Below are 72,089 nucleotides of genomic sequence, written 5' to 3' on the forward strand. Positions count from 1 at the left end.
AATAAAACTCGATTTTTTGAAATACTTTTTTTCATCTATAGCTATAATTACGTATAAAACATTAGCCCAGTTTGACTATTTGCCGACTCATAACCGACCGAATCCAATTGAACACTCATTTCTGGCGCTAGAATATAATTTATGGCAAAATATAATTAGAAGTGAATAAATATACAATTAAATGAGGGTCAGAATTTATTTCTTTATTTGATATCATTTTCCCATTACACGAAACAAACATAGAAATTAGGAAAGATAAATTTAATATAATTTGGTATTTGTGTGCGATTTGAATATAAAATATCAATAAATAAATAATATTGGGTTCTACAAATTAAAATGAGAAAAAGGGAGATACATAAAAGTTGATGATATGATGGATTATTTAGTGGTTAGGGCTAAGAAATGTATCAGATACAAAAAATCTATTAATACTAAAAATTATAAATTGCATTGTTGTATATATATATGAAAAAGAATACCCGTCGAGGTCCTTATTATTTTTCAATTTTAATTTTTTTTTATACTGATAGTCCTTTCTGTTCTTTTATCTTGAAAAGATTTTTTAGAATTTTTTATGTTTCAAAAAAATCAGTTCTCCGCAAGATGACATAACCTTTTCACTATCCCCTATTTGACTGCCTTATATTAACTTTTCAAACTTATTTCTTAAAATTATTCTTTTACAAAATTATAATCTAATCGAAACGACATACCCCTCAGCCTAATAAAATTCAACTTTTCCAATCAGAGCTCTTTCGGGATGCTTTCTTTTCCTGTTTTTTTATTAAAAACAAAATTTTTATTAGTCCATAAATCAGTTATATTATCTTTCAATAGAAAGATATATAAATAATTGTACAACGCATTTTCTATTCTATTTGTTATATTATTTGTCTAACATCGAAGAGTCATTAAACCATGCAAAAATCTGAAAGATGACAAAATCTTTGCATATAAAAAGCATCAAAACGACGTAAAAAGCATGAAACATGATTTAACAATTAATTTAAGCTTATAAATTTAAAAATAAGCATCATTTTTAGTTTTATTAAAAATCTCATAAAATTTAAATTCCAATGACTTTCTTAAGTAATTTATTTAAATTAGGAACTACAGTTCAGAGGCCACATCCGAACACGGATAAAGGTAATTGTGGTAAATAATCATAAATTAAATTAAAATATATACTTAAGATATTAGTGAGGAGTATTTAAGCATCTTTTAAAGATTGTGGAATTAGGTATCAAATAAAATTCGTATTTAATATTAGATAAGTAAGATATCAATAAATTGGAAAAGGTTTAAATTCCTCATTTCATAGCTGAACAAAAAAAATGAAATAATATAAGTCGTTAAAACGATTTAAGCTTAGGAACTCTTTGTTCAAGCAAGAAATAAATATACTAAAAAGACATTCTTTATATATTTAGAGTATTTATACCAATTCAATTTTAATAAATTCTAAAAGAGCCCGCCAAAAAGGTCAATAATCAACACAACTCAGCTTCTAATACCAAATTGAAGGTAATATATTTGTTTTTTTCATATATATGTTGTATTGGGATATGGATTCATGTGAGATTCGGAATCCCCATGTTTTTTTCGGATCTTGAATCCCCACGTTGGATAATATTAATCAAGTAGATAAATTAAATTAAAACTATGATTGAAATAAGTATTTTCTTGATTGAGTCGAATCCCACAAGATTCCATATTATCCCAATACGACATATATATTAATATTATACCTAAGTAAATAGAAATATTTAAAAATTGCTTAATTTGTTTTGAATAATGGATGGCATGGAAGTGTGATCATATTTTTATTTTGATTGACTTACTTTGGCTTTCCCTAAATAATTTGTATTTTAAATTTATATTAATTATTATTAGCATCCTTACCCTTTGGTACAATACCAAATTGTTGGGAACCGTGTGTTCTCAATATATCCAAATATTTTCTACATCCAGATGGATAAACAGACTATTGAGGGTATTTCTTATTTTAAATCTAATATATATTAAAATATAACCTAGTAAATATATATGTTGATGATAATATAATGATGAAGTAATTTATATAGGGTACGATCAGACATAGTTTAACAGCTTATAAAGTTTATAAAATCTTGTAATTGAAAATGGTTTTTGTCCTATCTGGGGATGTTGACGCGATGCATATATTGTTTATTTATAAGTAGTATAGTTATCTCTGTAATATATTAGTGTCTCGCCGTCGTTTATTTATATAGGAATATTATTTTTTATAATATTATTTTGCAATATTTTTTTTTAGAAAAAATAATGTTTATTTTTTTTTAATATAATATAAATAGTGTAGAAAAAAATAATAGATGATTATCTTTGATTCATTTTTTTTTTGAAAAAAAAGAAATAAATATTATTGAATATTATTGAGGTTTATTTTTTTTTTGTTTAATTGATTTTTCTTTAGTAAAAAAAACAAATTTGTTTTAAAAAAAAAATTAATTAATTACTTAATAAAGTTTGTTTTTCTCCTTGTGATAAAAGTATATTTAAAAAAGAAAAAAAGATTCGATTAATCTTGTTAGGTACAAAAGAAAAAGAAATTGAAAATTTAAATTGATAAGATAAAGCTTATCGTTTTCGTTCCGAACCCCTGTCCCCTATAAACTTTCCGTTTGTCAGTCTTTTTGATAGTTTTTATTATTAATTTCAATTTTATTTTTAATTTCGATAATAATAATATTCTAAGGATTTTCGCTGATTTGTTAAATAGCATCGCGTGCACTAAGAATTTAGTCAAATAAATTGAATTTATATTAATTTAATTAAAATAAATAGCTTATTTATTGAGTGGTTCATATTTTATATTTAAAAGTAGGAAATTATTAATATTTGTATTATAATAGTTTAGTTAACATGTTATTTATATAAAATTATAATAAATATTTATAATTGTAATCAAAATAAATAAATTGCTAGAATAAAAATACATAATAAATGAGTGATTAGGCTAAATAATGTTAAAAGTTAATAATAAAAAATTTACTGGATAAATCAATTTGATTTATACAGAAATTAGTATTTGAGAAATGAAATATTTTTCTTAGACATACATATATTTCTTAATTTGAGGAAGAAAAAAAAAGATTATAAACAAGAAAGGAAAGAAAAAAAGATCTAGATCATTCAGGCTCCTCGGGATGAAGCATATGAAATTAGATTTTATAATCGAAATTTCTATGCCTTGGTATGTAGAAGCCTTTTTTAGATCTCATGATTTAATCTTATGGCTCTACCAATCTTTTTAATTAAGTTAATGCGATGATTTTCCTCGTAAATTTATTATTTATTATATCATTATATAATCTAATCATGATATATATTATAGCAACGTATTTTGATTACCTGTTTAAATAAATTATTATAGTAAATTTTATTATAAATAACATGTAAACTATTTATGATAATAAATATGAATTGCCTTTAAAAAAATCTGTTTTGAAATGTATTTTTAATTGTTTTATATTTATTTTAATATATTAATAATTTTCCACAATTTATAGTGAAATATTTGAACTATTTTAATTTTTTTCGATTTTTCCACGCAATATTGCAATGGTATTCAAATTAATATAATTATTCAAGTCAAAAGTGTCTGAATCTTTGTCATAGGGTTAACCTAATAAAAACAATGATGAAATACATTTCAAGTAAAATATGATTTTTCAAATTACAGATTAGAAAAAGCTGTCATATTTGTATAACTATGTACATATATAAACAGTATAAATTGTCTATATTGGGCTTTTAATAATTCGAGCAACTCGTAATTTGACCAAATCTTTTAGTGCCAATTAAATTACTAGTCTTGATAAATGGGGCAACTGTCTGTTGAGCTATAATTCTAATGGAGCATATTTAGACAATTTTTACCTTTACATAATGATGGGGGAATCAAATTGGCAAATGATATGTAAGATTTTATGTTATAATTATTGTAGAAAAAAATCTTCAAGGAATAAGGAATTCTAGAGAACTTCAGAAGGCTCCGGCCAAGGTGAAATATTTTTATCAAAAACGGTCCGTGGTTATAGCCATGCCCTATCTCTAAAGCAGAATCCTTTGCTTTAGAGAACTGTTCTGGAGGTAGAATGGCCTGAAGGATGCCCCTATCTGTGGACAATGATATATCTGTAGGTGGCGTAGTCTTTGGTATAAAAGAATGACGAAGAAGGCTGATTTTATATTGGTTTTGCAGGCGATCTCAGCATTCTCCACATTAGCGGACATCAGGGGGATTTGTTAACCGCGATTAATATTAAAGGAAATTTTTGGAAGCTGGTGAGAAATCACTAATGGCTCTGGTGGGTCAATCTGCTTTGGAAAAGATGTGTAGCGGATCAGATTTGACCTAGCTGGTTTTGCTCGATGACGTTGGCATGTAACAGTTGCGACTAGCGAATTTGTTGGCCAGTCTTTGTTGACTGCTTTTACCTGCAACGGTCCTTGTATACGTGGCTTGGAGAGATCGTATTTTTTTTGTAGCTCGGGGGCTCCTATACTTATAAGGCATCATCCAGATGTAACATAAAAAATCAATGCCGTTTCTAGCTGGACTTGGAGGCAGAGCCCTGTATGGCACACCATTTCTTTGATTAGATAAGATATTGAGAGGAGGATAGAGGAAATATTTATAGCGTATGAATGACTCGAAGATCCCATATTGGTTCTTCTATGACTGTTCCTCACTCTTTTTCTGGCGAAGAGCAATGTTGATTCTGAACACAGCGACACAAGCAAAGAATAACTGGACTAACCGGCGATAAAGTATCATAATTAACCCTTTTCCAAAAAAATTACTTCATGTTTGAAGTTAATGTAATTAATATATATTTTGATTTTTCCAAAAAGTTATTTAAAATATGGAAAAACTAATAAACCATGGAATAAAATTAAACTAAAATAATATTTTTTTGAAATTATATATGGTTAAATCGTTTCGTTAAAAAAATTGTACATAAAATATTTTCTTTATTAAAATATATCAGATTAAAAAAAATATTCTAAATTTTATCATAGATAAATCGATGCAAATCAATTATCCCAAAATTAACCTTAATTTAATATCAATCTTAAGTAAGTTTTGTCGAGGTGGTTATTAGCCATTTTGAAGTTGGTATTCTTTCTTATTTAAAAAGATTCAGCTATATTTCAAAGAAAACGAGAAATTATTAAGCAAGAGTCAGAAATAATAGTTAGATGTTTGACATTTTTTTAAAAATAATGTCGACAGTTTTAAGTGACAAGTATACCAGATGGCATATATAGTATAGATGTCTGATAGATTTCACATATCTCATCAAGTATTTTAATTTATTTTCACAAAATTAACACTATTTATTTTTAAAATATTCGATCTTACCAACCTTCAATTTATCTATAATTATAATGGTTACCTATGGATGAATGCTATTCCAATTCAAAACTTGTGCCATAATCTATCCTTAAAACAAATACGGATCTCAATTATAGTCCTAACAAAAATGTAGTCACTCTAAACACTTGCAGTTTGTGTAGGAAACAATTCCATAGTAAATAACACCATTCTTAACATTGTATATATTCAAAAGATAATAGCTTATTTCTTAAAATCAGTCTAGTTGTGTCGGACCTATATTTTTTATAACTTAAATTAAAATTTGCGAAATATATAATATATTTTAAAAAATTTTGTAATTTTGGGATTGGCTTTTTCGGTATAATATAAAGAAAATTTCATAAATCCATTTTTAATTTTTTTTAATAAGGATTTTCAAAATCGATTTTACAACTATGTCAACTAATAGACAAGTTACTCGCCCGCTGTGTTCAAAGACAACATTACTCTTCGCCAGAAAAAGAGTGAGGAACAGTCATAGAAGAACCAATATGGGATCTTCGAGGCATTCATACGCTATAAATATTTCCTCTATCCTCCTCGCAATGTCTTATCTAATCAAAGAAATGGTGTGCCATACCGGGCTCTGCCTCCAAGCCCAGCTAGAAACGGCATTGATTTTTTATGTTACATCTGGATGATGCCTTCAAAGTATAGGAGCCTCCGAGCTACAAAAAAAAATACGATCTCTCCCAGCCACGTATACAAGGACCGTTGCAGGTAAAAGCAGTCAACAAAGACTGGCCAACAAATTCGCTAGTCGCAACTGTTACATGCCAACGTCATCGAGCAAAACCAGCCAGGTCAAATCTGATCCGCTACACATCTTTCCAAAGCAGATTGACCCACCAGAGTCATTAGTGATTTCTCACCAGCTTCCACCAATTACCTTTAATATTAATTGCGGTTAACATCAATCCCCCTGATGTCCGCTAATCTGGAGAAGGCTGAGATCGCCTGCAAAACCAATATCAAATCAGCTTTCTTCGTCATTCCTTTATGCTAGAGGGTGATTTTTATCCACTACTACACCTTTTATATACCATTGTCCTGCCAATAGGGGCATTCTTCACGCCATAATACCTCCAGAACATTCACTTCATTTTTACAATTAAATTATATAATGTTTTGGATTTAATGTTTTCCAACATTTAATGGTTTTTAACATTTAATGATTTTTAAAATTTAATATAATGTTTTTTATATTTCATGTTTTTTATATTTAATGATTTTTTTAATATTTAATATGCATATTATGGATTTAATCCAAATAATAAATTATTATATACAAAATAAGAGCGAATATAATATTGTTATAATATACTTTAGGTATATAAACCGCTATGAAAATCAAGATTAAATAGATTAATTAAACATTAGTTGATAATTTAAAATAATCAAAATATATATTATAAAGAAAATAATTTTTTGTGATAAATATTTAATGATTTATTCACAATTGGAGCTTAAAGTTAGATGTAGGATGAGTAGAGGTAAATTATTATCTGACATCCATACCTCTGAGATATTAGTTATCATAATTAAGAAAAGGTCGTCTCATTTGTGTACATATTAATAGTTAAGGTTGCCAAAATATACATTAATTTTAATATATTGTAAAAACTTCAAAGTATAATATAAAGTATGTGATGCTTTCGGGATTCCAACAGATTATATTTGTAAATAAATCTTTCATACTAAGATTTATATTCTTAAATTTATTAGTCAACCGATACATTTATATCCTATGATTAAAATTGAGTTGAGCAGTTATATTTTAAAAAATCAGTGATATATCCATAATGAGATTTCTAGGAAACGGTATATATATATATAAATCCATTTGGAAAAATCTATGGTTCCTTAATTTGAGTCAAAAATATATCCAAAAATGGAAAAACCGCACATTTTATAGTAACTCTCAATTAAGTCCACGATAATAGTTGTAATGTCTAGATGAAAGAGCTTAGGAATTTCAATCACAAACATTCGCACAAATCTTGTACTTGGTCGATATTTCATTTAGTTTTCTAAGTATTAATATAATAATGTTCGCGATTCTCATAACCTAAGCCAAATCCATATCATTTATAAAAATTATTGCAAAAAATATTGTGTAATCAAATAATATCTCAATTCATTCTAAAGCAAAAAAAAATCTGTCATATTGAATCCAATTATGTACAGCTTCAGATTAAATATCGCTGGCCATTCTGATTTATCTGTAAGAACGCTTGATATCGAATATTGATATCTTGTTTCACAATTTCCAAAAAAAACTTATTGTTTGAAGTTATATTTCAAACATATATAGTCAGAGGTAATAAATAGTAATTTTAATTATTTCAAAAAATATATTACCTTGGGATTGAAAATCAAACTCAATTTTTTTTTTTTGAAATGTATATATGATTAAATTGTTTTGTAAATTTCTCAAGATAATTTTTAATAATTTCTTTAAAATAAATTCTTAGGCAGTTACCAGGCCAAAATTTTCAGATTGCGGAAAAAATTTGGTATTTAGCGGATGAAATATAAAAATTGCCCAAAAAATTTTTTTGGAGACCAAGTTCCACGAAGTGCCGCCTTAGGGCGGGATTGTGAATTAGCTTAGTTATTCACCTATTAATTCTTATAATTACTCTATATAAATATTAAAAAAGTCGGTAATGTTTAATTATTTAAAAATAGGTGATATTTTCCAAAATACCTTTTTTGTGGTGAAGTTACTTTATTTATATTATATATAAAGAAAACTAATTTGAATCTCGTCAAACAAGACATCAATGTTTATCGGTATTTTTAATATATTTATTAAATTACAAAAAAGTTGATGGTTTCTGTTCCTAGATAATAATATCTATACATATTGAGTTATTTAAATCAAATTTTGATTGCAAATATTCTAAAATGTCTTTATAAAAATATTTGGTTCATTTATAAATATATTAATTAGAATAATATTTGAACATTTCAATATATTTACAGCAATAGCGCCAAATTTATTGTCAATTTTAAACTGTAAAGATGAATACAGCTGCGACATAATTTTGTAAATCTTTATTAATAAAAATTCTTCTGATTGCAACATTCATTGTCTTCTTGCAAGAATTATATTTATCATTATATGGTTAGCTATGTCTTTGGATTTTTCACTCACTGAGGAACAAAAATTTAATATAATTTTACGAAAAGAAACTGGCAATTTTAAAGATTAATTATGTTAAATTAACTAATTATATTCTATTTATATGTTAAATATACAAGTATAAAGGAAGTTAAAAATGTAACAAATTTAAAAATCGTCTATAAAAAATTTTATATAAGATACTTTAATATAATAAGTATTCAAATTATAGTACAGTTATAAATAATTCTTGAAAATTTTTTAAGCAAAAATTCTTAACGCTGAGCATTGCATAATTAAATTCCAATTCGGATATTTATATTAAAAAACCTTGATTTGATATTATTTGATGAACATTAGTTAAATATATTCAAAATTTTAATGCAAATTTGGATTATTTTATGTATTTTGGTTAAAATGATGTCATTAGTAAAAAAAGCTTTATAATTTAATTAGTTTTATAAAATCTTAGATAGAGGGCTCAGGTTAAAAATACTCTATTTTTTATACATGTCTCTAAGGCCCAACCTTGGGTGGTAGAATTTTAAAAAAGTATTTAGATCAATACAATTTCAATATAGATCTATATTGGAAATGTTCCGTATTTTATAAACGGTTAATAAAAATCCAAGCATATTTTTTGCTTTTAATAACTTACATTAGTAAATAAAATATAGTATGTATATTATATAATCGAGTCATTCTAATTATTCTTTTACATATAAAACACAAAATTATCGTAAAAAAATGGTGATTATTTTCGCCGCACTTTCCTCAAATTATAATTTCGGGAGACTCGGTTTCCCGCGACACGCTTCTGACCCCCTAAGTATGGCGCTTTTCTTATATTATTAAGTATGATATTGGATTTCGGGATGCTTTTATGTTGCGAGGAAGAGCTGGTAGGGGAAGGGGTGCATTTTGCGTGGTAACCTTGAGTTGGGTCTGTTCTTTTTGGCGAGCAAGCCCATCTCAGTAAGCTGGCTTTGCTTTGTTTTACTATACCATGAGGAATCATGATATCTTTAGATGGAGTAGGATGTGCGTCCTTGAGATTCATATCCTCGTTCAGTAAAGTTCCATGCGGGGCGTTTGATACCGTCTTTAATTTATTTTTGATATCGTAAAATTTTTTCGGTTTATGTAAATAAATAATATCATTTCCTTGAGCAGCCCCAAAATTATTATCCCTTTGGGAAGCCCCGGTGGGTAAAGGATCGCGTACTTCTAAATCAACAACTCCGTCAACAATATCATCATTTTCGCGCAACCTCAATTTTTTAATAACGGAGCCTCTCCCATCTCCCAACATTTCGGGTTTGTAATGATTTAGAGCGAACGATTTTTTCTTAAGCGCCGTCCTGGTCAACCTAACATTGGGACTTACTCCACCATTTTCTTGAATATTCTCGATATCCTTTAAAGGCCCTTGATAAGTAAATATCGTGTTCTTCTTCTTGATAGTTGACAACGGCTGTTTAAAGATTATTGTTGAGTTAACAGTTGTCAATGGAGGTTTAACGATTATGGTCGAGTTACTCTGAGTTGTGGTATCGTCGAGCTTATAATATATAATTTAATTTTGTTTTTAAAAAATAATATTATAGATAAGTAGCAATTGTCCGGTTTTCTCGTTATAAACAGGTCCCGTTATTTGGTCATTGGTTCGATTCAGACTGGCCAGATAAAAAATATGATATTTTTAATTTTTTTTTATCAAATTAAAAATGAAAATCAATAAATTCAAGTTCCATAAGTGAAAAAAAAATTTTTTTCAACACAGATAGATGACTCTTACTAATAACGAAGAGAAATAGATTATTAAGCAAGATGATACAATCGATCAAATAATATCTTATTAATTATATTATAAATGAATTATTGCTAAGGTCATGGTTCGGTCTTTGGTTTAAACCGATATACACAAATCGGACCAGGTCAGGATCAAAATGGTTCAGGCCTTGGTTCTATTTTATTTTAAAAATATTTTTTAATACCTAATTTATAATTCTTGTGCTATCATTTTATTAAAATATAAATTTCAAAATAAATTATGAATTATGTATATAAATAATAACAAATATTCAATTTAAAAGTAAAATTCTCTTCTTGACAAACTTTTCGTTTTCATAAGTATATTTGCAAAAAAAAAATAACAAAACCAAAGCATCAAAATATCTAGAAAAACATTATAAAATAAAATTGTTAAAAATTTATATGAATTGTAAGGCATACTAAAATTTAATAAATATCGATAGGAACCTCCGGACCGAAAAAATTAAAAGACCGATCTAGACTGCCATCCTCAGGGAAAAGACCGGTAATTCAATCAGTCTAGTCCGATCCCGATATAAAATTTCAACGAAAAAAAAAATGAAATTTAAATATCTTGAAGTATTATTTTAAAAATCTTTAAATAATAACCTTAATAGGTTTTATACACAGAATCGGGGAAAACATGGTAGAACTAAGCATTGTTAAGTGCTGATTATGGTTAAAATTATCAAATGATGGCGAAAGCATGATATCGTCTCCTTTAACATTTTTATTGTTTTGGACCACTTTGAAAGCAGATTTGGGAACAGCTCCATATAATGATATTTCATCTTCTTTATGCATTTGCTGATGATCATCCGAATCCAGATCCAGCATTTTAATCTCTTGGGCAGTCAATTCTTCTTTATCCAAATATCTTATGAGGGTATTAAACTTTGGAAGGCCTATCATTTTCTTGAGATGATCAACGACAATGGTACTTTTCTAGATATTTTTATTTTAGAAAACGTTTATTTATAAATTTAAAAAAATATAAGATATAGAAAATTAAAACATGTAAAATATACATAAAATAGGGCAAGAAGTTGGTAGGTATTGAAATATTATTTTTAAAATATGTATTAACCCCTAGAATCAGATAACTATTTGTCCTACTTATTAGAGTAAGCAAAAATTATTATTTTTAATAAATTTATGATAATTTATTTTATTAAAATAGCAGTAAAGATGTAAATGAAATATAGATTTTTTTAAAATATTTATTTATTTATAAAAGCAAAAATTTTAATATTTTAATTTATTTAAGTATATAAATTTCGGTAGCTTGAAAATTTTGTGTTAATATAAAATTGGTAGTCAGTTCAATTGTGCATTTAATGTTAAGTAATAAACATGTATTAATTCCATAATACAGATAAATAAATACTGTTTAGTTTCCTAAGTAAAATACTATATAGCCGATTAATACAAACAAATCCTTATCTACATAAGGTTTCGGCTAACATGGCCATGAAGCATTTAATGGTTATGTTCAATGTCCCAATTTTAATTTTAAAAAATGGCGAAGGACACGTGATATAATTATTTTTGTGTTACTTATAAGCATTTCTCAAACAAACTCAGATTCAGAAATGAACGTGGTGAGACCGATTTAAAAAAACGCTATTCAACCCCTTCTTTAGAATTTGGGCCGTTAATTTTTTTTAAAATATTTTATGGGATTTCTAAGCAATCTTTTAAATATTTAATAAATGTCTTTGGAATTATATTTATAAAAAAAATTAATTTAATAGGATATATACTTCATAATAATATTAAATATTTTTGCAATTATTATTTTATTTATTAAATCAAATTTAAATAGGGCATAAATATTTTATGGGATTTCTAAGTATTCTTTTAAATATTTAATAAATGTCTTTGGAATTATATTTATAAAAAAAAATTAATTTAATAGGATATTTACTTCATAATAATATTAAATATTTTTGCAATTACTATTTTATTTATTAAATCAAATTTAAATAGGGTATAATAATAAAGGTTTTCCTATTTTAACTATTTTCTTTGTCAAAATAAAATCTCAAAACGGCTTAAATATATTCTTAATAATAAAAGCCATCTCCTTATTATATCAATTCTTGACCTCTTAAGTCGTTTGCTTAACTATTTTAATTACCTATAAGATGTATTATAATAAAAAATATTTGATGGTTCTTAATTTTTTTTGGTTCCAGATTTAAATGGAGGTTTTACATTTTTAAAAAAACCGGTCCGGTTTTTTGATGCCGGTTTTCGGTCCGGAGTATAATCTTCACTAATTGGAGTAAGCTTTTTAAAATATAAGCATATAGGTAGATTATAGCCAAAAAAATATGTATATATTAGTATCACAAGTTATAAGAGGAACTGTGAAAAATAAGAATATAGATTGAATATTTATAAATAAGCAAGTTTATATTTTTTTTTAAATATGATATTTATACTCTTACATCTAGAGAATCCTTAAGTGCCTCTATCTTCATCAGGAATGTATCAGTTGTCCTGTAACATTTCTTCTTGTAAAACTCTCTGTAATATAGCCATGGATAATTTTTTTGAATGAATATTATATACTAAACATTAAAAATAAAAGACAAACTATTTATTAATTAATTTTCCAAGGCAAGGATCTTTGAATTAAAATCTATTCACCATTAGACTGATGCGCCATTGAATACAAATCGGCTGATGTCGCGCCATTTTGAATTGTAATTTAATAAATAAAAAACTCGATGGCATGCCACCAGATGATTTGTATTCATACGCATTTAAAATGATGGAATTATCAGTCAGAATAGTAATTAAATGTCATTGCTAAATCTGATGCATATATTTATTTACAAGAGAATTAATTAACCAAAAAAATATGTAGTTATATTACGTCCAGTTTTTAAGCTCGTTGTTGTGCCAATTTAGATATACTGATTCCACCTCTTTCCTAACTTCATATTCCTTCTGTAGAATCTTCTGCTTAAGTACCTGGATTTCCTGTAATTATTATTACATATATTAAACAATCCATGTTTGTTATTAAGAAAGGTTTTCTAAATAAAAAATTAATATCAAAAATCTATTAATTATTTTAAAATGGTGTAATCATTTTACAATGGATGGGACTTTTAGGTTATATCAGACACGCTTCATTCATTATTAGGGTCATTAACAATTTTTTTTGTATATGCATTTTAAAATTTCAATATTTATTAATTTGCTGATAATATTATGTAAATTTTTTTAATTAATTAAAAAATAATGTAGTTGTATTTAAATTTGTATTCTCTGAAGATTAAATTGGATAACTTTCGGCCAATTTTTTATTAAAGATCCATAATGTATGTCCTACTACTCAAAAAAATGATAAAATGTCTACTTTAACATAATAATTAATTCAACCTTAAAAGTTAATTATATTGTTTTATAAAAAAATCTTATGCTTATATCAAAATCAAGTAATAACTTTAAATATAGTCTAAAAAAATATAATTTATCTTCTCAATGATAATCACAACAAAATTCCTAAATAGCTTAGCGAGTCTTTCCAGACTCCCATAATTGAACTACTTCAACTAACAAATCTGGAGTAAGACTTATATAAAACAAATACCAGTCAGAAATTTGATTGCTATTGAAAATAAACAAGTAAATAATAATAAAAAAAATAGATCCTCTCTAATACCGGTAAGGACCCCATGCATCTCTAATTTATATCTTATTTAATTTCTAAAAATTCGCCTCATATAGTTGAGGTACCTATCGTTAAATTTGAACAAATCAAAGTGGTAAGCGTTCAAACTTAACAGAAACGGTAAATCATTTGTTACCAAACTACATAACTTTTTTTTCTTCTCTAAACTTAAATCTAATTTGGCGGGGATAGTGTCATGAGGTTGTCTTTCATTTCTTTAACAATTTTCTGAGATATTAATATAAAATGACAAATGAGTCCCTCTTATTTCCGGTTAAAATAAGATTTCATCTTTTTCGAAGAGCTAATCTTTTTAAACTGGAATAATTCAAATATGGTGATGGCACAAATCAATCCTGCCTATATATTTTTTAAAATTCCAATAGGGCCAACTTAAGGGAACATATTAATTAATAACTATTCCCTCTCCTTCCAATAAGGAAGCTATATTGTTAAATGTAAATTAAAGTTTTAGAACTTTCATGAAACTAAAAATAACATTTTAACACCAATTACGATATCGCCTATAAATTATTAAATATACATAATAAGGAGTGTGGGTTTAAATTTAAAAAACTTCTGGCTTTTGTATGGTAATTTTTTAAAATAAAAATATTTTCTTGTATTGACCCCCTTGCCCCATCTAACCAGACACTCAACATCATTGACCAGAAGGAACAGCTTAAAACCTCGAAATACACAGAAATTACTAATGACCAATGTTTCATTCCAATTATTTCAACCACACTTGCCACCTCGCAAACTTGCCTTAGCTTTCTTCAAAAATTTAGGATCTCAAATCAGCAAACATTCGGAAGAACATCAAGAGGGTTTTTTTCTTCGACAAAGGCTCGCCATAGCAATCCTTAAAGCCAATTACTGCTTCAATGGTAGTCTAATAGCCAAAGAGCCATCCTAAATCCTTTTTTTCCTCTCATTATACCATCCCCGTTCTTCATTGGTGTTTTTAAATTTTTTTTTTATTCATATTCCTTTTGTCGCATTTTAATATAGACTTTTTTATACGTTCATATATTCATTATATATATACATTTGATTTTTAATTCAAATTTATGTTATTTGATTTTGGAATTTTCATATATATTTTTTTTAATCTAGTTTTTTATATACATTACAATATGTGTTTTCTTAATAGTATATTATTTTATAATTTGTTTTATATAATAAATATAAACTTTTTAAATAAATCAAAATTAAAGAGAAAAAAATAATAATATTAGTTTTAAAAAAAACTTTTTCATAACTATCCTCAAAATGTCGGATATCATACGCATTCCCCTTAATATCGTACAAAATTTTTCCGTCGTCTGTAATGAGGTCTTTCGAAATGACGATAACATGCTGATTATTTGAATCGACCATTTGTTCCGCGTGGTCTATATTAGTGAAATATTGGTGCCGATGGTGAGAAGAGAAGGATTTTAAGTTGTTTAAAACAATCTATTTTTTAAAAAAATAAAAATATCCATTGATATATTTAAAAAAATTTACTCAAAAAAATATCAGCTGTTCTTAAATTTATCAATTAGAATAGCACCAATGGAAACTTGAATATATAAATCGAAGATTAAAGAGCCAAAAATCTCTCAAAATTTTCTAGGAACTGGTAAACCTATATCCGCCCACTCTTATTTTTTTTAATCATCTTTCATATTTTGAATTCAAATTTTCTTTCTAAAATTGGGGTATTTTTATCCGTTGTAATTTATTCATTTAGTATTCATGTGTAAGACATTTTTGACAGAATTCATCAAATAAAATCTGATGGGTATGTAAAGACGCTGAAGATGATAACTATTTATTCGATATCACTTAAATAAGTGTCTTAGGCTTAAAAAACCAACATTTTCGAAAAAGTAAATAAGTCTGGTGTATCAGGGGAAAACTACTTTGTGCATTAACAGCAAACTAAATATTTAATCGTATATGTAAATTTACACGCCTCATTTCAGCCCAAAGATCATCTAATTTGTGTAACAAAAATGAATACCAATTTCCCCACCCCCTTTCACGTAAGAACTGAAGTTGATACCAAAAATATATGCGTGTAAATAAGTAACTTTTTTGGCGAGAGCGGAGAATTTTAAGGAATGAAGCGTTTCAGGATACATCCCTTCATTTTTGCTTATGTTAACGATCATAGAAATTTTCGAGTTTGCTCTCAGAAAATAGTTCTGAAACAGACGGGTCAGTTTGCTTTCCCTGAATGGGATCAATTTAGGATGGTCCCTTTTTATTATTATTAATGAATTGGTTTAAAATAAATTATTATAAATATATCACTTTTCCCTGCATTCAGCGCGAATTCGGACAAAGTCTACAAAATATGAGGTACTTTCGAATACTTGGCAGCGAGTGAATTCGCACCAAAGTAGTCGGCTGAGTATATTATTGAGAAATGCATTTTTTTCCGATAAATCAATTTCTCAATACTGTATTCTTCCAAATCTCAACAATAATATTTAAATATTGTATAGTGAAAAATATTTATATAGGATTGATATATATATATTGTATTCAATAAACGCGTGCATTCTATGTATGTTGTTTACCATATGTGTTAGTAATAAATAAACAAGGATATTATATATGGGCAGAGTAAAAAAAAAACTACGAACAACAGATCGAAATTGAGTTATATGTTTTAAGCAGGGTTGTGCATTTGACCGGTCAAATATGGTCAAATTCAAATATATGTTTTTTAAAGTTAATATTAACTTTATTTTGAATATAATAGTAAAATAAAATCTATAATATTAATTTTTTAAATTCATTGTCATTCAATAACTAACGTGTAGCTATTGTAGCGGAGTTCTTGTTCTGATTCATTTTCAATATTATCATTTTCTTTAATATTTTTTAATCAATTTTCCTGATGTCTTAGATCTTCAATCGATTTCCATTTTCATAAGAATATTAACCCTAATCGACCTATTTCTTTCTAAAGAAGAAGTAGAACTAGGAATTGTTAGTCTCTTAATGGGCAGGGTGGACAAATTTTAATCTATTAACTAGAGGTCGGAATTGATTGTTTCTGGAAATTATACTTTCCGCATAATTTGCTATATTAAACATGCTGTTTTTGCTTCTGAAATTAATTATATCACTTAAAATATTTTGGTACTATCTTGTAAAAGAGCTAATTCTTGAATTATATCACATACTTGTGAGTTCTCCTCTTGATATTGTGAACACAAAAAATAAGCAAACATTGTGATCACATGTATTTACATCTTTTTTCCCTTTTTTAAACATATTTTCAATTTATTCTTCCTTTAAATTTTTTAGAGTATTTGACCGTATTTGACAGGTCAAATACTCCTCCGGTCAATTGACCCGTCAATTGACTGAATTTGACTGGTCAATTGACCGACTTGCCAACCCTGGTTTTAAGTACTTTGAAAACTTCTGCATGAGGAAAAAAACATATAACAAGTACACCTTACCACCCCAAGACGAATGTTATGGAGGAAAGGATGATCAGAACATTAAATTCAAAATACTATGCGTGGACACACTATAGCAAAATAATGATAGGGAATTGGGTCTACTTCAGATTCTGATGACATATCAGGTCTAGCTTTGCCGTCAATAAATTTAATAATCTTAATAATAATAGGAAGAATTATTATAATTCTCACACAATAATTTTGGTTGTAAAGCCCAATATGTTGTTTGTCATATGCATGGAAATAAAGGACATTTACGCTAAAATATGTTTTAACAAAATCAACTCTATTAATAATATTAGGTTCTAATTAACAAAGCCACAATAGTAGTTTAAATTAACGATCTATGGGAGCAGGTCATTTTTTTGTCGTCGAATGTGGAGTGTTCCTATATCATCAGAATCTGGAGTAGACCCAATTCTCTATGATTCCACATTGCATCTTAATTTTAATGTTATGACATCCTTTTCGCTAGACCATTGATCTTGGGGTGGACTTGTTATGTGTTTTATTCCCCAGTTATTGCATAAGTCCTTAAACTTTTCAGATAGAAATTGTCTCACGTTGTCAGGCCATAATTTCCGGGTTTTTATTATTAATGTCAAATGTGTGTTAATATAAAAGATATTACTTGTGCAATTCATTGTGTTTGATAATTTGCAAGCATTTTGATAACGTTAGCAGTGAAGAATTGATATTTCTAGCCTCGAAAAGCCTATCGCCAACGTTACCAGTTTTAACGGTCCTTTCTGCCCCGGCTAAATCGCAAAATGTAAATCTGTTTCAAATTATATTACAAATTCGGTTTTTAAGCAGGTTTAACAAATTAAAGGGTTTATTTTGCACCCAAATTAAGATTTTTACACATATTTACAAAAAATTTTCTATATTAGAAAAATTTGATATTTAGTAAAACCCTAATTTCTTAATTAACAATATATTTGTATCATATTCCCACCCTTCTGTGTGGCTTACTTAAAGAGTGTTGTGTTGTTAAATTAGAGAATAAAAAAGGGGAAAAAATGAACTTTAGAAACAAATATTGTATGTTACTCATTGGTATGGATAATGTTTAGATTCCTCCTCGAACATCGATGCAATTTGATGGTGAATATCGAATGACTATATTTTTTAATTTCGTTGAAAAAAAGTACAAATATTTTTTAAAAAGAATTAAAACATAAGAGGCAATATAATTATTTATGAACGAAGAATATTGCTAAAAAAATGAGACGGGAAAATAATTTAACGGGGCAGGTTTAAAATTTCTAAAAATGTCTTTAAAGCTGATAATTAGGAAAATTTATGTCGTCTGCCCTGACAGATGACTTGTACAAAATACTTTATATGGGATGGGAAAAATGATTACAAGACATGTCAAAAACCCCGGATAAAAAATCTCCCCAGACTGGTTCGGGCCATGCCAACCTCTAGTTCTATTGTCATCCAAATGATTATTGCAATAAAATAAAATGATTTGTAGAGATGTATCAGATATAAATTTATCACTGCTAACTGAGCCCTAATCCCGAATTTTTTAAAAACTATGTGACCAATCAAATCCTTAGCGCCCTTATACTCAAAAATTAAGATTTCTAATAATCACTGACAACTAAGGCACACTTCAGTCCGTAGGACCCACACATCTCCAGTATAAATCGTAAATAATTTGAGCGATTACCTTCTACTCGAATTGTAATTGAGTAAAGTTGAAGCCATCTTGAGATTTCTTTTGCCCGTTTCCAGATAAAATAATACCTGGCTTAGACTAGACACGTTTATAACGGTTAAATCTTCAAAAATTAAAAATTTTGGTTTCGAATGAAGTAACATAAATTAATATATTTTTGAGTCAATTGCATAGAAATTATTAAATAAAAATGGTGAATGAGAGTTTTTTTTTTGAATTATTCAAAAATATAATTTTTTTGCTTTTATATTTACATTTGAACACCCGCTTAAAATTTATTAAAACGAGTTTCCTCCAATTGATTATATATACCCCCTCCAATGACATAAAATAATACATAGACTGACATGGACATCAATGAAAACAGCTGGGGACGTCATTTTTATATCCAATATCATTATTAAAAAATTAAACGAGAAGCATTTATTCCTGTTTGAAGCAAACTTTATTAACGAATTGCCCGATCTCGAGATGATAAGGAGACATCAATTTAATAGTAGTTTTTAACATGAGAATAATTCTATATAGGTTGCCAAAATGGCGGTTCCAGCTGATTTGCATTCAACGACGCTTTTAAACGCCTTTGCATCTTCAGTCTAGGTTATATGTCATTTACTCCCGCCCCCACCCCGATTTTGTTAAAATATTAATAAAAAAAGTGTGGGAAAAAAGAAATTACAACCAGTAACATGTCTCAAACTTATAATACCCTGCTTTCACAGTTGGCGTGAATTCGCAGTGAAGTATACAAAAATAGAGCATATTTTTTATATTTGCACATGGATTCGTGCTATGAATGCAGGGTTATATTAAAGAACCAGGTCGGTCTTTGTCATTTTTATTATATATAAACTATTACCTTTTCGTGTTTTTTTTAAACTTGTTTTATTACTCTTCCCCCACCCATAACTTATAAATTAGCAATGTTTATAATGCCGTCGCACCTTATCATTGCCAGGGTAAAATGAACGCCATTTTGTAAAATATTTTGCAACAGCTGTGATTTTAATGTGTAATGGGTATATGATGCTAGGCGAAATTAGGTTAATTTTGCCAAGGTGAGTTCAAGTTATTGATGGCCCCCTCTCCAGCTCCATTTATGAAGTGCGTTGTGCCAGAACAGGTGATTAGGCTCAAATATCCACATGTTTATTTAAAATAATAACTTTTAATATTCGGGTTAAAAAAATTAGGGAAAATCAAAAAAAGAATACCGTTAATGAATATAAGAAAATCATAAAATATTAAATTAAAAATTATTTATAAAAAAATTGAGTTAGAATTGAGGAAAATATTTAAATTAAAATAGTATTAAAAAATTATGCAAAGAAAAAAAAGAATTGAAAATATACAATATTACAAACAAAAATTGAGTTCAAAATTTTTTAAAAAATAACTGAAAATTAGTTGCCAAAAATTGATTTTATAATTATAACCAAAATAAATTGCAAATAATATCAAGCAATCTTGCATAATTTTTACCAATAGAATATGGCCTTCATTTTCCAATGTTTCATAATTTATTTCTAATCATTTATAATTGAATTTGAGGTTAAATTTAGATTTAAAAAAATTTAGCAAACTATACATAAATTTAGAATTTCCATTTAAAATTATGCGAATAGCAATATATTTCTTTAAATTTTATTCAAATAATAATTTAATTAAAATTTTCGGCAAAAAATTTTATTTATAATTTTTTTTATTAGTAAATAATAAATATCAAAATATATACATTGCTTATCAATTAAGAATTGGGTGAAAAGAGCTCTATTCTAAAAATTTAACCAAGCTAGAACGAGTCCAATTGATGTTATAAAATGGAAAGAGTTCAGGTTTATATATAAATGTGGATGGAGGGGGAGAAGGGTAACCCTCTTTTTAAAATAGTTGGGTATTTACTGAATTTGTGTACTTGGTTTCATTCACTCATTAAAAAATTGTTAAAAAATAAGACTCCTTTATCCACATTTGGGCTTATTTCACTCTTAAAGAAAATTCGCGTAAATATTTGAGGGGGGGGGGGTATATATCTAGGCAATGGATATTGCCTGCGGGAACTAGGGAGAAGACAGCTTCAAAAAATATTTTTAAAAACAATTGACGGCCATTTTATTATCTTTTTTTAAAAAAAATTTCTTGAAGTTAGATATTATCGTTTAAAAACTTTTGATATAAACGTCTCGGTCTCTATCTTCCCCTATTTTCAAAGCGCGGCGTTTTTGAAAAACGCCACCGTTATTGCTGTGGCACTTGCTCGCCATGGAATAATTTTCGAGGCTACTTCCGTACACGGAACTTCCGGTGGAAATTTTGCTCTCCGCGAAGTTGCCAGCTCCCTTGTTATGGTTGCGTAGAACCCTCATTTTCTTATTATTGTCGTGGGAATATTTTTTGGCGTTTAGCGAGAAATCCTCATCGAGCAAATCGAATATATTTTCGTTATAAACCTCGACAAAGGAAATGGAAAAGTAGAAGAGGAAATCGGCGAGGGGGCAAGAGTTATCTTGAGGTAAATGCGGCAGAGGATGTATCTCGTTCATAATCAGATCCAATATTCGAGGATTGGTAGTATCTTCATTTTTTTTATAAAAAAAAATCTTAATTAAATCTAAAAAGAATTAATGCTGACCAAAGATCGAAAATAATTTGATTGGAGTCGGTTTCGAATGCCAGAAAATTTATAGAAATAATTTTTAAAAAAAATTGATGATCTTATATATATTTGATACATTTGGAAAATATATTTTTTTCTGATACCGACAGTATAAGTATCTTAGGTGTTGATAAATTATATAATATTTTTGTAATTTTAAGTTGGTAAAAAAAAACTGTGACATACGAATTTTATTTTGAAAGCAAATATTATAGAATTAGCATTAAATATTGGCTGTATTCGGCATTTAAATTATGTGATTGCAATAGTGTTATTAGACGGCTCGTTTTGAGCCGATTTTTAAAAACGGCTAACTCAATTCTTCATCCAGAAAAATATTTCCTAAGCCTGAAGATTTTGCTCATAAAAGGAACAAAGGTTTAGACGTATATTATCGAAATCTTGAGGCTTATGCATTATTTTTCTGGCTAAAATATTGCTGTTTAACACACTAGATTGCAATAATATAAATATAATTTTTTCTATAATTTATTTCATTCAATAAACATATAATATAGGAAACCTGCCACGTCACTAGCGTTGCAAATGGTATCGAATCTTTGATAGGTATCCACGCTGGAGAGTAAATTTCCCTAAATAGAAAAAAATTATCGTAAATTATATATTTATAAATAAGAGTTGATTTTTATGAAATTTTTTTTAAAATTTATTTATATATTTTTTGAATCATAAATAACTTTTTATCGAATGTTTGCATAGAATAGAATATTCGATTCAAATAATTGGAATATTCGATTCGAACTAGAATATTCGATTCGATTAATTATATTCGATTCGAATAATTAAAATATTCGATTCGAATAATTAAAATATTCGATTCGAATAAATAGTATATTCGACAAATTATTAACTAATAAAAATTTAATCATTTCTATTTGATAACCTATCAATCTAACAGCTGATGTGGCTAACAAGGTTATTCATCAACTGCTTGTGAAAGGCTTTTGGTAGTTGGAACTAATTTTCTGCAAAAAAAATCGCATATAGCCATATATATACATTAGTAATCTTCTCATATCATTTAATTTTATAATTTCTTAATATAAGATATGATTACATATTTTACAAACCTCCCTTCACTCCCAAGTATTCCAAGAAATATAAATTTTTCTTTGCCTCTCTCAGATGAGAATATGAGATTTCAAAATTATCAATCATCTTCATTTATTTCCAACAAATAAAATGATAATTTATTCGTTAGTTTTAACTTATATGTAAATTGAAATTCTCAATCACAATTATTTCGAGACTTAAAAAGAATATATACAACTGTTGGAATAAAGAACTGTTTAATGAAAAATAAAACTTTATTCTTTGCCAGAAAAATGAAACAAAAGAAAATTAAGGATAATCGATAGCAAAATATGTTATAATGTGGAAAGCGCGTGTCTGTTTCGCGAAATAAGGCGAGGAGATACATTGTCAGAAATTATTGGCGACCCACTAAAAGAATTTAACATTAAACAAAGGGGAAAGAAAGATTTAAAAAATGAAGATACCTCAAGCATCGATAAATTGTAGATCTGTTCATGATTAACAATATATATTTACAATCAAAGATATTATTCTGAATTTAACTTCCGGTTCGCCCAAAATTTTTTTATAGGAATAATCAGAAAAGCCATTAAATATCTACGGTGGTACAAAAAAAGAGTTTAGTAAAAAACCGGATAGAGGAAAAGTCCCAGCTGAACAATCAATAGACAGGTGTATTACATTTAAAATTCTAAACATCCCGAGGGAAATTTTTTTTTGAGATGAAACGGACCATCTGTACCTTGTGAGGTTAAAGAAGTAACAATCCCATCATCAAAAGGAAGAAAAAGGTATGCATGACTTTGTTACATAGGAATTGGTGTTTTTTATTTATAAAATCATCGAAGTAATAATATAATGGTTTATATTATTTAGTGATATTTGTATTTTACAGCCTGATGCTATTATGGTTATGTATTGGATCAATACATATAAGTAATCTTATTGATGCATATAAAGGGAGAATAGGGTATATTCCTTCCCCTCCATATTTACCATAATTGAATAAAATTCTCAGGGGTTTTCAAAAACAAATATAGGTTTTTAATTCCCAAACCAAACATAAGGGAACATTATAGTAGTAAATAATTAAAATGCATCAATTTTTTCCTTAAGATTTTACCAATTTATATAATCATATGTACTACCACATTTGGAGATGGGCTATCAATTAAGATTTAATTAAACCACCTACCAAACAATTTGCAAAAGCGATATTATGTAATACTTAGCCATTTATAAATATTTACGTATATTTCATCAATATTTATGTATTACATAAGCCAAATTAATAGATTTCTTATTTAATGTTTAGGTAATTATCATAATTGAATAAAATTATAAATTAAATAGAAATTTTCAAATGTTTAAAAGATAAAATTTCTTTCTTTCTTTCTTATCGTCAAATTATTACAATATTTTTCTTTTAAAAATTACATCTTGTTAATAAAAAAAACTGTATTGTATGAATTATTTTTATATTTTATTTTTTTTTAAAAAACGAATCATTCTAATTAAATACGAATAGCAAATATTATCATTCGCACGAATAGTATATTATTCGATCGAATACGAATATTATCATTCGTACGAATAGTAAATTATTCAATCGAATACAAATAGCAAATATTATCATTCGTATGCTTTTGAATATACCGGGCTTAAGCTATACAAACTTTTAAAATATCAATCCCTAACGGAACAGGATAACAAAATCAGGGACTAGTGTTCTAAGAGGATTTTAAAAAATGGCTAACTCAATATTGTAGCCTTAATCTTAAGATTTCGCTAATAAATTTCCAAACTTTGTGGCCATCTATGAGTAACCGGCTTGTGTAATATTTTTCTGGATAAAATACTGAGTTAGCCATTTTTAAATCAGCTCAAATCGAGTCGTTTAACAACATGAAATAGATGTGTTTCATGTTCTGTTCTCCAAAAAAAACATATGTTCCATTCCATGTTTCGTAACGCGTTCTTGAAAAAAAATATATCTATTTCTATTTTGTTTAATAATATACAAATTTTATTCGTTAATCTTTCTAGGCATTTTATAAAAATAAATATAAATTAATTATCAGAAAATTCCTTCCAAAGATTTACCTAAAATTTTCCGGAGTGTGTCCGGATTGTTATGTTCCATGTCCCCAAAATAAAATAAATTGTATATAAAAGAAAAAAATTTATTATGAAATCAAATATAAAAGATCATTACATTGCTGTTACTCATCTTTTGAATGTCCAGCAGATTATCTTTGAGCATCATAAAAAGTGTGGCCAAAAATCTCGGTAACAATCCAATACTACACATGTTACCTGTTTCAAAAAAAAATATTTTATGTTGCAAGAGTTTTAATATTTAACCCAGGTCAAATTAACCCATGTTTCATTTATCAATCAATTTCCAAGATAATAATTGGATCTAAAGCTTTTATTTAGCATGAAGGATAATTTTTTTTCTCTTTCGCTTTCACCTTTTCTGGTGGTAAGCTCCTTTAACATCTCTCTCCACTTTATGTTATTCATACAATCTCTTTTATCTAATTTATACTTCTTTATAATGGCTCTAATTTTATGGCCCCATTGAAGCTTTTGCCTTCCTCTTTTACGTTTGCCCATCACTTCCAAACTCTTAACCTTATTTCCTATGTAGTTCATAGGCCTTCTCATTGTGTGCCCATACCACCTAAGTCTGTTTACCATTAACTTAGTCTTATAATAAATATTTTAAAAAAATCAGATCTGTTCTATTCATAGTTAATGTTACAATTCGGCACATAATTTTTGGGACAGGTAACAGAAAATCATCTTACACCTTGTCCAAAAGTGGAAAACTTGACAATTACGCTGATTCGATCTTTTAAGTGTTCTTTCATGGCATGTACTGCTATCTTCTGCTAAATGTATACTTTGTTTGTCAAAGTGTCATATATTTTGCAAACATTTAACCAAAGTCGAGTCAAATTTTTTCAGGCAAAAAAAATCCAGCCCAAAAATACATGGCGAAATTGGACTTTGCATCCCTTTTAAAGTTGCTGAGCAGTATTTATTGGTCCAAAAAGGAAGCCAATTTTTTTATTTGCAGTTGGTATTAAGGAACAAAGTTGGTCTTTGGTATCTACAGGAACATTTCATGACATCGATCAAAGAAGTGGCTATTTTTGTGGACCTCTTTAAAATCAAATTAATGAGTTCTGGAGATATAGTGGATTATAGATAAAAAAAAGGAGCATTCTTAAATTGGAAAAACAGATATAAAATATAGAATAATCAGGAAATAATATCATTTATCTTCATTAGGTTAAAAAATGAAGGATGGAGATGGTCCATGTGGATGTAGAAAACTAGCTTGCACTTTTTTGACCATTTCATTTTATCTACAACCCAAAAGATTATTATACAAAGAAGTTGCATAGCCATTAATATTATTCATCTTAAATCTCATATAAATAAGTAATATTTTCCACTTTACCTTGGTGAACATTTGAATAATTTTTGGTTTCTTCTCAGACCTAGTGAAAATGTATCTTTTGTGTGCCAGTTATTGTGTAAAATTTATCTTTTACTTGTAATCCATTTCCTTTTCTTTTGGGTATTTCCAATTCTTCGATAATGAAACATTAATGTCCTCAATGATACTTTTCGTAGAATCAGAAATAATGTAACTAACTACATTTGGCAGTTTCCTTAATTTTTGATAATTCATTTTTACATAGGTCACAAAGTTAATCTGATTTAATTTAAAAAACGATATGCTAAGGAAAATGGATGGATTATTTCAAAAAATAAATTTGACATATAGAGAAATGCAATTTTATATTTTCAATTCCACACTCAATAGATCATCAAAGTAATTAGTGAATCTAATGACTAATCTGTTGAAAAAACTATATTTTTAGAAGCCAATAAAAAATTGGTTAATTGGGTTTTTCTTAAAATGATAGCTGCTCAAATCTGAAAGAAACTAATATAAATTAAAAAGCCTTAATGTTAACAGATCTTCTCTGACAGAAGCCTGAAGATTGAGCCAAATTAGCTGACATTTAGCCATTACCCAATTATAGTCCTCACATCAGGCAACACCAAATAACAATTTAAAATAAATTTTCTCCAAACTTTGCTCCCATTTTAATAAAACAAACTTTGATTTGTAGTCTATGGGTTTTCCCTCATAACCCTCAAAATTAAAAATACTTATGCAGACATTTAAGCAAGGTGTCTCAGCCTCCTAAAAAATTGTTTTTGCTGTTTTTTTACACAATTAGATGGGAGAGAGTTAATGTGCAGGTCTGTTGTTTCCCATACCAAATAAGCTATAAATAATGCAAACTTGGATTAAGGCTATAAAATAAAATTGCTGTAATATATTAATTAATTGTTTTTTAAGCATCTTACTTTGATTTAAAGGTGCTTAACAAAAATTTTATAAATTGCTTAAAAGTTAAATTATGTAAAATTGTATACAAAGATAAGACAAAGTCTTATTATAACCTCGTATATAACAAAACTGAGCTATGCAATAAATATGTATCATCTTTAATATTTTTAAAAAACTTAAATTTAATAGAAATTATATTTCCAAATAAAATTCATTGTGATTGTATAAAAATTGGATATATCTATTACATATATAAAAGAATATCAATGTATTTAATAAAAATATAAAAAATTACCTTGCATTGTATATGTTTTCCCTGAATTGGTTATTCCATATGTAAAGAGGAGAAAAGATTTTTCATATAATATAAAATTTTGTATGCTTTTGGACATGCAAATTTCGAAAACATCTTTCTGATTTGAGCTTTCAGAAAATATTTTAGTGTAAAAAAATTTATAGCTTTTGGTCTGATGAGATCCTAAAGTAATTGAATTATCATCTTCGATTTTAAAGGGAAACTATTATGAAATAGTGAGATATAATTTGATTAATTTATGTACCTCTTTTTCATTTTCTGAACGTTTATTTGGTCTAATCCTTAGATAAACGTTTATTGCATTGCTAAGTAAACTTTGTCGAATTTCATTTTCCTTTTTAAAATATTCTTCATCAAAGTCTGTTCCCAGACTTCTAATTATATCTTCCATTTCATCAAAGTCATTCTCTTCTATATTTTCAAGATTTGCCATTTTTATACTGTTGGGAAATTTTTTAAACTTAAAAAAAAATTACATCGATGCTATTGGTTAAAAAATAGGAATGAGTGCACACAATGAAAATAAAATAATATTTAAAGCTAATCCTCACTAATTCAGAAAATATAACAATAATATTTAACCTTATATTTTGTTATTTATCAATATATGCAATTATTAAAAAAGTTTACACAACTTATGAAGCTTAATATCTGTGTAAATGGTACAATATATCGATTGTAATAATATTGACTATAAATAGATTTATTGAAAAGATAGTTAACTTTATGAATAAGGTTTCATTTGAACTAGATGCATAAACTTTTAAAATTGGTCTGTTATATTATCCTAATAAATTTACTTTATACATTCCTTAATTCTAGGATAGGCCTATAAATTCATTTTTAGTTTACATATTATGTGCTTTTTTATAAATTTTTATATTAAAATTAATATTTGATACTTTTGTGCTGGAAATGAAAGGCATTTTTACGTTTGTTTTATGCATAAATAAAATAATAATTTTTAATAATCGAAAGGGAAACAGTAATAAAAGAGGCAAACTTCTTAACTCTTAAGGACCCTAGTTAAGCCTGGTCTATTACGGATCATTGTTTTGCGGAAATTAATTTTTTTTTTTAATATTCTACAAGGCAATTTATTTGGTTGAAATGATGTATTATTCATTTGTTTAGTAATAATATATATATATATCGTACTTTATATTTTAATGGTCTTTTATTTATAATATTATATTATCTGTATATTGTTTTACGGCTATCAATCATATATTTATAGTATCGATAATTGTAAAAGTTAATTTATTTTCTTGTTGAAATAATATTCAAATGTTTTTTATATCCAATTAACACTTTTACAAAAAGATATATATTAATAAATTGTCATAATAATTATTTTCAACCACTTTAATAAATATCTATAATTCTTGTCTAACACTATTCTTAAAATAACTACCTGGTGGAGGATAGAGGCACCGGTTTAATGCAAGCTGGTAGGGAAGGGGCCAATACAATTCTTGCGCTTACATGGTATGGTACTGAAAACGAACCGTGGTACGTTATCGACGAAGAGCCGCCTTTTAAGAGAAAAATTGCTGATAGATTTAATATAAGGGCTGCTCCTTATTTAAAAAAAAAATAGAATTTTTTGTTGAATTCGATTCCAAATTCCTTCTTATATAACAATTCTTAATATTTAATCATATTATTATGTAAGTTTAAAATGTAATATATAATTTTAATCCATAATAGGATATTACATTATTAATTATATTTATTTAGTATAATAGGGCCTGTTGTAATGTAATATTTAAAATTAATCCATTATTAGAATTATGATTATAAATTATAACTATAAGGTCAAGAGTGTAAATTAGTTTTTTTAAATTATTATAATTATAAAAGGCTAGTATGGATAGCTATATTATCCCGCCCTTTTTTATGAATTTTTGCCATTAATTATTGTTTTAATTTTATTCGATGCACGTATTAATATTTTATATATTCTATTTTATATTTTAAATGTTTCTTAATTATAATATTACTAGTAGATAGCCCGTCAAAAATGACGGGGAATGAGATTTTCTTACTTTTATACTAGATGTTACCTGTTATTTGAAAATAATATCCAATTATTATTCTTTTTACCTCCTGCCCCCTTCAGGTCGGGTTCAATCCATTAAAACTAAGTGTAAATACTATTGTTTGAGTAAGAATAAATTTAAAGCTTTTACTTGATAATACCAATATTATTTATTGGTATTACTGATCACTTATACCTAATATTTAATATTAAATAAAATTCCCAGGCAAAGTTAAAAGCCATAATATTGAAAAACTTCCAAGCCCAGTGAAAGATCATAATAATTGTGGTAGTTGAGAACTGAAATAATATTCATAATGAATTTAAAAATACAATTAAAATCAGATTTTCATGGGCCTTGGTGTTTTAGGTCAATGTCTGTCCCATAATTAATAGTAAAAAAATTATCAAGCGTCTAAGCTCATAATAATTTTGAAAAATTTTCCCCACGCCCAGCCCAATATAAAAATATTTTCCAAGCCCAGCCCAGCCCAACACATGATAATTTTATAAAAAAATTATTATAAAACCTGGCCAACCCATAGTAATTTTTAAAATTTTTTCCCAAACCTGTAGATAGGTAAATCTCTAAAAACCATATCTATTTTTTTATACTATTTTAACCCAGCTCACCCAGACCAAGGCCAACCCACTAAGACTAATACTATTTTTTTGAATTAAAATATATTTAAATTAGCTTTTATCTGAGGGCCATATATATTCTGTGTTAAATATTACACCTATGCCTTATATTAAAAAAATTCCCAAGCCAGGTCCTCACACTTGAGAAAATTTCCTCAAACTCGCAAATGACCATAATAATATTGGTAATTGAGAACTGAAATAAAATATATAAAAAGTCACAATGCATTTAAAAATACAATCAGAATATGAAAGTTGCATGGGCCTTGGTTTGTGATCAGGCCTGGCCATGTCTTCAAAAATTTTCAGGCCAATTTCTAGCCCATATTTAAAATTAAAAATTTTTTGAAAAATGTTTAGCAAGCTATGTCCAAGTCCAAATAAATTGTGAAAATATTTACCATGCCCAGGAAAACTCAGAATAATTTATTTTTTCCTTGGATCCTGAAAAATAGTAAGGGGTTTATAATAATTAAATCTGTCTAATATATGTATATATTAATTGGGAAAATTTTTCAAAATTATCATCAAATGAAGAGGAAATATCTGATTTACCTATCATTATATGAAATTCATGAATACATATTAAAGTACCATGCTGAAAATATGTTCATCCTAATTTAAATTTTAAACAAATCATCACCTTTCCAAATGATTTATTATTTAGTTACAAATTATAAAATTAAATTTAAGAAATTGATATTAAATTACAATAGAAAAAATCAAAAGATATTTTAAGTTATCAAATAATAGGAGGTTAACTACAAATCATAGTCAAATTATATATAAGTAAAACAAAAATGTTATACATTTCATCAAAAATGTTATAATAAGTTATGAATAACATACATTCTACAATTATGAAGTAATGAGAAAATATACAACACTATATTATAATAGATTGAATTATTTAATGGTAATTAAAGTATTAATAAGTGGACAATTTTTACAATTTATACAAAATTATTTAATTCTCTATTTTTTCCTTCAAAATATTATGCTAATAATCTCAACTTATCTTGGAATATCTATCAATTTTCTCTTACACCATACAATAAATATATTACAATAACTCAGATCGTTACTGGAAAACAAGGATCTACTATATGTCAAACAATATATATGGTTAAAAGAAAATATTGATGCAAAATGTTGTTATTAATTTGTGAAAATTTTAAGGATTTTTTTAAAACATTTTGGACGCAGCTTAAAATAAAATTTTAGTTAATTATTATTCAATAAATTTTTTGGATTTAAAGAAAAATTACTTGTAGAATAGAATAATATTTCTTAAAATTATAAAAATAAAATTTGGTATCTATTCTATCTCCATTGGAATAATAATAAAAATGATTATTTTAGAAAGGAACTATTTATACACATGAGTTTCATATAAAACCTACACTTATCATAAAAATTTATTTAAATGCTTTTAAAACCTTCATAAATACTCTTTTAACTTCTCCCTTAACAATCAATCTTAATTATTATGTATACCCAATAAATTAAGACCCTGGATTTTGATCCTTGCCTCTAAATAGCCAATGGATACCACCACAGAGTTTGTGACACAATCAGGTTGACCTCATATTTGTTATAAATCTATGATAGGAGGTCTTTGTTTAAAAGAGTATTTATGAAGGTCTTAAAAGTAGTTAAATAATTTTTTATGATATAGAATAATATTTCTTAAAATAAAATAAAATTTGGTATCTAATCTATCTCCAGTTTTGGAATAATAATAAAAATGATTATTTTAGAAAGGAATTATTAAATATGCACATGAGTTTCATATAAAACCTATCTAAATAACTTTTCTTTAAATCCAAAAAATTTATTGAATAATAATTAACTAAAATTTTATTTTAAGCTGTATCCAAAATGTTTTAAAAAATCCTTAAAATTTTCACAAATTATTAACAACACTTTGGACACATTTAAGTTTTAACAAAATTAAAATATTCAAAATGTTTATCAAAGTATAGTTTACAAAATTGTTTTACCCCTAAATTCCTAGACATACTATGAAATTAAAACTCTCCTTTATTCTACCCAGTTTGATTAAATATCTTTGAAGCCAATTTTATCTGTAGGTTAACTATATAATCTATAAAAAATTTAACCTTAATTAACCTTTTTTGCAACCTTATGAAGATGGTAAAATGTGTTATAAAATTGAATGAATGTTTAGGTTGTTACATTATTATTATTGGACATATTACCCTATAATCATTTTTATTGGACAAATTTTTTAAAAAAAAACAGTAAATATTTTTAGTATCGATGTTCATTTATTTTCTTCTTGTTGAAATAATATACAAATGTTTTTATATCCAATTAACTTTTTGAGAAATTGTGTTATAGATCATTATTTTACCACCTTTAATAAATATCTTTAATTTTTGTTTAACTCGATCCTTAAAATCATACAATTTGTAACAATTAATTTTTTAAAAAAATTTCTTTTATTATTATTTTTTATTAAATAGGCACATTTTCAAAGGGGGAGTTTATCTCCCCTTCCTCGCTATTCATATATAAGTAGCTTCTACATGACAGAAAATAAACTGAATACATACATCTTTCAATAATTTATACCTATCCCTCTAAAAAAAGATTATTTTAATTACAAGTTTAATTATGATTGTAATCTTGAAGTTGGCAAAGTTTGGTCTTCTTTTTGGTGAATTCTGGAGGTTGTTAAATCTGCTAAATCGAGTTTTAATTACAAAAATGGGGGGGGGGGGGGAATAAAATGATTTATTTTATATTATTATTTTACTAATCCTATACTCATATTTGAACTATGTGTTTATCTTGGTGGGGATAGGGGACATTAAATTAAGATCTGCATTGAACTTTTTTAACTGAACACTCCCGTAATTATTAAAATTTTATAATTTCTTTAAGCTTTATAATAACTTCTGTGATTTTTATAGTGTTAACATATTAATAACATTATTTTTTTTAAAAAAAGATAGCATAAAATGCTAATATAATATAATTACGTTAGTCGATATATTCTGATGAAAAAAAATTATCGAGTTTAATAAGGCGCTTTCTCCTGAAGATTGGTTTTTTAGACCATTTCACAAAGTGTACCTCTTAATAGCCAGTTCCATCCCTAAAGATCAATAATTCAAAAACAAAACTTTTTTAAAATTTTTTTTAAAAACCTCCCTTTTTGGCTCTAGTAGAGTGGATTTGTGTCTATGGCTACCCTATTTTTCTCCTAGCTAAGCGTCTGGTATCTCAGTTTATGAGGCTTGAAGGAAAATTCTTAATTGATGAGTTTATCAATTCAGTTATTTATCTGACAAAAACTTTTTACGATTCACAGCAAAAACAAATTATACCAACATTATACCTAAGGAAATATGGGTTCATTTTTCTTATTAACTATAAATGTTTAGCTACCTCGTTTTAATGTCTCCTCAGAGCACATTTTTAACTTGATGAGGATTCCTTGGAGATTGGTGCACAATAAACCTCTTAATATCAGAGACGTATTTATTAGTTGAATAAATGTATAATATTCCAAGATTTTAATAAATATTTTATTTAATTACAAAAATTAAATCAATCAAAATATGATTAATAAAATTGTTTAATAGTGTTTCAAACATTTAAATAAATATACTTTTTTAAGTGGTATATTGTAAATTCATAATTCCACCATGTTAGCTGTTGGATTTGATATTTTTATTTTGTATTTAATATATAATCCTAGGTGTCTGTAAAGCCCGGTCCAGCCAGCTTCAGCCCTTATAAATTATGAACAAGTTGCTAACATAAAAACTGGCTGGTCCAGTCTGACCCTATGATTACTCAATTCTTTACTCCCTATCTCCTTCGGAGGTAAAAGCATTGTAAATCACAATTATTCAGATCTCTTCTTCATTTGTGAAGGATATTGGCCAGAATAAACTTAATTGTTTTAATTCATTTACAAATTAATTTTGATTTTTTTTGTCTTTGGTCTAATGTTAAATGCGATTAATGTTTTGCAAAGTCTTTTTTTCCTATCAAAATTAAGGAAATTTTATCTCCCTATAAAATAAGGAAAGAATCGTTTTAAGATTTAAAATATCTTGTAATATAAATAAATTATAAATATAAATATTTGTTTCATGTTAATACTTAAAATTAATGTCTTAAAGTTTTATATTTATTTTTTATATGACGAATGAAAAAACTTCTTACTATACAAAAAATTTAATTTGAAAAAAAAAAAATCTAATACAACAAATTCCGTGATAGTTTAACAATTTTTCCTAAAAAGTTCATTTTTTTTTTAAAAAAAGCGCAAATGTCATAAACGCGAACTATCAGCAAAATAAGATTGTTCAAAGATTCTATTTTAAATCTAAATTTAGTGTTTAGAGGTTTTTATTAATATTTACTAGAAAGCAAGAATAATTAATGTTTTAAATTGCGTTTCTTTATTTTTATCAAATAGAATAATCATACATTATATCAATTTCCAATTTAAAAAAAAAAATTGGTCAATATGTTTATAATTAGAACTAACCTTGATATTATAGTATATAGTAATTAACATAAATAGATATCACAACCTTAAGTGATTTTCCTCTCGTGAAATCTATCTTTTAACTTATACATTGAAAGAATCAGAGGATCTAACGGACAAATTTAATTTCACTGATGACAGCGATTATAAGTCGATTTAGACACTATCTAAATATTGATTGTCGCCGGATCAAATGCACTTTTTTCTATAAAAAATAATAAAAAATTATTTTTATGTGTTTCAGGGACCTTTCTTCCATGATGTGCCTAGCCTTTTAAATTTGAAAGGGGTCATTTTTAATTTTCAAAATTAATATTCTACTATCAAAAATCTGTAAAATTAGGTAATAGTATCTTAAAAAAATATATCAACATTTGTCAGCGGGTTATGGCCCCTCATATCCTTAGGACTTATTTAACAGATGAGTACGAATCTATATTAAGATCTCAGGAGGGGAGGGGCGTTTTAGTCAATATTTATGGTCAATATCTATAAATGATATCGAATTGGGAAGGGGTATCTAGGAATTACTGCTGGATACCATATTATTGGGTTTTTTATATTAATCATAAAGAATTTTAAAAATATCATTTTTTCCATATATATTTTTTCCTCTATTATTTCTCTTTAAAAATAAAATCAAACACCAATAATAAGATAATCGGCATATATGCAAGAAGTTTGATTAAAATTCGAAAAAAAAGATGGACTAAAATTTTCGTTTTAAAATAAATTATATAGAAAAATTGGAAGAAATTTAACATATTATATTCGTTTTAAAATTATTCATATTATTTAACATTCAAAACGACATAACGTTTTTCATTTAAAATTATAAATTTTATATAAATATTCGTCAAAAAATTAATTTATGTAATAGATAGAAAACTTTTTAAATTTAGACAGGTTAATAGGTTTAAAGAATCAAGGTCCTCTTAATATGTATTTGTTGTATTCCATATCAAATCAAATGGAGATTCAACCTGACCCTCTTCGATTTTTTTTAAAATTTGTATGATGGTAGTATATGTTAGAATATAAAATTTTGATTCCCAAATTAGCTTAATTTATGAAGTGCAATAATTCCAAATACACTATAATTTTATATTAAATATCACAAAAAATAATGAAGCTAAAAACATAATTTAAATAGCTCCATAATAGCCTTTTAATATGATAAACTTTAATTTTAAAAATAAGTCAATTACCAAAAACCGGAAATAGAAAGCCGGAAATGGCTATAAAATTAAAATTACTTAATTTTTTTTCTTTTAAATTTTTTTTACAGGTAGACATTATAGTTCCTAATATTTGTACAAAATCCTAGTCAGAAAAGCATCTCAAAGAGTTATTACACTTTAAATATAAGTAGCATGGGTAAGATCGTTCATAAATATCATTTATATTAAAATATATACAGTAATTTTTTGAAATTTCACTTAAAATTTAGACATATTAAAAAATGGTGGGTGAACATTGATGATCTCTGGGTCAGGCCTAATATGTTTAAAAAAGTTTGGACCTAATTATGCTTAAATTTTAAGTAAAATAAATATATTTTATTTTTGCAAGAAATAGGTAGCTAATATTTTTTTCTATTTGTTTGTAGAATGATCATAAACTTAATTTTGTTCATTGTAATGTAAAAAAACTATATTGAAAAAAAAATAAAATAATTCTATATAATAAATTCGGTTTTCGAGACAAATAAAAAATAATCGCTTGGAATGGGGCCAGATATATTTTTTTTTATAAATCTTTCGGGCCGGGTTAGAAAAATTAGGCCCTATGTTGACCACTAGTAGACATTGTGTCATATTTTAACACTTAATGTTAATATTTTATTTTAGAAAGAAAATAATTGCAAAAATATTTATATAATTAATTATATTATATTACATGAATAATAGGAAATTATAAAGTATTTAAGCCATGCCAATATTTAAAGTGCAATAAATCTTGACCCAGTATTCATCGCGGGCTAGGATTTTGTACAAATATTAGAAAATATAGTGTTTATCTGTAAAATTTAATTTGAAAGAATAAAAAGGGGCAATTTTTATTTTATGGTTATTTCCTGTTTTCTATTTCCGCTGTCTATTATAAAATAAATTCTATATGGTTACAAAAGGGCCATTTTGGAGCTATTTAATTTAAATTATGATTTTAGCTTAATTATACATTTTGAGATATCTAAAATTAAATAGAGTGTAATTTGGACTTTTTTGTTTCTAAAGGTGGCCGTATCTCGTGAAGTAAGCCGATTAGAAAAATTACTACCAACATACAAATTTTTAAAAAAATCGAAGCGGGTCGGGTTGAGAATCGACTTTTTTTGGTTTGGAATACAACACATATATATATATATATTATACTTATATCATTTTTATAAAATTGTTCGAAAGTGAACTACTTTATAAATTTAATGAAGATCACATATTCGGGTTCGGGTTCGGGTTCGGAAGGTTTCATAAACCGATTTTTAAAAGAAAGTAGCCGGGTGCGTTCAGATCGAGTTTAGAAACCGAATAGAATCTAGTCATTCTGTCAGCCAAATCAGTTCTGTTCGGTTCGGTTTAGCCGACAAAATAACTAGATCTCATTTGGTATTTAAACTTGATGAAGGCAATCGACTAATTTTGTTCAAAAAAAAATCGGTTAACGGAATAGCTTGACTTAAACCTTTATCTTCAACTACATAAGGATAATGATGATTTCGATAAGAAATTCCAATTGTTCATTGAAATATATTGTTTAGGTTTTTTATAATGTTTAATCGTTAATACGAGATTAATGATTAAATGGATAAAAAGCAAATGTTGTAAAACGGGAATTAATTTTTCACTTGAAATTTCTATACACGATAATTTCAGGTCAATTCCATTATAATACTCTTGAGTCATATTATTATATAAATATATGTCTGGAAATTCATCATTATAATAATTAGTTAATGAGCTATAAACTAAAGCAATATTCCAAATTAAAAATATTTTTAATTATCCTAATCGATTAACTTTGCAAAATACAAGGTAACGATAAAAGTTTCTCCAATAAATGAGTACTCTATCAAGATCGTCGATTAATTTTTAGGAAACATTTGACAAATTTTAAATTAGACTTATAAATCTTTAATCAGAAAAGTAATTTATTAAATATATTATTAATTATTTATATTTATAATTTTTTTAAAAAAGATGAAAAATTTGGCAGAATTAATTATTGATTTAAAAGGATTTTTTTAAAAAATCTCTTTAACATAAATTATGAATAATTTCCCGTTATTTATTAATTATATTGCAATTACAATAAATTTAAATAAATCGTTTAGTGTATACAATACACCTATTTCGAACGCACAAATTATTAATTCAAAATGAACATACTTGAGTTAAATTCAATTAAAATCTACGTTAGAAATGCTATTTTCAGGATTGAAATACATTCTATCACCACTGAGTACAAAATTGGATAAAGATATATTTATTCGATGATATTTAAAAAAATTCAGGTGGCAATCATAACAAAAAATTTTGACAATAAAAATTTTGGGATAATTTAAAACTGTGTTTTGTCTATATTTATCATAGGAATAAAGCTAATATGGGTACTTTCTTCTCTATATAAAATAAATATTAACTGAATTTTACCAGACCCGAAACCTTTATAAAATTTGATTTTTGAACCGAACCTACACCTTTATAGCTTTTTCTCCCAAAAATCTTAACCGAACCTATATATCAAAATTTTTCAACATCCAGATCGAAAATATGAACATGCCATGATTATTTGTAATTTAAATTTAAGTTTGTTTTTGGAAAATAAGAAAATTATACTTTTGAAAAAGAATCATTAAACCTAAATTTGATCACATGATTTATATTTTTTATTTTACCAAAATATATATATTTCTTAATTAACACGAACTGGATAAATATAAATCGCGAAAAATATATTTAAAAAGATAGAAATAACCTCACTCATATAAGTTAAAATTTTTATTCTCACTCACGATTCGTTTTACTCACTGAATTCATATAACATAAAAAATTTCAGGACCTGTTGTAGATCTCTCTTTCCCTGATTCCATCTTTATTTAATATTATCGTTTTAACGTTTTTTAGATAAATTTATTTTGGAAATGATATAAGGTTAACAACCGTCGATCGAAACTTACTGGAAAAACCTGTTTAAAAATAGAAGTCATATTTTATATTATTATTATAAGCCATAATTTGAAAATCTTTTAAAAGTTATTATCATTATCATTAAAAATCAAAGAATTTATCATTAGAAACATTATTTAAAAAAAAAAAATCATTAATAATTAATAAACTTCTCCTCCAGATAAGTGATTTATAAAATAAAAAAATAAATTTTGGATTAATTTGAGATACTGAAAAAATTTGATTGATTGTAAATAAATTATTTAAAATATTTTTCTAAAAATGATATTAATGGTTAAAATTATGCTATAATATATATACAGAAGCAGAATTTTTTACTTATCTCTTGAATACGAAAATATTTATAATACAGGTCTAATTAATGTGATTGATTTCGACAAATATTTTGTTATAATAATAAATTTTAAATCCTAAAATATCATTAATGGAGTATTTGAATATGTCTTTTTCTGAAACCACGGAACGGATGGAAGCGGTAAAGAGAAAACCACTAGAATCATACTCCACAACATTTATCCTCAACATTCCCATATTCATTGTGATAATTATTTTAGGAATAATAGGTAACATCAACTTACTTTTGATAAGCAGACGAGGTCGAAAGATAGTACAAATACCATATCTCATTCTTAAATGGATGGCAATATCTAATATTCTTCTGTGCATCACTTACACTCTCAACCCTATTTCTCATTACATACTAAACATGAGAAGGGATGAAATGGTGTGTCAGTATTACTGGAACATTTATGTGGGTAAGGTCAATATAGTCTTCAATTCGACTTTTAAAAAGACCAGCTTTTTGCTAACATTGCTTCTAGCCATAGACAGATATTTAGCCCTCTGCAGACCTTTTATGTATAGGACAGAACTAAACGTTAAGAAGATTAAACTTAGCATTTTCTTGTGTTATTTGATATCTATAATCCTGAGTTTTCCGGTGTACATTAGAAATGTAGTTGTCGAAGTATCTACCGTCAATAGTTCGACGTGCCTTCTAATTGAGGACACCGATTATGCGTGTTGCAGCACAAGATTTACCTTCAAGCGTAATCCGGCCATAGACGAGTACATTTCCTTCAAATACTATGAAATAATTAAAGAACTCACGCTATTAGCTCTCCCAATGATAACCATTCTTTACATGAACTTCCAAATAGTCATGGTGTATAAAGCTAAAAATAAGATAAAAGATACTATGATGAGACAAAATGCTAAAAGCACTACCCACAATAACCCTCCTATGAACGAGATAGCTGGCCGACGTAGGAACAACTCAAAGAGTTCTGATAAACAATTGACTCTAACAATGATAGTTACATCACTTTTGATGATTATAACACTGCTTCCCATGTCCTTTAAAAGAATTCTCATCATAGTGCGATTCGATGACTCCATCGGAATATCTTTTGTCGTGGCTAATTTGATAGAATCCCTAAATTTTTGTCTCAATTTTTATATTTTTTTGCTTCTAAATCATGATATTAGAGAATTATGCAAGAAACTCTATTTACCCATTTTCGAAAAAATTGGAATCAGGAACTTTCATATTCTTGATAAACATTGATTCATCATTGTGTTGTTCATGTATAATGTCTAAAATATAGATTGTTTGGTATATTTTCTTGTAAAAACATGATTAACTCATTAAATTCCTATTCACAAAGTTATCTTCATTTCATATATCGTTTAGCGAATTTATATTGTATAAATACTAATTTTTTTAAATATGTTATATAATACTTAATTTTAGATAATAAAAAGTCACACTCATTTTTTTATACTTGTCCCACATGTATATGAAATTAGTTTTTTCCAATAAATATAACATTGTTTTATCAGCTGGTGGGAAAGGAATTATAGATCTGCAATAGGCGGGTTTTCTAAAATATTTTAAATGTTGGGATGGGTGACTTAAGAAATATTTTTAAAATAAAGGACTGGTGAATTTTAAATATCTTTCTGGTAAAATGAGCAGGTAGAATGAGCAGAACAGACTTCTATTTATTAAAAATCATTTTTTTTAATTTCATAATATAAGATATTTTATAAGTTTATAATTAAAAATACATTGAAATAAATAAATAAAGGACAACATTAAGATAGTTTACAAACATTGGCTGGAAGAATTTTTTTAGAACAACGAGTGGATCCGCTTGTTAGCTAAATAAAGCCTATTGCAGTCTAACTGGAATACCATCCCCCACCCCATCTAGCGGTTAATTTACTACTTATCTTAACAAATAAAAATCAATCCAAACCACCCCCCCCCCTACAGGATTGCAATTTACATTTTTCAGATTTAAAATTATATATATATAGTCTGACATTCATTAAATAGGATATTATTTTAAAGATAGTTGCTAACTACCCCATAAACTTGCCCTAGTGTACTAGGAAGTCATATGGATAAGAATTTTAAAAAAATAGATCGAGTTTGCTTTTACAAATGGTGTATATTCATTACTATCTAAAAGAAAACGAAACTAGTCATATTTTCACATATTTTACTATAAGGGACTCGGAGAAATCGAACCTTTTTTAGTTTTCTGAACCTAAGTCCATAACCAAACCTTTATGTCAAATGGCTAAATGGAACCAAACCTATAAATTATAAACTGAAACCATAATATTTACTCTAACACTACTTTTTCCTAAGGAATTTTAATTAATTTTATAATGGTAATTTTTTTTTCAAATTTTAGCGCTAATCTACCAAAACCTTTATAATTTTTTTAAAACCTTAACCGAATAGGAACATTTGTAATTTTAAGCAACTAAACCGTAACCGAACCCTATAATTTTTTTCCCAAACCGTAATCATAGGAAATCGATATTCACGAAATAAATTTCATGTGATGTTCATAATGGGAAAAAATAAATGTTACACGCTCGATAAATAATTATTTATCTTTTTACGCTTATGATTTAATATCCAATTTATTTAATACATATCATTCAAGAGCAGGGTTAAACAAAAATCATCATATGAGCATTTTCGCCCAAGATTCTGAGCGAAAATCTTTGAAAATAAACAAAATTACTGATTTATTTTTAAAAAAATTTGTGATTTCATCAGGTAAGAGTTTTTATACAAAAAAACTAAAATTTACATTATTTATAAAGAAAACATTTAGAATTTTGGGTAAAATAGATCAAAAATCCTGCTTGAACATTCTCATAAAATCAATTTTAAAAAATCTGCTTTATTTTATTTTTTAAAGATTTACCAATTCTGAGTGTTCTGCGAAAGACTTTTCAAGTGCCTAATCCTTGCAACTATATTTCTCATCTACAAAATTTCTAGAGAATGGAAATAATGATGAGTATATTGTTATATTTTCAGAGTTGTTAAGATACTTTTTAAATGGATCTAGATACAGATACATACATAGTCTAAAAATTTATCTAGATACAGATACAGCTTCTAAAAAGTTATCTTAATACAAATACAATTTAAAATGTATCTAGGTACAGATACATTTTTTATTATACTCTTAGATAAGGTTTGAATAAACCTAAATTATGATTCTATTGTGAAAATTCATGAAATGAACTAAAAGATTTATTGACTCGATATGAAATTTATCAAAATATAACTAAAATAATGATTTTTAGATATTAATATAATATATGATCAATATAAATAATTATTATATATCATTAACAAAATAATATAATATATAATAAATTATTATAAATAATTATTAGATTTCAGTAATAAAATATTTTCAAAATTTTGGTCATTAAGACATCCTCGTTTATCTGTAAAGACATTTTTAGCAATACTAAAAAGTTTTTCAACAGGGGCGCTGGAAAGGATTGTGGTGTTATATTCAATGAATAACATTTTTATATCAGGATATTGTTTAAAAATACTAAAATCTCGGCATTCATTTTTGAAGAAACTATTTAAAATTTGTTGATTATCAGAATTTAAATCATTAACAATCATATCTCATGCTGTGGGATACTGAAAAAAATCGGATATTAAATTATTGGTTTTTTTTTCACAAGTTAATATGCACTCATTTAAAGACTTTGATAATTCCTCAACTAATCCTTGTATTAATTGTTTTTTTTTATTAAAATATTTTCATCCATTTGCAACCATGTCCAATCTAGTTTAAAAAAAGGATGAAACATAGTTGCCAAAATATTTTCATCTTCAAAAATTGTCCCAATAAATCTAGAATTAAATATTGATTAATTTATTATTAATTTACCTATCTTCAATCCCTTTAAGTAAGGCATTTAAGAGTGTTAAACAAAATTTCAGGTTTATTTGTTTAAAATTTTTCAATGTAATAATGAGCTGGAAAATAGTTGCACAGTAATAAGCTGTGAACTGACTCCTATGTATGAACTAATAATTAACATTTCTTAAAACAGCTCAAATAATTTGTTTGTAATTAAATTATTATACAAATTTAGATGTTATAAGCACTCCAACAATCTGCTGTTGTGCATATTAACGATGGATTAGACTTTTAATGATTTCTTTCTTTTCATTCTCCCATCTTTGGGAAATTCTGGCAACCACTATCTGTCTGCAAATTATATTTTTTTGTGGAGCAATGTTTTGATCATTTTTATAAATGATGGATTTTCAACAACTGAAAATGGCTGAATGTTATTTATAATAAAATCAGTTATTAAATCATCTAGAGTGGTTTGGGATAAAGTCTGAGGTCTCTTGGAAAAAAAATCAATGGACAATGAGCCTAGTCCAATATTTTCTTTAATTGATTTTTTCTCTTTCCGCTTTTTTATTTGGATTAAGAGTGTTTGATGTTTTCTCTTAACATTTAAAAATAAATTTGTTAACATGGCAAACATTTTACTAACAGGGATTTGTTTTCTTTATTTTGAGATATTATTTTAAAATATGGTCTAGCAAAAATTATATTTTCAAGTAAGAAAGGTATTAAAATAATTTGAGTTAAAAATAACCTTAAAATAAAAAAAAATTTAATTTTTTTAAAAATAATATTCCGAGTTTTGTATATTTTAGTATTTAAATTATCAAATACAATTATTAAAATTAGGGCAGTGTTGGTTTTCAAAAAAATGTATTCGATATATAAATACGAATGCTTTTCGAAATAAAGTATTTGAAAATAAATGAAAATATAGGTATATCTAAAAAATGTTTTTAAATATAAATTATAAAAAATATTCGATAATAGTATTTAAATATAGATATTTTGATATATGCTTTTTTTAAGTCGTATTTTATAATATATTGTTAACATCGATTTTTTTTACTTACATGAAAATTATATTAATTATGTAAATAATATCATCGTGTCGAAAATTTTCCAGTTATTATATTTTATCTGCTATAATACAAACATTATAAATATTATATTTATTTCAGAAACATATTCCCATAAATTATGTTATATTTATAAATATCATTAATTGCAGCATTTGTACATAATAAATTATATTGTAGGAACAGAATTATTGAATAAAGAAAATAAAATAGAAAAAATATATAAAATCAAATAAATCATATCAAAATGTGGAAAAATAATGTTACCTCAAGCCAACACACAAACTAATAAAATTATAAATAATTAACGCATATATTTTACCTATTATAAAATATAATGAAATAAGGGTTTCTCAATAAAAAGGAAGAAATGTCCCTAATTAAAAAAGGAATAGTCCCAATAGAAAAAGGAAAATCCTGATAAATAGAGGAAGACCTGATCGAAAAAGGAAAGGTCTCATCAAAAAAGGTAAAGTTTCAAAAAAAAGAGGCTCATTAATATCAAAAGAGGAAAATCACTATTTTTCATCATTTTTGTATAAATTTAAAAAAAATCTGAATAATTCTATAATTTTATTTTTTTTAATAGCATATTTATTTAATTACTAGTTATTTATTAAATTTACTATAAAAATTTTTTATATTTTGGCGATTCTCTTTTGTTATTTGTTATTTTATTTTTTTAATCTTTAAATTTTTTGAAGTTCTTGGCTCCGGTTATATCGCTTTGGACTACAGTTTAGACCAAACAGAACTGAACCCAAACTACTACTATGGGATCGATTCTAAAAATCAAAACATAATGGATTTGTTGTCGTTTAAGAAAAGAGCTTAGCTATTAGGGTTTAGAATCAAATGAAGTATACACACGCTACTCCTTAAGTTAAATGAGGGAATGGAATGAAAGATATAAAAGAAAATTTCCAGAAAAAGCCTCTTATATCCTTTTCCATTTGTGGAAATACATAACCTTCTATTTGGCGTTGAGTTGTTATGTGTATACAATTTTAAAAATGAGCTGCTAGCCTTTTGGTTAGTGTCAAAGTTGGGAGATAAGTTGCATATTAAGCTAGCATAATTTTATAATACGCCTAGGTGTTAAAGCTTGGGGGTTCTAACGTTAGCACTAATTTGGACATTAATCAAAAGTGTATACCTTAGAAAGATCAACACATCCTGTCAAATTATTCCATAAAAGTTAAGAGCTTTTTATCATATTTTTTACAGCCCATAGATTAATTTTTTATATTTCTCGAATCGTAATAAATATTTTTTTTTATAAATAATACATAAATTTGCCTTTTAAGGTATATAAAAAATTTTGATGTAGCCCATTACATATCTGGTCTAAACTAACTCAAAAAAATACTTTTTACAAGTCGTCTGGCTCAATATTTAGCTCGAGCTGGCCCGAGAACAGACCGGCCCATCTCTTTTTTTTACTTATTAAAAACATTTATTTTAAAAGATGCCACGCACTATATTTTATGGATATAAATAATTTGCAATTAGTTGTTTGAACCTTCAGAACAAAAGATTCAGATACTTTTATTCTTTTATTTTTTAAAATACTTTTTCGATTTTTATATTTCAGTTCAGTCTAATTTACCATACACTCATTATGCAGAAACATGCTCAAGCTGAAAATATTCTCAATATTAGACAAGAGTATTATTATATTTTAATTTAATATTAATATTAAGCGTAAACTTATATTTTATATTTGTTGAAAATATTTGTATCCTTTATATTTATAAATTAAATTTATAGATTTATATATCCCATGGAAGATGAAACAAAGTATAATGATAAAAATGGGGATGAAAATATACAAATTAACAAAATTATAGATGGAAGAGATGAAAAGTATAATGATAAAAATGGTGATGAAAATATTCAAATTAACAAAATTATAGATGGAAGAGATGAAAATGGAACAGGGGAGGATAAAAAAGAAAATAAACATATGAAAAGAAGAGGTCAAAATAAGCATAGACCAGTTTTTAAAAAACAAAAATGTTCCTTAAAACTATGTCCTTATATTGCTAAGAATAAACTTTGTCCATATGGCAAAAATTTAGATATAATTGACTTGGTAACTAATTGTCATTTTGAACACAACATAGACCTTTTTATGAATAGCAAACCCATGGATATTGGTGATAAATGTACAGCATTTGAAACTTTTGGTAATTGTATAAATAGTTTTACATGTCGTTTTGCATCAAGTCATACAAAGTTGAATCCAAATAATACATGGGAAAACATTTTAGACAAAGAAGTATGGGAAAATAATGAAAATCTTTTTCACCCATTAAATAGAGTTGAGAAATCAGTATTAGAATGCTTAAGAAAAAGAAAATACAATTTTTCATTGAGTGAGGTGGTAACCAATATTTTATGCAATAAATCAACAGATTCTAATCAAAAGTACAAGAATGCCGAAGAATTAATCAATGAAATGAATGTTAAATATCCATGGATCACCTTAAATCCCTTATTTTTGAGAAATAACATTGAAACCCCTGAAATTAATAAAGAATTTAAAATTTTGAAAAATCTTAAAGAGTCTGATTTTCTGCCTACACAAGTTATAAATTCAGATCATGAAAAATATGAAAATAATGAGATTGGTAATATAAATGTTAAAATTTCTGATAGAAAAATGTTTAGGGAAAATATTGAAAAAAGGAGCAGTGAATTAAATGATCCTAGAAGGGCAGAATATTGGAATAATAATTTATACCTAGCACCACTAACCACATTAGGTAATTTACCTTTCAGAAGAGTTTGTAAAAGTTTAGGTGTTGATATTACTTGTGGAGAAATGGCCCTATCATCAAGCTTATTGAAGGGAAACAATTCTGAATGGGCTCTAATCAAAAGGCATCATAGTGAAGACAAATTTGGCATACAAGTTATTATCATATAGAAAGATCAATTATTTAATCCTTTTTACCATAATGTATACTAAATTTAAAGGTATAACTTTTTAAAGTCAAAAATTAAATTAGAGATGTGAATTGCACAATTTTTAGCATGCAGGTCAACCTGCTCTATTTTGATAGAATCTCTAACCTGCTTATCAGAGTTGTTAAACCCTACTTTTAAAATTAAGATGCTTTTGCTATCACTATTTGCCCAAAAAAGTACTGTACCACTGCTACCCACAAAACAGAGTAGCACACTATTAGCTACTATTTTTCAAAAGTAGCTTTGGTTACTTTTTAGGCTACTTTATATAAAAAAATACAAATAAATTTTTTATTTTTTGGTTATAATGTAATTTGTATATATATAAAAATCAGCATTTATAAATATTTGAATATAGTTAGTTAATGATTATAAAAGAATTTATATAAAAGGACTAAAATGTAATAAAAAATAACTATTTATGGTATATTATTTTGTTAAATTCTAATAATGACAATCACTAAGTATAAGTTTTGCCTTACCAAATAATTCAACACTAGCACTTGAGCATAATGGAGTATTTAATTTTATAAATAATTATTTTTAAAAAATAATCATCAAAAATGTTCTTTTGAGTACTTTTTGATTTAAAAAAAGACATCTAAGAGATTTTCCATTAGGTTAGTTATATTTATTTCAAAAAATAGATTATCTGAAGAAGTCATTTTGGGGATTTTAGCTAATGCATCTTTGTTTGGTATGAGATTATTCGGTTTCATCATTCATGCTCATCATCAGATCCAAATGAATTAATATATGGCCAGTTTAGTCTAAAATTTGGGCAAATCATGGTAGAATAGCACATTATCATAATTGTATAGACTGGGTACTATTAATTAAAAAATTAGTATATTTTAAATTTGGACTATGCCGATATCTAGCGTTTTCAAGAAGGATCGGGTCGAGCTTTTTTAAAAAACCGATCCGAATCCGATATTTTTTTGTTGTTCGGTTATTTTATAATTGTATATATGTCGTATTGGGATTCGGAATCTCTTGATTTTAAATCCTTTACCGAGCGATTTAAAAAGTTTTAAAGTCCGATTTAACCGGAAATGTATTCTAGCATGGGTAGAGCACCCAAACTGTAAATTTCAAACAATATTGCCATGAACTTTAGAACTACTTCTAATTTACATTAATTTTTATATGGATTTTTCATATAAATTAAAAAATACAAAAATGTCTATCGCTGAAATTGGTTGAAATTTATAGGGTAAATACTCTACAGCTACACATGTTGGGATACAATTCCTGTAAAATCAGACTTTTAAAATCCAAAAATCGCCCTTAGTAAAGATTTAAAATTAAGAGATTCCGGATCCCCACGGATTCTGAAACCCCATACGAAATATATAATCATGATTTTCTTATTTTATAAATATTTTCATAATAAATTAATAAAAGAAACTAATATTATATCCAATTTATTTGTTGTAATGTTTAAAAAAATAGTTTTAATTTTACACTTATTTTGTGTTATATTATCTGTAAAAAGAAAAGAATTTTAAAACATATAACGAGTCGCATTCAGTTAGTGTTGCTGAACGGCTTTTATTTAGCAAATTTTAAAAACGATTAACTCAAAATTTTAGCCATGAATAAATTACCCATGCTTATTGTTTGGACTTCTATTGGCGAAATTTCGAGGTATAGGCAATAATATTTTGGTTAAAATTTTGATTTGGCCCTTTTTGAAAATCGACTTAAATGGAGTTGTTTAACAACACTACATTCACCCCATAAACTTTGCAAATATTTTAAATGAGAATATTTATTAACTTATGAAAATAAAAATATGTATAGGGTCGGATAGGTGAAAAATTTGTGGATCGGCACGACCCTATTTTAAAATATATTTAAAATCATTAAAATTTTGTAAATCTTTAAGTTTAAGTTAGAATAAATTATTCAGTCAGAACCAGAACAACTCTATATGACCTTGGTTGAGATTTAATTTTGTAGATAGGATATTCACAGTGGGAACCTACTACCCAATCTCCATATTGTCCTCGCCTTCCGAAATTTCAAGAGAAAGAGCCACATATTGCATAACCACCCTTTAAACATTGAATTCCAACTTGATCTCAGATAGAAAATCAATTTCCAATCATCTTTCGTTCAGAAAAAATGCCACTAATTTGATTCCATTATAAACAGAATTTCATTTTAGGTGTTGCTAGTAGTTAATATTATACCTGCCTAATTTGAGGATATATTTTTCTTACATTTTTTAAACAGATAAATTTCCTATGTTTTCCCGTTAATTTTTAAAAATTATTTTTTAAATTTTGGAGAAATAAAATTGGTATTAATGTTATCGTAAATTCTTCCAGTTTGCCTTACATTTCGTTGATATTTTCATTGTCTGACTCACTTCGATTATATTTCAATATCCATTTTAAATAATTTACAACCAGGAATGGGTTGAGTTTATTTTATAATTATAAAATCAAATTTTGAAAATATAAATAATAAAATTATAAATTAGTATTAATTATAAAATAATATTTTAATTTTCGTTACTTTTCTAAAATGGAGCGTGCTAGATAACTTTAACAACTCTGCTGCCTACTCACCCACGTTATTGGGGGGGGGGGGTGATAAAAATCTATCGTGGGTGGGCGGGTAAACCCCACTTTAGACCTATAATTTGTCTAAACTAATTAATCTCCTCTTTTGTATTTTTTTCCTCAAGAAAACACCAAATTAATTATATATTTTTATTAATGACCATTTTGTTTAAAAGTTATCTTTTCATGTTTTCCCAATTAATAAAATTGCGTTAACTAATTTTTACAAGGTATGCGGTTGCCATGTTGACTCGATGTCCAAAGTGGCCCAATTAATCTCTGACCTGACATTGAACAGTGCTTCCTTATATTCAAACGATTCCACTGGGAATACTTTGTCCCCATTTTCTATTGATTTCTTAGACATAAATATGGGATGTCCGCTAGACGAAATATGTAAAAAGGGAGCTGGGGCATCCATGCTTTCTAGGCCTGACCGAACTCTACAAGTTAGTTCCGCCATTAGGACCATTTTACCCCCACCTGTTGCACTGACTCTCAAAGTGAGAAGTGGCCTCAAGGATCAACATCCGTTGGCCCATGGGCTCATAGGAAAATTGGCGAGGTAAAGGATTGTTATGATATTAACTTTATGGTTTACGTTATGAATAATTTTTGCAATCATATTAATACAAATTTTGATTGGCAAATTTATTAAAATTTAAAAATTGAAATCATGTTTTTATGAAGATGAAGAAAAATTAATGAAAAAAAAAATTATGCTTATAATTAAAATTATATATTATATAAGCATGTATTATTATTTTTTTAAATATATAAATTCATCTTAGATGGAGCATTAAATTTGTTTAGTAATTTATTGGAAATAGCGTCCTGCAAGGGCAAGACCATAAGTTTAGTACATGTCGGACAAAATAGGCTTCCAGGCCTATAGTTCATAAAATATTAAATGTTATATTTCTATCCTATTCTTCCTTCTTCTTTTTTACCTGTTTGAAAATCGCACGCAGAGGTCTGCAATTCGCGACTCGTTACCCCGCAGGCCAGGCTGGGTAAAATCTGGAAATTTTTGGGTCAGGATGGACAACATTTTTTTTGTATACATATTTGATGTCCATAAAGTATAGTAGTGTTTTTAATTTAACAACTGCCAAGATTAGAAATAGTTGTTTTGGTTTTGTATTTAAAAAAAATTTTAAAACTGGGTTAGGCAACTAGTAAGAATTGAAACTGGGCTGGGCATCAACCAAACTTTACCCGGGCCTGAAAATTTCGCCCACTCTGATAACAATTATAAAATAAATTTATAAAAAATAGGAATTTTTTAAAAGAAAACATTTATTTTCATATCTTAATTTTATTTTGTAATAAAAATAGAATAAACCAAAATTATCAAAGTTATTGCAAAATATTTAAATTTATTGCATAACAAATAAATATTTTAAGTTTGAGAGATTTCTTCATTTAAAAATTCTAGCTGATGGTTAACCACGTTTAGATCTGGTGATTTTAATAATAATATTAGAGAACCATTTTAGGTTTGCTGGGGGGATTTGCCTTAGATGTCTGGACGGGTTTTTCTTCCGAACGCCCAGCCACCCATGGTTTAAAAAAAATTATAACCGGTCTACTTATAGTTTTTTTTAAAAAAATTTTTACTTCGCCCGCCAATTTATTTAAAAAAAATTTGATTAACCCAACCCGCCCGCTCAATTTTTAAAAAAATTTTTTGATTGGTTGAATATATTTTTTACTTTTAAATCTGAAAATATTCATTGCCTGAAAAAATATGCGCCAAATGTTTATTTTATATCAGCTTTATAATAGGCGGACGCGGGTTTAGAGACCTCATTCTCGCATTTCGATTTTAACATTTCCCGGGGATTTTATAATTCTTTTTTTATTATGAGATCTTGTTAAGGCTCTGATTATTTTTGAAATTTTATTTCTGTTTAGCCTAGGCGCAACTCAGTTTACGACTCCCTATTTCTGGTGTGAATAGATCCGGGTTCCTTGAATCTGAATCGCCTTTTTATTTTGGCATTTTGTTTAGAGGAAGCTATATAGACCAATTAACACACGTGACTGTTTAGAAATAATACGAGCGTTGACACGCCTTAACTTTTATTATTTACCATGTTTTCAGATATTCCGTTTTTTTTTAGAAATTTTTAAAATATCTGGTAGAGTTTAAGATGATTGATTTGTATCATAAATATATTCCATATGTTGAAGTCAAACTCCTAGTGACGTATCGATGATAGCTATTCACGGCAGAAGCAAGAATCAAAGATACACGAAAAGAGCCGATTGGAATTACATCGAACAATGCGTAGAGGAGAGTCATTCTGCAATGCCCATTTTCGGTTGTGGAGACGTTTATTCCTACCAGGAATATCGTGAACGATTAGATCACACAGGTTTTCATTTTTTTTCTTGACCTCACATTCTTTGGCTAATAATAACGCACGCCAAGCGCACTGTTTTTTCATAATTTTCATAAGTTAACTCGACCACGTGATTCCGATTAGAAAATAAATGAGTCATTGGCAGATGGTTTGGCGGGTGTTATCACTAGCCTCATTCTTTCGGAAAATCTTTTTAGTAACGATTCTAAAATTAGTTTTCCCATTATTCTATATTTTGGAGGATTGATTTAAAATTTATTTAGACTTTTATATCTGGCCGACCATGAGAGGTTTATAAAGAAAGAGTGGGGAACTGATTTTTTTTTTGTAAATAAGCCTTACTAAATGTGGGATGTTTAGCCTATACCGGGATTAAATGTATTTTTCTAATATATATATCTTCAGGAGTAGCAGGAATTATGATAGGAAGGGGTGCTCTCATAAAGCCTTGGATTTTTACAGAAATCAAGGAGCAAAGGGAATGGGATATCTCCGCAAATGAAAGATTCGACATTTTCAAAGATTTCGTCAAATTTGGTCTTCAACACTGGGGTTCCGATACCTACGTTCGAAAAATTATTGATTATTAATGTGCACGCGAGTGAGGCCTCGTTTTATAGTAAGAGCGAACTATGTCACTAAGGTACTATTTTATCGTTTAGCGATGAATTACGCGCCGTTTAATCGCCATCGCGGTATTTCGTTACTATGAACGAGGCCCAATGATTTGGAATTCCTTACCAGTCCACCCGAAATATTTTTATAATAATATAAAATAAAAACAAAATGGAAAATGGAAAAATTTTTTTTTAAAAAAAAGGACATTCTAAAATTCATTTCCGTTTTCTAACATAAATATTTGAAAAAATTCTGATCTAGCCAAAAAAATGAGCTGGGCTCGTTAAAATCTGAAAGAAAAAGAAGAAAATGATTTTCTATTCTTTTTTTTACTTTACTTTCCTTTCTCCTTTTTTTTTATTGAAATAAAATAATAATCAAAATTTCTCTGGGAATTGGGAATACGTTTAAATTTTTTTTAAAAAATATTCAAATTTTAAAATTCCTGGGCAGACCCTCTGGCCTAAAATAAAATATTTCGAGCTGGGCTTAAAAATAATAAATGAAAATTTGCATCCTACTGGGAACACCATTAGCTTCTAATCTAATTTTGATGAAACTGGTGAAACTGTCGTCCATTAAAACAACTTAGTGTAGGCTCATCGAAGAATAGATTAAAGCTAACGAAGAGTAATATAGTTAAAAAGAAGAGGGAGGAGTGGATGCTCATGCTGATATTTTAGAGTTACTCTACGAGTTAAATAGAAGGTAAGACCGCCTGTGGGTTGATATTGTTTATAGTTTTGTGATGGGGTTGCCTTCCACACGGAAGATTTGTAATGTAAGGGGGATAGTTGCCTTTGTTATCTATGGGTTTGCCACAGTCGACACAACTAGAATGAGTAACCGTGTTAGCTCGAATGCCAATGGGGTGATGTGAAATCGAATCAAGTGTTTTGGATCACCATCTTTATAATGAATAAAGGCATGAATGGCCATTTAAGATATAAATTTTATTAACATTTAAATTTTGGAGTGATAGCTTAGTCAGATCAAACGATATCTATAGTCGAGAATCGCACAAATCATGATTTCATAAAATCTCATTTTTTTTCAAAGATATTTTTGCTAGCGCCACAAATTTTACATCATTTTCTAGCCATTGAAATTCTACTTAAGAAATGGTGTAAAAAACAATTATATTCTCAGTATTTTCTAATTTCCGATGAAAATTTGAAGAAATGAAGTTTTTTTTAGGTGCTGTAACTTGCTAAGAATGATATACCTTTATATTCACTATAATTTTTAAAAAATCTTATCCAGAAACAAAATTATATAATTTATGAAAATATTGCCTTTTATATACAGTATAAAGTTATAAAATAAACAAATAACGAAGATTTTAAGTATTAGGGAAAGCAAAATAATAGAAAATTTAATAAAGTCCATAAATATAACTGTTCTATAGCTGATTGGCATATGATTATATCGAGCAGGGATAGATTGTTCATACAATAATAATGTACCAAAAAATTGCATTACAGTCATTATTATATATTTAATTTAAAAATTAAATAGCTGAAAAAAAATTATTTCATTTCTATCGTGTTTCAGAGCCTAATTAAAAATTATCTTCTCAAATTTTTACGGAAATGAGAAGACGCTAGAAATATTTTAAATTTTTTAAGAAAATAATTTCTCAAATAGAATTTTTACGGGCGACAAAATTATATTTAAAATGTATGACTATTTTAAGAAAAAAAGTTAATTTAAATGAAATAATGATTAGCACGATTTTTCGACTCTATAGACATATACTATATGTTAACAAAGTTTAGATCATTAAAGCTGGAAAATCTCGGCTGAACAACTCGGATCCTCTATTGACCTGCCCCTTGGCTGCAAATGAATTATTTTTCCCATTTGTGTCCACTGGGGCCAAACTATAAATAACATAGATATTATCCTTATTGCATATATCCCTGTAGACATCAAACTCACCGCAAAGTAATAAATAGCATTACTACGAGCCTAAGGATAACATACCTTCTACTCTCGAAGGTGTGGGCTTTTTTATTTTTAGTGATAGCTCCAAAAGACTTGTCTGTTCACCCTACCACCTTCGCCCAACGGCACTCTCATCGCTTGCTGCTACACCTAAATTATATCAACTTTGTCAAGCCCAATAATTCACACCTGACTTTACTTTCATTCCAGATAATTAAAAAATATAAAAACCATGACCTTATCAAAATAATCTTTGTCCCCATCGCTAAAAACTTGGAAATCCTTAGGCGTTTAATCAAATCGCTCTGAGAAAAATAAGGATAAAGAGGCATTACGTTCAACTCAGAATCCATCCTTGAAGATTTGTTATTTCAATTTCCTGAGCATCCACTCTTCCATTAGGCTGCTTCGCTCTCCTTTTTGATAAATTAATCTCTTTTTTATTTTTTTTTTGCGCCGTGATTTTTAAAAAACTATTTATTAATCCTTAAACGAAATATTCAAATCTAAGTTTTATACTAGTTATTACTTTGAATTTTGTGTGCATAGCGAACCCGATTAAAGAGACCCTTTTAAAACAAGACGAATTATTAGGGAGAAAAATTTACCTTTGAATTAGTTATTAAATATGTTAATTATCTCTTATTTTGGTTAAAACCTAAGCAATTTTTATCGAATATACACGATCATTCCAATGTGAATATATTAATGTCGTAATTTTTAAAGGGATCATGACTATCCGGGATCTTCACGGGATTTAAAGGGATAACTAAAAAAAATTAGGGTTGATAATTAAAGAATGATAATACGGGATTATCACGTTTTAATCGTGATAAAGAGGAATCTTATTTTAAAAGCGTTTTCCACGAGTTTCGTTGCGTTTTTAATTTTCAATTTTGTTTTTTTTGGCCTTATGATATAAGATATGTCTAGTATAGGGTATCATTCGATAGCTAATCAAAAGATTTATTCAACTGGAGGTCAATCTCTGCCCCAGTGATAATACCGTATAGTTCTTTATCCTTTAAAAAATTGAAATTTTAGAGGGATCCCTTTAAATCCCGTGAAGATCCCGGATAGTCATGATCCCTTTAAAAATTACGACATATATATACTAAGTTTTATTTTTCGCGTAGTTTGAGTGAGAAAAATGTATAAATTTGGGAGAAGGTGAGGTGTATATCAGAGACCTGCAGTGGTACCATGCCATGGTTTTATATTTTCAGGCCTGGCCAGAATTTTTTTTTTTAATATATTTTTTTTAGTTAATAATGGCGATTTAAAATATTTGATTTTGAAATATTCGGCACGTTTAGGATATTTTTTTAAATAATTTTTTAGCCCCGGCCCGGGTATATTTAAAAAAAAATTAAAAGCCTTAGGGCCGGGCCGGGCCTTCATGTTTGATGTATATAAAGCAGTATATTATTATAATTACATATAAAAGGGGGTAGAAACTACTCGACGTTTCCTTCTGGAATGGCTCTCCTTCACTCACAGATACGTACCACTGGGTATCATAGAAACTTTTAAACATTCCTCATATCAATCCTCTCAAGAATTAATTCAAAAGAATACCAAGCCACCCGACGAGGATGTAATTGTTTCTACGAGTGATTACAGAATAATGAAAGATTGCGTTCTCATAAATCAAAGACCTCCCCTCAGGTCGGCTATGTATGGGCGGAATGATTTGGAAAGGCTCATGAGCAGCCCTGATAGCAAGGATTGGATCGAAATAAGTCGAATGTTACTGGGGCCTACTCCGGAAAATTTTGCCTTTTTACCCAAGCACAAATCTAATTCATACGATTTTAACACTTCCGGATGACAGAGAAAAATAACATCAATCCTCATAATATATTTTAATGCAGTGAATTTGTTTTTCCATCTGTTATTCATATTAGAATTTTTTTTTTAAAATTAATGTCGTCTGACATATATACATTAAAATTGTAACGCAAGATTCCGATGAATATTCTAAGCATTATTTTTTATGACTTAATATTATTTGTCAAAATTGGCATTTGTACATATTGCATAAATGTAATGACTCACGAGATTTTCTATCTATATTCACGTATTACTAATATGATTCAAACTGAGTGATGATAAATATCGTTTTATTAAACCATTTTTTAACTGTCCCACTTTACCCCAAAACATGCCCTGGCTAACCGCACATAAATATAGCTTAAATAAGTAAGAAAAAAACGGGTCCCACTGAAAATCGAATCCCATAAACACGGTATACTTAGCTTAGCTTAGCCTCTTACTTATTATACTACTGGGAGACTTTAAAATGTTTTTAAAAAATGAGTAATTATTTTAAATCTCACGCGATTATTGAACACTATTTACGTTTAATAAATATTTAAAACCTTTTTTTTCGAAATTTATGATTGTAAGTTTTTTGATTCGACTACGCCCGGCTGGCTATTTTGTCTTGATTAAAAAGCCTAAAAGTCCTATTTCAACAGCTGTTTAGTCTAGGCTTAAACCGATTAAGTAACCAGGACACATCCTTCCATTTTGAGAATTAAAAAAATTCGCTATTTTTTATATTTTGTAAAGTCTCTTAGATCATTAATTATTAGTATATTGCGGGAATATCATTTGAGATTTTAAACTCATTGCTAAATAACAAAGGAGTCGTTTCTTGTAGATGGAATTTGGTTCCAATATTTTTAATTTTCGATTTCTACTAGGGTCAGCTGTAGAGATCAGGACCTTGTCGATTTTTCCAAAGGGGTCTTCGATCCTGTCCTTGCGATTGGTCTTTTCGGTTGGACCGTTAATAAATTTTATACGCTAAATATTTTACTCTTAGATGTTTAGTATTTTTTTTATATAAAAAATTGAATTCATATAGGCTATAATATAATAATGTCTTATTTTTAATTATTCCTTAATTCTTGTCTCTGCCCTTCAACGTTCTCATACTTTATTTTTCACTCATCTTCTCTAGTTCTTCGTTTGATTTTTGTTATATCTATTTCCTTTAGGTTCTTTATGTCCATGCTTAATTTTATCATCATCCTGTACACTTTATAGATTCTTTTTGTTTTTATTCTATCCATACCTCTTATCAATCCTTTTGTCTTAATATATTCTAACGTCTCCTATTCATTTGTTCCTTTTGTTCTAACGATTATCACGCTCTGTATATCCTTTGGTCTTAACATATCTCTTTTTCTTGTTTCTTCTCCTTCCTATTTAAAAAAAAAAAAATTGTTGTGTGCTGTTTGTCCGTAAGTGTTTGTTGGTGTATTCTATTTTTTCTTCAAAAATCATGTATTTAAAAACCTTCATACAAAAAATATCTTGTATTACGAAAAAAAGGAAAGAAATTCCAATTACCTCTTTCTATTGAATCCCCTGTTCTTAAATTTGTTATATTTTATCTAGATAACCAATAAAAATGACGAAAATTCTATAAAATTTGTGGCCATATGATAAAAAAAACAAATCCTCGTGGAAAAACCTTTTTTAAAAAAAAATAATCAGCTTGAAAAATTAATTCGTAAACCCTGCATTTGCAGTTAGAGCGGATTCGATGCGAAATATATTAAAATACAGCATATTTTGAATAATTCGCCTCGAATTTGTACTAACTGAATTTAGGCTAACCTCTCATTCACTGTTTACGCGAATTTGGGGTGATAAATACGAAAATATACCTAAAAATTTATTAAAATCTATCACATGCGAATAATTTCTTATCTAGACTCATGAAAAAAATAATAAGACAAAAGTTCACTTTAAAAAGTAAAAACAAATGAAAAATAGACTTTTTAAAAAGAACAAAGCAAAATCCATTTTTTCAATTAAAAGGTATCCAAAAATAGTTAAAACGAAGGTCTTAAAAGGTCCATTTTTCTAATGCTTATCTACAATTACGTGTAAGACCGGAGGTTAAGAAATTATTAACTATTACCACGCCTAAGGGATTGTTCGCGTTCTGTAGATTACCATTTGGACTTAGTGTTTCGGCTCCTATTTTTCAACGTACCAGGTGGCCGTTTTCCAAAGTCAAAATATTTATCCTGGATTTTTTTTGATTCCAGGTCTAATCATAAATAACGGTCTTTCTATTTCAGTTCAGTTTTAGACGATCATTTTAGGCTTCGCCTTATCAAGCATATTTAAAAAATCCAGTGAAAATTCTTTGACATTTTCTATACTCTACGAGTTTGGATATTTTTAACTTTTGCGAATAAATTCGGGCAATTTTTATTGCTTGCCTTGTATATACTTTATGCTAGTGTTGTTAAACGGCTCGTTTTGAGCCTATTTTTAAAAACGGCCAACTCAATATTTCATCCAGAATAATATTACTCAAGCCTAAAGATTTTGCTTGTAGAAGGAATAAAGGTATGGCCATTTAGCAAAATCTCGAGGCATTTTTAAAAATCGGCTCAAAACTAACCGTTTAACAACACTACTTTAGGCTATGTCCAAAATCATTTAAAATGATTCAAAAGTTTTAAAATTTTAATTAAATCATGAAAAAAATTATATTTTGGATATGTTTATATATTTTTTTTTTAAAAAAAAGCTTACTTCTTTTTCGATAAAGTAGTTTCAAAAGTTTTCGAATCGATATAATATATAATATTATGAAATAAAACTATTATTTTTGATAAATTTAGGTCTGTTCTGCTCATTTAGCCTAAAAAATATTGAAAATTTACTCGCCTATGCCCACCCATTACTTAAAAAAAATAATTTTAACCCGCTAGCCACCCGCCCAGTGATGAAAATATTTGCCCGAAATGAGGGCGAGTTAAAACCCCGCCCATTGCAAACCCTCTAGTTGATAATATGGTGGTATCGGATAATGTTTTTTTTGTTAGGCAAATTATCAACTTTTTAATTTGCTCAATTTATTTTATATAATTAATATTAGAATCCACGTAAGAAACTCCGTAATTTTCATACCATTTGAATTAGTTCACGTATTTCTTTGAAACTTTTTGTAAGCAGTGTAAAGTAGTGATCTGCATCGGGCCTATTCAACTCCGGCCCGAAATTATTTTAAATATAGAAATTAATTTTTATAATTACTCAAAATAAAAGGCATATGTTATATGTCGTTTCGTTTCAATAAATAAAATCAAATATTTTTATTTTACATAAAAAATTTAATATAATATTGATAAATTTAGTTATATTTAAAAAAAAATTCCAAAATCCGACCCGACCTGGAACAAATTTTTTTAAAATATTAGGCCCGGTCCGAACCCGATTATTTTAAATAGAATTAGGCCCGGCCCGAAACCCGTTCGGGCCTAACTTTGCAGATCTCTAGTGTAGATCTTTGTTATTATGAAGGAAAAGATGCGCGCGCAGAGCCAGCGGGTGCGATAAGAGAGGTAAATGTTCCCAAAATATTTTTGAAAAAATATTAAAAGGTTTTTTATGAATTACAAAAAGGTATCCTTATTTCAAAAGAGTTATATTCCATTTTAAGTACCATTAAAGAAATGTCAGAATAGCCAAAACCAGTTATTTCATCGTATCTTAATATACAATATTGGATTCAGGACAATCGATTTTTTTTTCCACTGGAATGTATTGATAAATCATTTAATTTTACAACCATCTTATGAAATATTATTCAAATAAATTTTGTCAACAATGAGAATCGTTGATATTATTGCAGTACAGTTTAGAAGAGTAAGAGATAATATTGACCAATTATTTCAAGAGATCTATAAGTCTGTTAACGCAAAATCAAATATGATTTAGCGATAGACTCAACTTACACAAGAGCAAGCATATTCATTCAAATATAGCGTTTCTATTAAAGATTATTACAAAATAACCGTCATTTTATTCTTTACCAAAATCACTGAACGACTTGTGTTTTATCATATTCTATTCAATTTACAAATATTATTACCTTCAATCCGTCTAAGGTTATATTGACTCTTCATATTCAAACAAATCAAATATTTGGCCCAATTTTATTCAGAGGACTTCTATCATATTATATTGTGATTCATTATAATATTTTTTTACAAATTTCATAATTTACGCTCTTATCGAAATTTTGTATTTTCCAATATTTTAATATTTGTGTTTCTAAATTTTTTCTATTGATTCGTTTAAATAAATTTTGTGTGATGATGATTGATTCTAATAAATTTTTAATGTTTCAAAAAAAAATTATCCTCCCCCTACTAATATGCCCTAGGTAGATGAATTAATCGCACACAAAACATACTTTTTCATTCTGTCATTGTTGGGAAAGAATATGATATATTTTGTTCAATATGTATAATGAGAGTGTTTACCTTGCATTATATTATATGTAACACTTAACTAACCGATAGAGATTATGGATGTTTATATGTAATAATTCCAAATTTATGATAACATCATCAGAAAAAACGTATATATTTTACATTTTGATGATAAAAATTTTCAAAATTTCGGCCTTTTAAATAACTTCATGTTTTATAAAATAACAGCATCATTGAAAAATACGTATATTATCTAAGCGCGGCATTTACTCACAAATAAGAGTAAAATCTGGCGGTTGCCAACTCTAATTTGAATTTTACTTCCACTTGCGATCAATTTCAGGAAAGAAACTTTAAAAAAAAATTTTTTTGTTAAATTTAATAAGCATTTTTGAAAGAAAAATAAGGGAGGGTGGGAAAGTTCAGGAACAAATGTGTACCAGAGTTTTTCCAGGTCGTGAGAATCGTAACTTCAATAAAATATAGACTCAGCTGGTGTCCTGAAAAAAATATATGAATGCCATATTTCCATCTTCCTTTCAAATTTTAAAAGTAATTTATTTTTTAAATCAGGAGGTTATAATATATAATCTTTTTGATAATAGCGCAACTGAAGGAATCTTAAGTATCTGAAGTGGATAGTAGTATTAGAGATTAGAGAGATATTGGTTAAGGGTAATTAAAGGTTTGAGGATATGTGTAAAGGGTTAAGATATATTTAAAAATGATATTTTTGTCAAAATTTAATTATTTTTATTATTTGTCAAAATTTAATTATTTTTATTATTTGTCAAATATCTTGATATAGAAATTTAAAATAAATTAGCTTTTATAGGATAATTTCCTTTATCTGGACCATAATCCAAATTTTTTTAATAAGTAAAGCAGAAATTGCAATGAGATTAACAAAAATCAAATTTGTAAGGTTAATGCATAACAATAAATAAAGGCTAAAATAAATATATTAAGCCATGGTTCTACTGAGGTTAACCCAAAATATTCCTACTAGGGTTCGTGTGGGCGGGGCTGATAAAAAATTAATTTGCAGATTTTTAAGATGTACACTTATCGTTTAAGACTTCAATGCTAAATTATTTTTTTTTATAAAGAAAAATTAATTGTATTGCAAAAAAATTTTAACAATTTTTGGATAAAAATACGATTTTTTTGTTTACATACTTTTTTTAATATGAATTTTGATGAAAAATTAAAATTTTTTCTAAAACCAAAATTTTTGATATAAAAATGTCCAAAAGGCAAAAAAAAAGGCTAATATTTAAAAGTATTATAACATTTTCGAGATAACTTTCAAAAAGTAAAATGTTTACTGGACTTTGTTACATGCTTTATATTTGATATAAAAAATAATAATATGTTTCAAAAATAAGGATAATGTTCAAATTTTGTACAACTTTGAATGGGTATAACTTTGGACCCTGTTAATAGAATATGATGATATTTTGGGAAAACATTAATAATTTATCCCTCTCTCATCCCTTAAAATTTATTAAATTATCTTTGGAAATGACAGATTTAGAGCTAAAACAAAAGGTTATTATCAGTCAATAGGAACACACAGCGTATATGCATGATTGATGTGTAAATTATTACAAAGTTTATACAGTATAATTTTAGGAAGGGTGACTAAAATAATAATATCCAAAATAACTTTTTACGATTTAAATTAATTTTAAGGATTAAAAATAAAAAATTTACACAGAAAAAATAATTTTTTTTTAAAAAAAGAAAAAAAAACACCCTATAAATTTTCTGGTAGAAACAGATAAAAAATACTAAACTTTAATCCTGCATTCACAGTTAGCGCCAATTCTCGATTCATGGCAAAATGTTATAAAACATGCGCGAATTCGCTCTAACTGTGAATGCTGAGTATGTTGATCTTTAAAAAAAGCTAGTATATTTTATTTATTCTAATAAAAGATTGAAAAATAACCTCCCCTTTAAAATTTTTTATTCAAAGACTATGAGTAACATTTCAAGATAAATGAAATTCGTCAAAATATTGGCAAAATTTCTTCTTTCTTTTTTGATTAGTTAGAGAAATACAGTGGAAAATTATTCGATTTATTATTCGTTTTGAAATTTATGAATACGAATAAACGTATTATTTGATAATAATAAATAAAAATTATAAGAATTATTTATCAATTAAAAAGCGATATGCAAATTTTCAAAAATTAAATTTAAGAATAATAAAAGTAACTAAATTAAATTTTTTTTTTTGGGCATTTCATTGATTTTTTGATGGTAATCGCTGGGATTTAAACTAGCCATTAAACGGGCATTAACCCTTATTATTTACAAAAGCGAAATTGGAACACTGAAAATTTGTCACCCGAGTTGAACCGGCAAAGAAACCGGTTTGTTTGAATCTTTTTATAAGGTAACTTAAATAGATTTAAGTACCCTGTTTAGCTATTTTTAGATATTTTCTTTTAAGGTTATTATCCGGTTAAGCATATAGAAAGGTTATCAATGAAATTTATTCTTTCTCTTTGCAGATACAATTCGACAGAAGGAAATCTTGAAAAATATCTTAATTGCCTAAGGGTCTCAATATGATTTCATCAAGGAAAAGTGTTAAGAAATTTTTTTGTGCGCCGTTTTAGATAATTTTTTTCTGAATCATGAACCGTTATTTTTCGAATGAGGCTGTAGGGGAAGGGCTGTCGGCTCTGAAATGAGTATTTCAAATATCGACTGCTTAATAAAGTATATAACCCGAGTGTGTAGTGTCAACTTACTAATGATTGGGTCGCATGATAAACGGAAAGAGATGACGGGGCTGAAGAAAAGCAAGGAAGGTGAGGATATACACAAACTATACTGGGCTAGGCGGCATGAGGCCAAGATAGTTACCTAATTAAAATTTATTAACAGCGCGATCAATACATATTGAATAAGTATTTTGTTGCTTTCAACCTAATATATCAAAGAATAATTTGGATATAAAGATAATCCGATCACCCCCAAAAAAAGTTTAATGGTGATGGTCTTAAATTTTATCCATTTCTTAGGATCTATTTTAACAATTCTTTCTCATTCTTGTGAAATAAATGTTTATGATAACGAAAATGATCGTTGATCTTTGTTTTTCTATTGATATTCAGTGTAAAAAAACCTTTAAAAATATTCAATATAAAATGCTTTTCTTAATTAAAATATACCTATCACATTTTCAAAAAATGTTAGGAGAGATCGGAGACTCCGAGGTCTATCGCCCACGCTAGCCCATCTAAGTGGGCATGCAAATTTTTTTTAAGAATGGGTAGACGGGCGGACGGTTTAAAAAAATTGAAAATCATTTAAGTAAATAATGATAAAAAAATTGTTCTTATGAACTTTTTTGGATATTAAAAATGAATTCTTTTATGGTATCTTAAAAATTTTTTTCTTAAAATAAATAAACATTTTTGTAAATTTAAAACTACTTTGGTGGAAACGACAAGAGATTTTCCAAAGTTATCAAGATTAGCAAGAAAAATATTGGCAATTCCTGCAATTAGTGTTTTTTCTGAACAGGTGGAAGTTTTTAGAACAAAGAAGAACGTGTTTGAATCCAGAAGTCGGTTCATTATTATTTTTGCATTAGAGTTACATATAATATCAATTTCATATTTTTTTTTTAATAATAATTTTATTTGATTAAATAAATTATCCATAATTTAATTTGAATATTTTTTTATGCTTAAAATAGTAATTTCCTAAATTATAACTTCTTGTAGAGAGGTGTAATGCTAAATTTTTTTCAATTAGATGCTTAAAAAAATTGAAAGAATGGCCATAATTTAATGTTATTGATAGCGGACTTGGGTTAAAAAATTTTTAAAATAATGAGCCGGTGGGCGGGTATTTTTTAAAAACATTGGGTGGGCTGGCTTATGGTCCAAAAACCCACTCAATGCAGACCTCTAATCGGAGCTAAGTAAATTACTTTTTAAAAAACGATCTTCTATATATTTTTATATCTTGGACAAACTTATATCCATAAAAATTACAACTAAATTTATATCTATTCAAATCCGATTTTATTTTTTTTGAAATTTCATTTTTTTGTAAAAATGATTATTTAATTAGAATTTTAATATTAGAATAAAAATTGAAATATCCTTAGTGTATAAAAATGCGATCAAAGTGCTTAACATGCCTTTAACTGGTTCTGCATCACTTAATAGTTTGCATATTCTTTTAGAAGTATAAAAATTTCTCTTCAGACTAGAATTTCAATTTCGAAAAGTTCTAATTATTTTACAAATGGAAAAATTTATTCGGCAAAATTTTCTTATATTATTTTTTTTTTTTAAATATATCCTGTCCTGAAAAAAATATATAATTTTATAAATTTTTATATGAGTTTCTCATGTGTACACCCACTTTTAAAACAGAAAATTTATGAAAAGTTTCATTCGCCAAATATTCTTTTTGACTTATTATAAGAAGAGAAAAAAAATTTTTAAGCTACTTTTTACGAACAATTCAAAAATTTGAAAATAAATGTCGCCAATATTCTAACATTGTTTGTATAAGTCGAGTTTATCTTTTAAAAAAAAAGGTTAATCACATGTTTTTACTTCTTCTCCTTCATTTAATTTAAAATTTTCTTTTCTTTTTTTAACTTTCATTTCCATTCAAATATTTTTTTTCTTCTCGTAACATTTTCTTCCCTTCCTTTCCAGTCAATCGTTTTTTCTTCTCTTTCTTTGTCTCTTCAATCCCGTTATTATTTATTTATTTTTTTTGTTAAAAAAAATAACATAAGAATTATTTATATATATATTTTTTTTAATTCATCTTGTCATAACACAAAACTATTTTATATATTATATTATATTACTCCACTATATACGTAGGTATTCGTAATAATATTTTAATTTTTTTACTTATCTACCTCAAAATTAAAATATAAATGAAGAAGATGAAACATACGGAGGTTGTCAACCTTTATGACTTTTTTATTTTTGAAAAAAATAAATTTATTTTAATATATTATTTTTATTATATTCTACCTGTTGCATTTTTTTTATTTTTTTTTAATATTAAAAAAGTAATACTTTATTTTTTTACCTTTTGTTTATTTTGCGACTAATAAATTATATATATAAGTTCTATCTGCTAACCCTGTTGTTATAATTGTAAATATACTATTATTATTTCAAATTTTGAGCTTTAAGGTTGATTCATCTTTTTCCCAGTCTTTTAAAACAATGATTTATTTTATCTTTCTCCCGAAAATTTCTTTGAAACAAAAATTTTAATTTCAGACTAAATTTTCATAAAAACAAGTTTGTTTTTTTAATATATTAGGCTTTAAAAACTAACAATATTTTATAATACTACCTACCACTTCTAATACCGACAAAAATAATACAATTATTTTATAAGAAAATATATATGTGTTTATGTATATGTAAAAAATAAAATAAAAATAAATGTTTTTGTAAAAATAATATAATTGTCAGGTAAATTAAAATATGATTTATCAAGAGGAGTTAAAATTATATATTTATTTTTTAAAACACTTCTAAATAAGAAATTTTTTTAATTCCTTTTTTTTAAAAAAAAATATGATATGAAAATTTTCCAAAAATCGAAAAAAATAAAATTAGGCATCTTGTATCAGACATTATCATCATGACAATATTTGTTTTTCATAACTTGATAAATGACAATTTAAACGATATTTTAGAAAAATGTAATATTTTAATAAAAATTTTGAATTTCGTATAAATTCATATACTATAATTAATCTAAAAAAGTAATTCGTATAAAAATTTTGGAGATAGAACTATACGTCATCAAAGCATTTCCCACTCCGACATTTTCCAGTATTATTTGCGATCTCGATGAATCTTATCTTGCCTTTTCGAAATATAAATTCCTCTTTAAAAAAATAAATGATTATTTTTTCTTTAAACCAAAAATTGGGATACTAAATTTTACTTTCTAATCCCCAAATTTTATTCTGACAGAATCTTACCCCAGAAAGTAATAGAAAAATGTTTATTTTTTAAATATTTATTAATTTTATTCATTATCTTAATATTCTATAATTGCAATTTTAATGGTGGCAAAGTCAATCTTTACCCCATACCATACTACCCCAAGAAAAGTGAGAAAGTGTTGAGATCTGTTTAATAGTTAAGAGTAAATCAGTAGATTTTCAAAAACTACTAACCCAATATTTTGGTCAAAAAATAATTAGACACGCCATGGAGATTTTGCTGCTGCATAAATGTTTGGACTCATATTCACGAAATCTCTTAGCTTGCTTATTACCTATTATTTTGGCTAAAATTTTGATTTAAAATTTGACTAAATCGAGCTCGTTTAACATTACTATTTATTATATCTTATTTCATAGTATCAACTTGAAAATTTTTAACATTAAATTAAACCAATGGGAATATTTTTTTTTTAAAACTTTGAATTTTTCCAAATTATTATTCTAACATTATTTATTTAGTATTTTATATCTAAAATTACAGAACTTATATTGTCATAAAAAAATTTTGGATTTAAAAAATATTTTGAAGAATGGATTTTAAATAAAAATTGATTTAAATTTTATGAACGATGGTGTTCGCTGAAATTTTTAGGGTAAATCACTATGAACAAACTATAGAATATCATTCAGACACAGATCCTTAAAATGTTTAAAAATGCGCGCTATAACTATTTTCCTGATTTTTAATATATCACCCTCCCCTCCTTCTCCTACGACATAAATATGTCGCATTGGGATATGGAATTCATTTGGAATTCGAAATCTCTCAATCTTAAATAATTTATGGATACCGATTTTTAAATCCGAAAAATCTGTTTTGACCGGAAATGTATTCCAGGATGGATAGAGTATACACGCACTGAGAATTTCAGGAAATTTTGTCTAGAACCTTTATATCAATTTTATATAATTTAACTTTTTGGGGAAAAAAAATACACAAAAGTTTATGTACAATATTTGTCTGAAATTTATTGAGTAGGTAGTCTAGACATACAGGAATTGATTTCCAAGTAAAATCAGATTTAAAAATTGCCTTCAGTAAAATGATTTAAAAATTGCCTCCTTTAAAAATGATATAAAATCGAGAAATTCCAAATTCCAATACCACACATGTATTAAGTCAATTGCAAATTTGTCTATTTTTAAAAAAAAAAAATAAACTAAACTTTTTGAAATTTAAGGGTATAAGAGGCCTCATAAAGTCGACCTGTAGTTTTCCAAAAATAAGTATTTATTTTTACCTAAATCAAATTTTTTTTTTATATTCGTTACAACATACTGCACTAAGTATAAGGTGGGTTTTTATTTATTTTAAATTTTTTACGTAAGAATTCCTGTAAACATTTTTATTTTCATTAAATTCTTAATTATTAAGTTCAATTTCCTTTTTGGGAAAATAAACTCGAAATTCTAAATATGGTGAGTGTCCGCGGGTTTGACTCAAATGATAACCTCAAGTATAGTAATAAGAAAATAATATTCAAAGATTTTGATCCCGGAAAAATTTTTTAAATGAAGATTTTTTTTAAAATGCTCAAAAGATTTTTGATTAATTGCCTAAAATTTTAAATTTTGTAAAAATATAAGTAAATAGTTTATGATTATTATGTACGATACATAGAAGTAAGTGTTTGAGTTACCTAATCTGAGACAACTCCAAAATAGCTGCCAAGTTTTTATCCTAAAAATATTTTTCAACTTGTAGGTTTGGTTTAATTTAACTCTTAGCACAAGCTTGGTTTAACCACAATAAGTAATTATCGATATTGTACATAGAAAGAGATCAATCACAAAACTTTCTATTATCATTAAAAAAAAATAAGAGATATTACTTCCAGTTATTAAAGTTACACCAAGGCATAAAGGAACGGAAGTTTTTTCCCCTATCTTTTAGAGGCTCTCATATTAGGTGTGCATTACAACTAGTGGGATAAATTCATTATATCATATAATTTTAAGAGGTATTTTATTTTTATAAAATATAAATTCTTCTAATGATTTTTTAATTATATTTTTATGAACATGATGTTTAGCTAATAAAAATGACTTAAAATATATAATTATGTTATAACCTTTTTTTATTTAAAATATTTCGTTCATCTCAAAAATCAGTGTATAATTAGAAAGTTTTTGTTAATTAAGGTAATTATATATATATATATATATTGTATATTATATTATACATCGTTCAATTAGATCTGTTTGGTGATTTGGCGAAATATTGAAGAAACAAAAAGAGTAGAAAATATACACTATGACTATATTATATCTAGGAAAATGAACCTTTTTAATTATCTAAATAAATAAAACCGTAATTTCAAATTTACACTGATCATAGAAATAATGTAAAACTAAAAATTTTAGGTGGAATGCCTTTGCTATTGTTTGTGTGTGATTTTCAAATCCAACTACAAAAGATTAAATTAGAAAATTAGACTATTTTTTTTAGCCATTTACCTTAAATAGAGTTTGAATCGAAGACCCGTAGGCCAAGATGAAAGTCTTGCAAAGGCCCCTATTCTTTAAATAGCATGATTTCTAAGGTTCAAAAAATTTTGCTAACTTTAGACCCGGGCCGTAGAAAATATTTTGCCCAAGTTTTCCTGCCCGTTTCCTCTAATATTTAGTAATTAATTTTGGAAAATCTTACAATGGAGAATTTTTATATTCCATTTGATCAACATTTTACAAATTTACGGCCTAAAATTATTCGAAATAAACGAAAATTTTAAAAATTTTGAAGCCGAGTGTAGTAAAATGAATGAAAATTTTTTTTAAATAAAATGGGCTGGAAGATAATCCCCAAAAATTTGACTAGAATCGAAAGGTAGGAAGGAAAATGAAAGAGTGAGTGAGCAACGATAAACCGTGGAAAAAGAGTAAAATTGCTGTTAAAATTATACCGTTTGAAATAGCGGCGAAGCCAGAATTTATTCAGAGGGAGAAAGGGAAGGGGTTACGTAAGATTTTCTGGGGGATTTGCCTTCAAATTTCTATTTGACATGCCTTCTCCCCTGGTCCTACTTATGAAAATTCCGATAAGCATTAATTCTGAACCTTGATATATATTAGAGCGAGTTATTCTGGACGAAAATATTAAGTTAGTCATTTTAAAAATGGGCTAAAACCGAGTCATTCAAAAACACTAGCATAATTTATATTACTATCAAAAACATGTGAATTAAGATATCAAAAATATTTCAAATATCTAATATAATAGTGAGAAAAAATAAAAAATAAAATTATGATCAAAATTATCCCATAAAATTTTTTTAGCAAAAATTGCATTTATTATTTATATTATTTTTTTTTCATTTTTAAAAATAAAATGAAATAAAATATTGAGATAATCTAACCAAGTCAATCATTTTCAGCATGCGAAAAAAAAATAAAAATATAGTTTATATTTAAATTTAGAAAGTATTTTATTTTTAGCAGATTAAAATGACAATCAGTCTTTTATCATTCAAATAATATAATGCTTGTGGTATAGTCGGATGAAAAGAGTTCAAAGCCTGCCCAAGGCCATTTGCATTACGGCGATTCGCCTTGAACGATAAGAAAATTTGGTTATTTTTAGGGTTGCAAAAATTAGAAGAGAAATGATTTAATCAATTAACAAATAATAATTTTTTAGTTGTGTTCCTTCTGTATTTCTATTTTAAAATAAATATTTTTAAAAAAAATTCGATACACGAACAAACTTTTATAATTTTTCTAAAACCGGAACCGAACCCTTTAAACCGGTAACCGAATCGAAACATTTATAGATTAACGGTTCAGGTCCTTTACCATAACGCGAGGTTAATAGTTTATCGATTGTTTCAATTCCATTGAAAACAATAGTGTTATTAAACGGCTCGTTGTGAGCCGATTTTTAAAAACGGCTAACTCAATATTTTAGTCAGAAAAATATGGCCTAAGCCTAAAGATTTCGCTAATAGATATCCAAACCTTTGTTCCTTCTACAAACAAAATCTTCAGACTTGCGTAATAATATTCAAGATGAAATACCGAGTTACCCGTTTTAAAAATCGTCTCAAAACGAGCCGTTTAACAACACTAGGGTACAACATAGTAAGCTTAACTATTGAGAAGTTAATAAAATTTTGCAATCCAGAAAAAGTATATAAATATATACCTTCGACGATTTCATAAATTATTATATTAATATTTAACTTTATTTAATCTCTAATTTCTCGAGATTGTCAAAATCTTGATATTTATTATTTTTCATTAAATAGTTTAAAAACATGAATGAAAATTGTTAATAAAAATTACGTTATTGAACCGAACCGGGAAACCGGAAAAAACCGAAATCAAAAATTAATTTGCAAAAATTTTCAAATTTCCTTTTTTTTTTCTTCGACTCTTTTTTTAAAAAAATGTCAGGACCCCTTCCTCTACAGGTTCCTACTATAGTTTCTTCGAATTTTATTTTGACAATCGTATATGTCACCCTTCCAAAAAATATTTCGAATAACGTTAACCTTGCCCTCAGAGTCATCTGTTGTTGGAGATGACGCAAATAGATTGAAATTGAAGGGGGATAGGGGATAGTTTGAGTAGGGGTAAATCGTCAATAACTTAGGGGAGTGTAGAAGAGGTTTCTGGTCACCATACATAGAGTCAGGTGCATTTTAAATTTTAGTCATCGGGTTGTTGTGATGGGGGGGGAGGGGCTTTTAGATCTAGTAGCTTAGAGAAATCTAGAGGACTCTACCATCTAAAAAAAATTTTATAACTATCTTAATCCCAGTCTTTATATCATAACTATCTATTATGAACTAATATTTTTTTTTCGCCTAATTATAGATTTACCTTTTTTTTGTTATATGTAGACTTTACTGGCTAATTTATTAAAATGGTATACATATATTGAAGTCCGCGGAAGTCAATGTCATTGGTTGTAGTAAATGCCATTGAAAGGCATTTAAATCTCAATGCCGTTCAATAACGGACTTTACTGAATGTACACTTTGTAATGAATGAATCGGAATTCTAGGTTTCAATATCATTTTTGCCTTCAAATT

The 72,089-nt window shown here is 26.9% G+C and overlaps 4 protein-coding genes across 4 annotated transcripts; 2 read left to right on the forward strand and 2 right to left on the reverse strand.

Annotated features, from left to right (window-relative positions):
- Nucleotides 1-9,275: 9,275 nt before the first annotated feature.
- LOC135928531 (uncharacterized) lies at nt 9,276-11,079 on the reverse strand. The gene is made up of 2 exons (XM_065464988.1): nt 10,980-11,079; nt 9,276-10,116 (listed from the first exon to the last, which is right to left on the reverse strand). The coding sequence occupies exons 1-2, from the start codon at nt 11,076-11,078 to the stop codon at nt 9,310-9,312; spliced, it is 906 nt and encodes a 301-aa protein (XP_065321060.1). The 5' UTR covers nt 11,079; the 3' UTR covers nt 9,276-9,309.
- Nucleotides 11,080-14,942: 3,863 nt separating this feature from the next.
- LOC135928545 (kinesin-like protein KIF20A) lies at nt 14,943-28,015 on the reverse strand. The gene is made up of 11 exons (XM_065465001.1): nt 27,869-28,015; nt 27,604-27,826; nt 25,146-25,246; nt 22,398-22,467; nt 21,386-21,793; nt 19,210-19,321; nt 18,582-18,650; nt 18,160-18,306; nt 16,140-16,308; nt 15,313-15,519; nt 14,943-15,011 (listed from the first exon to the last, which is right to left on the reverse strand). Exons 1-11 carry the CDS (start codon nt 28,013-28,015, stop codon nt 14,943-14,945), a joined length of 1,722 nt encoding a protein of 573 aa, XP_065321073.1.
- Nucleotides 28,016-39,464: 11,449 nt separating this feature from the next.
- LOC135928546 (probable G-protein coupled receptor AH9.1) lies at nt 39,465-40,592 on the forward strand. Its single transcript, XM_065465002.1, has one exon. It carries the CDS (start codon nt 39,465-39,467, stop codon nt 40,590-40,592), a length of 1,128 nt encoding a protein of 375 aa, XP_065321074.1.
- A 5,481-nt stretch (nt 40,593-46,073) lies between these two features.
- On the forward strand, nt 46,074-56,784 carry LOC135927953 (tRNA-dihydrouridine(47) synthase [NAD(P)(+)]-like). Its single transcript, XM_065464242.1, has 6 exons — nt 46,074-46,169; nt 46,220-47,220; nt 50,080-50,414; nt 52,046-52,230; nt 52,624-52,784; nt 56,231-56,784. The coding sequence occupies exons 1-6, from the start codon at nt 46,154-46,156 to the stop codon at nt 56,612-56,614; spliced, it is 2,082 nt and encodes a 693-aa protein (XP_065320314.1). The 5' UTR covers nt 46,074-46,153; the 3' UTR covers nt 56,615-56,784.
- The last annotated feature ends 15,305 nt before the right edge of the window (nt 56,785-72,089 follow it).

This window comes from Gordionus sp. m RMFG-2023, chromosome 4 (assembly GCF_954871325.1).
Source record: "Gordionus sp. m RMFG-2023 chromosome 4, tfGorSpeb1-WG-v2, whole genome shotgun sequence".
In the NCBI taxonomy this organism is placed as follows: domain Eukaryota; kingdom Metazoa; phylum Nematomorpha; class Gordioida; order Chordodea; family Parachordodidae; genus Gordionus; species Gordionus sp. m RMFG-2023.

What these genes read in the sequence shown, in the direction of transcription:
- LOC135927953 (XM_065464242.1), top strand. An exon ending in CTCATAGGAAAATTGGCGAG is followed by an intron (nt 50,415 to 52,045) that starts GTAAAGGATTGT and finishes CATATGTTGAAG; the next exon opens with TCAAACTCCTAGTGACGTAT. An exon ending in TGAACGATTAGATCACACAG is followed by an intron (nt 52,231 to 52,623) that starts GTTTTCATTTTT and finishes ATATATCTTCAG; the next exon opens with GAGTAGCAGGAATTATGATA.
- LOC135928531 (XM_065464988.1), bottom strand. Translation starts at nt 11,078, where the DNA reads ATGCTTTCGCCATCATTTGATAATTTTAACCATAATCAGCACTTAACA. An exon ending in TGTGTATAAAACCTATTAAG is followed by an intron (nt 10,117 to 10,979) that starts GTTATTATTTAA and finishes ATATATTATAAG; the next exon opens with CTCGACGATACCACAACTCA.
- LOC135928546 (XM_065465002.1), top strand. Translation starts at nt 39,465, where the DNA reads ATGTCTTTTTCTGAAACCACGGAACGGATGGAAGCGGTAAAGAGAAAA.
- LOC135928545 (XM_065465001.1), bottom strand. Translation starts at nt 28,015, where the DNA reads ATGGAAGATATAATTAGAAGTCTGGGAACAGACTTTGATGAAGAATAT. An exon ending in AATTACAATTCGAGTAGAAG is followed by an intron (nt 18,651 to 19,209) that starts GTAATCGCTCAA and finishes TAAAAAATATAG; the next exon opens with TCATTCGATATTCACCATCA. An exon ending in TTGAGGATAGTTATGAAAAA is followed by an intron (nt 15,012 to 15,312) that starts GTTTTTTTTAAA and finishes ACACCAATGAAG; the next exon opens with AACGGGGATGGTATAATGAG.